Source organism: Ailuropoda melanoleuca, chromosome 6 (genome assembly GCF_002007445.2).
Source record: "Ailuropoda melanoleuca isolate Jingjing chromosome 6, ASM200744v2, whole genome shotgun sequence".
Classification (NCBI taxonomy): Eukaryota; Metazoa; Chordata; class Mammalia; order Carnivora; family Ursidae; genus Ailuropoda; species Ailuropoda melanoleuca.
In genome coordinates this window covers 54,246,660-54,318,748 of record NC_048223.1, presented here as the reverse complement: position 1 = coordinate 54,318,748, position 72,089 = coordinate 54,246,660, and the positions used below count along the sequence as shown (strand labels likewise).

The window sequence follows — 72,089 nt, the reverse complement described above, 5'->3', positions numbered from 1 at the left end:
CAATGGAATTGATAAATTGTGGTATATTTATAAAATAAACTACTTAAATGTTAAAAAAAATGAATTAATGATTCATGCAATAGGGTATTCAAATCTCATAACCATCATATTAAATAAAAGAATACCCATATAAAAATGAATGTACTATATAATTCCATCTATGAAGTTCCAGATGGCAGAAGAAATCTATGTGGGTAAAAATTAGGAGAACTGTTGGCTCTCAAAGTGAAGGGGATTGTTTAGAATGAAGCACGGGATTTCTGTGGTGATAACAATGTTCTATATCTTGGAAAGAGTAAGGATGAAGCAAGTGTAATTATTTGCCAAATTCATCAAATTATGCACTTATGATCTCTACATTTTACTCTATGATTTTGCATGATTTTTTAATTCCAGAAATAAACATTTGTATATATTTCTTTTTGTTTATTTCTTCTTAGGAAAATTATTGAATGAACTATTTTTTGGTTCCATAATTCACTTTCTTTAATTATTAAAACATCGAGATTGGAAACAGTATAGGAAAATCAGAGTACTTTTGAATAATCTTATTATTAATGAATCACTTTTTGTATTTGGCAAAATCTAAGTTGGACACATTTTTATAGTTAATTTGCTTCACAAATCTTCAGTTTAAATAAGGAAGTAAAAGGTCTCTGCTTGATAATGGTGTAATAGTCTATTTTAAGCCACTAATGTATTTGAAGGTAACGAAAGTAAATTTTCTTAAATAAAATCTTTATTTCTGTTTTCTATTAATTCAGATTATTGCATTGGTTTCACAGGTCAAGTTAACAAGGTAATGCTTTTTTGATTGGTATAGCAAAAATTTATTATATTTTAATTCCTACCACATTTCACGACCTCAAACCTTTTTTAGACATGTTACGTAGATCTAAATCAGTAGACACTTGTCTTAATATTGTTTCATTTGTTGGTTCTTACATAATACAAAGTATGGGACTGAATAAAAAGTGGAGGTAATACTAAATGTAAGGTGACCAAAGATGTTGGTAATTTGAAGTAGATGACTAGGGATCTGTGTACTACGGAAGTGTAACCCTCAACAATAGTTTCTTTTCCACTCTCTTTCACTTATAACTTGGAGATAACTTCTTTAAAAAAGAAAGAAACTTGAGGCCCCAGGGTGGCACAGTCAGTTAAGTGTGCGACTCCTGGGACACCTGGGTGGCTCAGTTGTTAAGCGTCTGCCTTTGGCTCAGGGCGTAATCCCCGCGTTCCAGGATCGAGCCCCACATCGGGCTCCTCTGCTGGGAGCCTGATTCTTCGTCTCCCACTCCCCCAACTAGTGTTCCCTCTCTCGCTGGCTGTCTTTCTCTCTGTCAAATAAATAAATAAAATCTTAAAAAAAAAATGTGCAACTCTTGATTTTGGTTCAGGTCATGTTCTCAGGGTCTTGAGATTGAGCCCCACATTAGGCTCCAAGCTCAGCGAGGCATCTGCTAGAGTTTCTCTCTCTCTCCCTCTGCCCCACCCTGCACATGCATGCACTCACTCTCTGTCTCACATAAATAAATAAATCAAAGAAAGAAAGAAAGAGAAAGAAAGAAACTCAACTTAAAATTATTCTAGATACCTCTAACTCATGAGGTTTGGGTAATGATTATAGTATATGCTATTTTCTTTTAGTCACAAAAAAATGGTAAATATCTTTATCATGTCCAGACAGGTTGAAAACATAGGACTGCCTGTCACTTAATAACTATTCAGTTAAGGAGGAAAAGGTTCAGTTTTCTCAATCTTGTAAAGATTTTTTTGTTGTTGTTGAAAAGATTTTAGGGACGCCTGGGTGGCTGAGTTGCTTAAGCATCTGCCTTTGGCTCAGTCATGATCCCAGGGTCCTTGGGCTCCCTGCTCAGGGGGAAGACTGCTTCTCCCTCTGCCTGCTGCTCTCCCTCTCTGATAAATGAATAAATAAAATCTTTTAAAAAAGATCTTAACATTATAATTTTATAGAATGCATGAGAAATAGTACATATAATACTCCTTATAAAGAAGATGCTTGTGTCTATGTAACTACATATATATAAAACTTTTCATTCTTATTATTTTAACTATAATGGCTCATAAGGAAAATGGTACAGAGGGTCCCACACCTTCTCATTTCATGGCCCCCTGACTGTCTCAGAAGCCCAATGACAAAGTAAACATCTGTTTCTTCATTAAGTAGATGACACTAAACAACTTAATAATATTTATGTCATAACAATTTAGTATTTTAAAGAGGGACACCTGGGTGGCTCAGTAGGTTAAGCATCTGCCTTCAGCTCCAGTTGGGAACCCCAGAGTCCTGGGATCGAGCCCTGCATCAGGCTCCCTGCTCAACGGGGAGTCTGCTTCTACCGCTCCCTCTGTACCTCCACCCCCACTCGTGCTTGCTCTCTCGCTCTCTCAAATTAATAAATACAATTTTTAAAAACATATATAGTACAGATGAATTAAACAGAAAATAATATTTTACTTTCACTCTGAAAAAAATCCCAATGACTGAAATATGAGATGTGGGCATTCGCGACTTCTCAAACCTCAGAATCAGACTGTACAGCATTGTCCCCATTTCCTAGTCCATGTCAATTCATGCATAGCCCTTGTTATTCATCAGAGCAATTGCCAAAATTCAGCTTTGTAAAGATATATTCTAATCAAAAGAATGTAGCACAGTCTGATGTTGAAATTTTGAACTAGCTCAAGCTAGCAGCTCACACAGTGTTCAAAATGGCTAGAATCACTGTGATTCTTTATAATTTAAAAAGATTCCACGGTGCCCCATGAGTTTGCTGTGATGCCCCTTGGCACTCTGTCACAAAGTTTGCAGGAATGTAAATATAAATAAAAATAAAATAATAAAAACCTCTGATTATAAAGTGCAAATTGAAGGAACATACTCTGGAATTAGTATGAGAAAATCTGTAACATATGAACAAGTATTAGACTGAGAAATTGTAATTAATGAGTAAGTAATTGCCCTACAGGGAGAATGAATAAAGTATAGTTTTTTTACTTTCATGAGACTTAGAGCAATTAGAAGAACTATAAACCAGAAACAAGGCTGCCACGCTGGAAAAGAGTGTTTTAGAAGCACAGAATGTTACTTTAAGATTTTGCCACATAATACAAGTGTTTGCCAAGAAATAATCCTGAAAACTCCATGACTTACTCTTACATTTTGAAAAGAATTTGTAATGATCCCCTGAACTACCTTCAGCTCAAGAAATAGATTTAATAACCCTTTAAGATACTTCCCTCACAGAAATATACAAGATTATAAAATACGATTGGGAGATGATTGAGAAATGTCATCAATTTTTTATAAATGCTTTCAGGGAGAAAATATATAGTTTATAGAAAAATGAATAGAAAAATGAATAAGATATTTTCGTAGAGTGGAAATGACAATAAATGTACTTTGTACTGATCCTATGATGTGAAATGTGATGGTAAGAAATAAATACATCAGAGCACATGTATTCTCCAGCATGAGATTTGACTGCGCCTTAGCAATTTGTAGCCTATGTGTTAGACCAAGTGAAGAATATAGCAGTCCACAATCCTTCATTGATAATTCCAAAACAGAAAGGCACTAGGGAAATTTCTTTATAAATTCAGCGCGAAAACTTTCTTGGGAAGGAATTTGTGTCTATAGTCAAGAAGGAATAACAGAGACCAATTTACCTTCCTGCCTAAAACAAACCAAAAGTTCTAAGCAGAATTGTTGTACCTTTTTTTTCCTTGAAAGCCTGTTCATCATCGGGTTATATTTTTTTCAGCATTCCATGACAACCTGACAACAATTTTTCATTGGTTTACTTACTTACATATTAAAAATGACAAAAACTCACTGCCATTCATCTAAATATCTTGAAACACCCATGCCATTTTGAGAAATGCATTCCTGTGATTCTATGTGCCAGTTAATTCTTCTCAGATTTCTGCAATAGTCCATTCAGAAACAAAAGATGGTCAACTCCCTTAGGATATCATCCTTACTGGCTTCTGGCTATTGATAATGAAGCAGTGTTCCCAACGGAGACATCATGGATTTGAAATTCCACCATATGCGTTCTACCACATGCATTTTGGCGGTCAACAAGTGATTATTTTTTTGTCCTACGGATCCCTCCTAGCAGCAATTTACCATGTACTATGTGTAAGGCACCATCTTAGAGTTGAGGGATAAAATGGTGAAAAGAACATAAGGGGTCTCCTTTTCACAGAACTTACAAACTATCTCAAGGAAAAAAAAGAACAAATAAGTAGATAATCAAATGCACATAATCAGAGCTTATAAATGTGGAATCAGGGGCCAAAGAAGGGTTCCCTGAGGAGGTGACATTCACACTGAATACAGAAAAATGAGTCATACACAGCTTAACAAAAAAAAAAAGGAGAGAAAATGAAAATTAATGGACAGAGGCATGACAAAATTAAATAAAAATTATGAGTGTGTCTTGATGTTTTTGAGTTGAAATATTATTTTTAGCTTTACTTTAATTACTATATAACTACTTATAAATAGGATTGTCAATCCCAAAGTAAAAACAATGAAAAGACATAAAGTTTAACCATCACAAAGATATGTGCAGACATTTGGTCATAAGATATAAATGAAAAATATTACTAAAATTTTTAAATTTAGAAAATGTTCTTTCTTGGCTCTTCAAATTCCAATTAATAATTCATTGTGGGGGTGCCTAGGTGGCTCAGTAGGTTAAGCGTCGGCCTTCGACTCAGGTCATGATCTCAGGGTTCTGGGATTGGCCCCATGTCAGGCTCCCTGCCCAGTGGGGAGCTGGCTTCTCCCTCTCCCTGCCACTCCCCCTGTGTGCTCTCTCTCTCTCTCAAATAAATAAATAAATAAAATCTTTAAAAGAAATAATTCATTGGGGGAAAAGACAGTTTATAATATCTTTTGTAGAAAGGATAGTAAAATACCACATTACTTGCCTGTATTATTTTGAATAATATTCAGAAATCAGTCTTCAAGAAGCTCTAAGAAAAATGGTAATTGATAAAATGAGAATATTTTAAAATCTGGCATAAATATAGCACAAAATAAATGGCTCTGAAAAATTTTCTTCTCTTAATTCAGGATAAACTTCAATATATCATCAGCATGAATTTAAATTTTGAAGAATGCAGCCGTAAAACTGGCATAATAAGTGAAGGAAATGCTATTTCCTAAGTAGCAATAACTCAGATATATGTGTATAAATAGAAGTATATATGCGTGTGTGTTCATTATGTATGTATTCACTTTATATGTTCATATACATGTATATTCACTTTAAGTACAAATGTTTTCTGTGTACTAACCAATTAATTTTCCTTTAAACTCTGAGTAAGCCTGCATGGAAACCAATAAAATGACCTTTTGTTGTTGTTGTTTCTTGAGCACAGTTACGAAACCAGTGTTTAAACGTAAAAGTACAAAACAAACAAAAACAAATGGCCTTTACTGAGGGAAAACTACCTCAGCCTATGATCAGATTTATGTCCTGGCTGAATATTGACAGATACCGTAAAGAGGCATTTGGTCTGGAAGACTCTTCAGTAATGAACAGCAAATCACTGGAGTATGGGACAGAAACAAGAGTGATAATAGATATCCAAATTCAGTTCCACACTCTTTTTCAATTACTCTTCCTAAATACTCAGGTATGAATGAGAAATTACCTTGGGTGCAAACATATCTGAAAAGCACTTCCTGAAGTACAGCCCATAGCTCAAAATTTCCTAAGACCAGTTGATCACAGTACAAAATTGTCTTTTGGAAGTAAGGATAGCTGCCTGACTGAAAAAATTTACCACCAGTCAGAATGCTCTGACAAGGAAAGATCGAACAAACGCATCGCTCACTTTATGCTTGGAAATGGAATACCTTGAGCCACACTTATTGCCAAACATCCAGGAAAATTGAACAGAGCAAGCAGTCATGCAAAGAAGAAGCCGACAGTGATCACATGTCAGGATTTTTGCAGCACAAAGAACAACAACAACAACTAGACTAGATAGCAAAAACCTTTCTATCCACAAAGAGAAAGCTTATAAGGAAATAGTGACATATAAAAATTAAGAATACTGTTAACACAGGCTCACCTAAGAAATTGTTGAAATATTTGAAACAGGCATTCTTCGACACTGAGTCTACAAAAAGATCCAATAACTTAAAGGAAAGCATCAGTCACTAACAGATAGTGAAATTATTAAAGTTTAATTGCTGAAAGAGGTGAGAAAAGATTCTTGACGTTTGTAAGGTCAAAGTTGATAGGGAAAAAATTTCACCCCCCCAACAAGTAGACCTTTTTTTTTTTTTTTAAGTACGGTGATTTAGAAATAATTCCAGGTGTGAGTTGTGCCAGAACACTTCAAATAATTCTACAGCATGTGGTTCAAGCCCACTATCAGAGTACTGAGTTCACAGGTCGAATTTCCCAAGTCTACATTCCTTTGGTGTTATAAATACTGTTAGTGCTACCATTCCTTTAGTAGGGTTTCCCTTATATGACACACTATTTCCATAAAATGTAAATGTTTTCCTGTTAAAATGAAAAATTGTGTTATGGATTAAAGTCTGTGCACTGAATTTAAATGAGAGAGGACAGGAGTGCTGTCCTTTAATGGATGGTACCTGTACAAAAAAGTGAGCCTTGCTCTGCACTGATGTAGAAAAATACATCAGGCTGACAGAAGCTAAGAGATAAGTAATAGATTCTGTTTGAAGAGAAGGTACCTTTTCCTTGTGTACACTTCTTTTTTTTATTATTATTATGTTAGTAACCATATAGTACATCCCCGAATTCCGATGTAAAGTTCGATGCTTCATTAGTTGCGTATAACACCCAGTGCACCATGCAATACGTGCCCTCTTTACTACCCATCACCCGGTCTATCCCATTCCCCCACCCCCTCCCCTCTGAAGTCTTCAGTTTCTTTCTCATAGTCCATAGTCTCTCATGTTTCATTCCCCCTTCTGATTACCACCCCTTTCTTTATTCCTTTCTTCCCCTACAGGTCATCCTAATTCTTATGTTCCATAGATGAGAGAAATCATATGATAATTGTCTTTCTTTGCTTGACTTATTTCACTTAGCATTATCTCCTCCAGTGCCGTCCATGTTGCAGCAAATGTTGAGAATTCGTTCTTTCTGATAGCTGAGTAATATTCCATTGTATATATGGACCACAGCTTCTTAATCCAGTCATCTGTTGAAGGGCATCTCGGCTCCTTCCNGGCTCCTTCCACAATTTAGCTATTGTGGACAATGCTGCTATGAACATTGGGGTGCATATGGCCCTTGTCTTCACTACATCTGTATCTTTGGAGTAAACGCCCAGTAGTGCAATGGCTGGGTCATAGGGTGGCTCAATTTTTAACTTTTTAAGGCACCTCCACACTGTTTTCCAGAGTGGCTGTACCAACTTGCATTATCAAAGATTAGTTGCCCAAAAAGCCGAGGGTCCATTTCTGGGTTCACAATTGTTGTTTCTTGCCTTGTCTATCTTTGCCATTCTAACTGGCGTAAGGTGGTATCTCAGTGTGGTTTTGATTTGAATTTCCCTGATGGCTAATGATTTTGAACATTTTTTCATGTGTCTGTTAGCCATTTGTATGTCTTCATTGGAAAAGTGTCTGTTCATATCTTCTGCCCATTTTATGATTTGTTTATTTGTTTCTCGTGTATTGAGTTTGAGAAGTTCTTTGTAGATCTTGGATACCAGTCCTTTATCTGTGGTGTCCTTTGCAAATATATTCTCCCATTCCGTGGGCTGTCTCTTAGTTTTTTTGACTGTTTCCTTGGCTGTGCAGAAGCTCTTTATCCTGATAAAGTNTCTTTCAAGAGTGATTTATAGTTTCTAGAATATAGGTCCCTTACGTCTCTGGTTAAGTTAATTCCAAGGTAATGTATGGTTTTTGGTGCTCTTGTAAATGTGATGGATTCCCTAATTTCTCTTTCTTCAGTCTCGTTATTCGTGTATAGAAATGCAACTGATTTCTGGGCATTGATTTTGTATCCTGCCACCTTACTGAATTGTTCTATAACTTCTAATAGTTTGGGAGTGGATTCCTTTGGGTTTTCCATATAGAGTATCATGTCATCTGCAAAGAGAGACAGTTTGACTTCTTCTTTGCCGATTTGGATACCTTTGATCCCTTTTTGTCTTCTGATTGCTGTTGCAAGGACTTCTAGTACTATGTTGAATAATAGTGGCGAGAGTGGGCATCCTTGTCGTGTTCCTGATCTTAAGGGAAAGGCTTCCAGCTTTTCCCCATTGAGAATAATGCTTGCAGTAGGCTTTTCATAGATGGCTTTTATGAGATTGAGAAATGTACCCTCTATTCCTACACTCTGAAGGGTTTTAATCAGGAAAGGATGCTGTATTTTGTCAAATGCTTTTTCTGCATCAATTGAGAGGATCATATGGTTCTTGAGTCTTTTCTTGTTGATATGATGTATCACATTGATTGATTTGCGAGTGTTGAACCATGCTTGCATCCCAGGTATGAATCCCACTTGGTCATGATGGATAATCCTTTTAATGTACTGTTGGATTCTATTAGCAAGGATCTTGTTGAGGATTTTGGCATCCATATTCATTAGAGAAATCGGTCTGTAATTCTCCTTTTTGAGGGGGTCTTTGCCTGGTTTGGGGATCAAGGTAATATTAGCCTCATAGAATGAGTTTGGTAGCTTTCCTTCTGTTTCTATTTTTTGAAATAGCTTTAGGAGAATAGGTATTATTTCTTCTTTGAATGTTTGGTAGAATTCCCCAGGAAAACCGTCTGGGCCTGGAGTTTTATTATTTGGAAGGTTGTTTATCACTGACTCAATTTCTTCATAGTTAATTGGCCTATTTAAGAAATCTATTTCTTCCTGTTTCAGTCTTGGTAGTTTATAGGTTTCCAGGAAGGCCTCCATCTCTTCCAGATTGTTTAGTTTTTTGGCATATAGCTGTTGATAAAAGTTTCTAATAATCCTTGCAATTTCAATGGTGCTGGTCGTGACCTCTCCCTTTTCAGTCATAATTTTAATAATCTCAGTCCTTTCTCTTTGTTTTTGGACAAGTTTTGCCAGTGGTCTATCAATTTTATGGATTCTCTCAAAGAACCAGCTTCTAGTCCTGTTGATCTGCTCTACTGTGGTTCTGGTCTCTAATTCATTGATTTCTGCTCTAATCTTGGTCAACTCCTTCCTTGTCAGTGGGTTAGGCCTGTCCCTCTGTTGCTGTTCCAGTTTCTTGAGGTGAGAATATAGAAACTGCATTTTAGATTTTTCTATTCTTTTGAGTGAGGCTTGGATGGCTATGTATTTCCCCCTTAGGACTGCCTTTGCAGTATCCCATAGGTTTTGGACCGTTGTGTATTCATTCTCGTTGGTCTCCATAAATTGTTTAATTTGTTTTTTGATTTCCTGGTTTATCGAGTCATTCTTGAGCAGGATGGTTCTTAGCCTCCAAGTGTTTGAGTTTCTTCCAGGTTTTTCCTTGTGGTTGAGTTCCAATTTCAGAGCGTTGTGGTCTGAGAATATGCAGGGGATAATTTCAATCTTTTGGTATTGGCTGAGACCTGTTTTGTGTCCCAGAGCATGATCTATTCTTGAGAATGTTCCATGGGCATTTGAATAGAATGAGTATTCTTTGGTTCTGGGGTGTAGTGTTCTATATATATCTATGAGGTCCAACTCGTCGAGTATGGCATTCAAAGCCTTTGATTCTTTGCTTAGTTTTTGCCAGGGTGTTCTGTCTATTTCTGATAGTGGGGTGTTGAGGTCCCCTACTATTACTGTGTTCTTATCTATATGTCTCTTTATTTTGGTTAAGAGTTGGCTTGTGTATCTTGCTGCTCCCCTGTTGGGGGCATATATATTAATAATTGTCATATCCACTTGTTGAATACTTCCTTTAAGAATAATATAGTGCCCTTCTGTATCTCTCTCTATGGCCTCTAGTTTAAAATCCAGTCTATCTGATATGAGAATTGCTACTCCAGCTTTCTTTTGAGGTCCATTTGCGTGGAAGATGGTACTCCATCCCCTTACTCTAAGTCTGAATGCATCTTTGGGTTCAAAATGAGTCTCTTGTAGACAGCAAATGGATGGGTCATGTCTTTTTATCCAATCTGCAACCCTGTGGCGTTTTATGGGAGAGTTTAAGCCATTTAGATTGATAGAGATTATTGACAGATATGATTTTAATGATGCCATTTCTCTTTAAAGTCTTTGTATCGGTTGTGACTTGCTGCTCTGTATCACTCTTGGGGCCTTTTTACCTTTATAGAGCCCCCCTTAATATCTCCTGTAGGGCTGGTTTCGTGGTTACGAAATTGGTTAATGATTGGCGATTTTGGAACGTCTTTATTTCTCCATCAATTCTGAATGACAGCTTTGCTGGATAAAGGATCCTTGGCTGCATGTTTTTCTCTGAAAGAGCTTTAAAAATGCCCCCCCAAGCCTTTCTCTCATTCCAGGTCTCTGTAGACAGGTCTGACGTAATCCTGATACCTTTGCCTTGGTACGTGAGAAATTTCTTTGCCCTGGCCGCTTTCAATACTGTATCCTTGGATCTAATATTTGCGAATTGCACTATGACATGCCGTGGCGTAGGTTTGTCCTGGTTGAGCTTGGATGGGGTCCTCTCTGCCTCTTGGACACGAATGCTTGTTTCCCTTGCTAGATTAGGGAAGTTTTCAGCTACAATTTGTTCAAATATCTCTTCTAGACCTCTGTTTTTCTCCACCCCTTCAGGGATGCCGATGATTCTGACATTGGATCGTTTCATAGAGTCAGTAATCTCCCGTAATCTACATTCGTGGGCGTGGATTTTTTTAAGACCAGCTTCTATTTTCGTTTTTTCTTCTACTAACCCATCCTCCAATTCGCTAACGCGTTCCTCTGCCTCGGTGACCCTGGCCGTCAGAGCCTCTAGTTTTGACTGTATTTGGCCCACTGAGTTTTTAATTTCTGTCAGATTCGCTCTCATTTCTGCCCTTAGGGATTCTATATTCTCAGCAACGCTTTCTCTGATGCTTTTTTCAAGTTTACTCATCATCTTGACCATTGTTGCTCTGAATTCCATTTCTGATAATTGGGATACATCCATATGTATTAATTCTGTGGCCGAGGCCAATTCTGTGGCAGAGGCCACAGACTCATTATCTTTTCTTTGCTGGGGGGACTTCTCCTTCTCATCATTCTGATGAGGAGAGATTACAGGGTTGTTCCAGAGCCCAAGTGTTGACTGGGACCCAGGCCGTGCGCCCTTGTTTTATAGAGATCTTAGGGATGTGGGCTTCTTCCTTAAAGAGTTTATTTATTTATTTGAGAGAGAGAGACAGACAGTCAGCCAGAAAGGGAACCCAAGCAGGGGAGTGAGAGAGGAAGAAGCAGGCTCCCAGCAGAGAAGCCCTCTTAGGGACTCCTTTCCGGAATCCCGGGTCATACCCTAAGCCGAAGACAGGTGCTTAATGACTGCGCCACTCAGGCACTCCGGGTTGTGGGCTTCTTGATTTTTCAGCCTGCCTTTTGGGGGAGGGGCCTGCCTGCAGGTACTCAGAAAACCCTGTTTGGGTAGAGTCTCTGTGTCCCTTGCGAGGGGGGATGGGGATGGGCACTCTGAGCCGGTATTTCCAGGCTTTTGTTCTCTGGCGGCTTTCCCTGGTGGTTTGCTGTGCCTCTTCTGAGAGTCAGAGCAGCAGCGGTCGAAATTCAGCCTCTGTCTCAGAACAGAGGGATCGTGGACCGTTCTCCACTGATATTCTGGCCACTTTAACTCTGTTCCTGTTGGTGCTGCTCAACCCTGCAGCATCCCAGGCTGTGCTCCCTACACCTGGCATCCCAGCCCTCACTTCCAGGGCTGGCACGTCTCTGTCCTTTGTGTTTCTAACCCCGCCAGCTGCCAGTCGCCAGCTGCCCCGCGCGCGCTCACGGAGCTCCCAGTCTCAGTCTGGTGTCACAGGGGTGCGTGAGTCCTCCTGCTTCCCCGTGCAGGTGGCCCTCCAGCTGCCAGCCACCAGCTGCCAGCCGCCCCGTGCACGATCCCAGAGCTCCTGGTCTCAGTCTGGACCCAGTGAGCACACCAGAGCTCTGGAGTTCCGTGAGATGCTTGGTAGCATGCTACCCCGGCTCACGGTCTCAGTCTGCTGTCTCATGCGTGCGGGTCTGCGGTCCGTCCGCTCCCCCGTGCAGGTGGCTACCGCTTCCCGGTGCCCTGACATGGCGGCTCCCTCCCCCTTCTGTTTATCTTCCGATATCTCTGTGCAGTTTCACGGCTCCCCACTTCATACCTCGATACTCAGCGCTGGAGATGTTCATTTGTAGAGATCCAGATGTATCTTCCTGCGTCTCAGGCTGATTCTGTGGATGTTCCTGCTGGTCTGGTACCTATCCAGCTCAACTCAGGGGATCGGCTGAAAAAGGGGTCCCCTACTCCTCTGCCATCTTACTCCCTGTGTACACTTCTTAACTAGGTTAGTGAATGCCACATTAGTAGGGAAAAATAATAATTTGCTGTTCAATTCAGCTAGTGTGATTGTCAAATCCAGACAGGCAGAAGTCAGAGTCAGGGATTCATTAGAGCCCTTTCTAGAAAGCACATTACCAAAACATTTCTGTAAAATAAATAACTATATTTTTAGAAGACCTCATAAACACAGTAAAAGTAGTTTTCCTCTTCTGTGTACAATTTGTTCAGAGAAAGGAAGTTAATTAGCACATACGGAACACCTGCTAAGAACCCGGAGCTGTTAGGTGCTTCACGTTCTCTGTCACTGGACTCTCTAAAGAAACCCTGTAGGTAAATCTTGTCTTCTCTCCAAATCGAAGATCAGGAAGTAGGCATCATGTACTCAATCTCTCACTAAGCAGTTACCTAAAAAGTCTTATGTACTGGGCATGGTGCTAACTTCTAAGGGTCTTGTGGTGAATCGTATGGGTACATGGGGCTTACGTCTGTCAGTGAATAAATACATTTTACAAATTATTGTTTTAAATTTTTTGTTGTTTTTAAAATGGCTTTGTATATGATGAATATGTCAATAGAAGATATGACAAAAGCAGATATAAAGATGACCTGGTCTGATTCAGGGAGTATGGAAAATTCTCCCAGAGAAAATAACCTTATGACTCAGACGATTAACTTGACCTATGTTGTAGAGCAGCGTGTGGAAGAAACACCATTTGAATCTGTCAGTCTGACACTACAGTCTATGTACTTCACTGTCATATGTTGGCATATCTAGTGAGTCAGATAGCTACTTAGTTGGCTATTCAAGAAGAGTTTGTGTGCACTTGCTGTGTAAGTGTTCGTGCAGAATCTGTGTCCAGGAGTATATCATATGTGCCTTAACCACAAAGGAAATAATATGCAGTGAGGGGACCCTGCTCCATCACCCAGTAATGGAGACTCCAGGGAACACCTCAGGAGAAATCTAGACCAAGGGGAATGAGCCAAGAACTAGCAACACTGACAGTCTTCTTTTCAAGTCAGGTCAGTTTGCACTGATGTTGGGTGACCTCAAGCTACATAGTTCAAAGCAGCAACCAATAGCTAGATTTCAGCTGCATACCTTCCTCCTCTGGGACCAAATAGTAGCCTGTCTTCCATTCATCCATGACCTCAGCCAAGTCCCCCAATTTGTCAGATCTGAACTTAGTGAGATAACAGGTCCACTCACACTGTAGATTTGCTTCCTATCTGATGTCTGCAGCCCGGTGCCCTCACTGAGGCACTGGGGCTCACATCCTTCTCCTTTCTCATCAGGCCCAGCCCAAATATCTGAGTGACCCAGAACAAGCATACAGATAGCAGCCCACATACAATAGTCCTAATATTTAAAGTATGTATGTCTCAAGCCAATAAACCAAGCCAGCCAAATCCAAAGTCAATCTGTAATACTTCCTTCAGACCCACTATGTGTTAAGTTCTATTTGTCTAAGTTTGAAGATTGTTTTTACTTTGCAACTAAATAAGTTTTGATGTGAGAAACCAAGGCAGAAGAAAAATGATTAAATTTCCTTACTACCTAGAGCCCACTGACAAGTCCTTGAAACAGGCAGAGTGACACTCCTCTAGGGACTCAACTGCCTCAATGTTAATACTTTGCTAAGGGCAAAAGGCAATCCTAGCCTGACACCCCCCCCACACACACACACACCTTGGATAAGTGTACTTTAACATATAAAAATTCCTTTGGAAATTACCTCTATCTCTAAACTCCCAAGATACATGTTGGCAATCACCACCACCCCCAAGCATATGGCCCACTGATATACATCTGAAGGGTCTCATGACTAAAGTTTCATTAGATGGTAATAAATGACCTTTTCCCAACAACAGCTAGCTCCCCTCAAGGTTCTTGAAACCTTGTTTCCAAAATTTCTTAGAGACTGATGCTCACCCTAACTGCCTCCCAACTTGAGAGTATATAATGGGCCACTCCTCATGGCCCCAGTGCAGCTCTTTCTGCCTATGGGTCCTGTCCCCATGCTTTAATAAAATCACCTTTTCACACCAAAGATATCTCAAGAATTCTTTCTTGGCCATTGGCTTCGAACCCTAACATCTTTCCTACATCAAGCTTCATCTAATGGAAGCATTAGCTGACATTTTAGATGACATTATTAATTAACACATTAGAAGACTAGTTTAACACCACCTCAAACACAGTAACTGAACTCTATATAATTCCAGACAAGAGTAAAACCAAATGGCTATAGCCAAAATGATAAATGAATGTGCCATAGAATTTATGCTGCTCCCTGGTGGGGGACTCTTTTTCAGCTTTAACTCAGCTTTGAGCTTATACTTCTCTTACAAGAGGAGCAAATTTAAATTTCAACCACTGCCAGGATCAGGCCACAGCAGCAGCAGGAGGCAGGATGGGGAGGAGGAGAAAGGCCAGAGGGTAAGGCCCACTAGAGAAACACCTTGGAGCACTGAGTAGATAGCTTTAGAGATTTGACAAATGCCATGACTTTGAAATAACAGAACTCAAGAGGCAGTAACGTTGAAAAACCTGAACTTTGAGAAATGACGTGTGCAGAGTGAGACATCTCTATCACCAGTAAATAACACTGTTTTTACCAAGAAAAGACAGTACTGGCCAGTCTGATGAGGGCCTGAAACAACATACAACACCCCAAAGAGGAACAACTTTATATGGATGTCAAAATAAAACAGATCAACACACTACAGAGTGTCCCTTTGGCCACAGTGGGCCAATTCTTAATAGGAAACATTATGTTAAGATAGGCCTATCTTTATATTATTTTAAATGTTTGTACAAAATTACATTTAGCCAGAAAATGAACCATATCCAATTTTCATTCCAATGACATTTGTGTGTATAGGCAGTTTTCGATTTGTTCTTTTATTTATGATGAGTATTTATGACTATGTTTGAAAACTGGATTTAAATTAGCACAAATAGTTATTTCAATAAACATTCCCAGTCATGGAGTGTGTGGACCAAATAAATACTTCTCTTTAAAGAAAGTGAAATTAGCCAGGCTTCTCTCTGGCTGATTTGTTACACCTGCCATTAGCATATCGTACCCCATTTTAACTAATTTATTCCAGAAGAGGCCCCGTTAATAGCCTCTTATGTGTGTTGACACATTAATAATAATAGTAATAACCTTCTGAGAAATAAGACTGCTTTTTCAAACAGCTACGGAGAAGGTCCCATATAAGGAAATCATCACAAAAATTACAAATCCAAATGCTGAACAAGGGTCAAAGCCAAGAAGCATACACATATTTTTTTAAAGAAAGCAATATGGAAAAAAAAAAAAGAAGCAAAATATGCCAAATAAAAGTGCTTTCTTTCTTATTTCTATGCTAATTTAGAGGGTTTGCATAATAAAATAAAGAGCATCAACAGGGTGTTTCCTTCCTGAGAGCATAAAGAGAGCCACCTCACTACCTACAGGAGACTACAGATGATAAAGACTTTTATCTTGCATAGATTCTGATGACAATAGCATTTTGTATTTTAATGAATTTCAAGTTCACAGTTGTATCCTTAATGATTTTGCCGGTGACAATGTGCTACTCAAAGGTAATTAAAACCTGATTCTCTGAATATTATTTTTTACACATGCTACCGAGGCAGACAAAGCCATTGGATGGTTGCATTGAGACCTTTTGTTTCATGATAAAATAATTTTTGAAAAGGGAAAAGATAGAACATCCCAATATAATGAAATTCTCTGAAGGAAAATTCTGCAGACAATTGATATTTAATTTAGTGAATACTAAGAATTGCTTATCTTTAAAGTTTGACCTGTAATTACAGTGCACAAGGTACAAATTGAAATCTTAAGCAACTGCCAAAGGGACAGTTCCTGGAAGCTGAATTTATTAAGTCTGATATCACCTTTGTTTCAATGAAGTAGAAATTTAGAAAACTTAATCTTTAAATGTTGGAATAAGATTATTTATATATAGTCAGTATCTAACTGCACATGTTTACCACCCAAGTTACCAGAATGTGGAAGTCAAAAATTGCTAGTCATTTTTTTTTTTTTAATGTGGTCTCTCCTTTCCACTGAAAAAACTGATAGCAATTTAAACTAGGATTGCAGTTGGGGAAAAGCTGTCGAGTACAATTTGCATCATAAATAGAAAACATGTAATTAGAGATACCCAGATAGAAATGCTGACAGGTCATCTGTCTGTGTTAGGTTGATGGTCATGTAGAGGAGGGAAACTTGCATGATACGGGCTATTAGTAAGATGCTTTACATCATTTGTATTGGAACAAAACAAAAAGTGGAATGGACAACATAAACCCCGAGAAAGGTGTACCTCCATATTGCATTACATCTGTTCTTGAATAGAATGAAAAACAGTCAGCGTATGATTTCCAAACAGTTATGCTTATCACAACAAGAAATATGTTATATGCTGTGTGTGAAAGGTAACTCCAGATCAGTCCCTTTAATGGACTCTTCTTCCAATCCCATCACTTCTACCCTAGTGCTGTGTTCTCATTCTTCCGTGGTATCATACCTACAATGCTTTCAACTGCCATCAGTTTGCTGTTGGCTCTCGGATCAAGATCCCCATCTCTGTTCAGTGCCCTGAGATCCTGGAGCATACATCCAACAGCTCGGTGCTTGTTTCCATGTGCTGGTGATACAAACTCCTTAAGCCTTTCTGTCCCCAAGTCAGTTCCCCCTCCACCGTTTCCCAACCATTTCTGCCTTCAGTGCTCCCACCCCTCCACCTACCCATTATTCTTGAATCATCTTTGACATATCCCGCCTATTTTCCCTTCACACTTAATCTACTGCCAGAGTCTTTTGGATCTACCTCCAGCATGTACCTCGATGACATTTTCTTCATACCACCTCCATGATCACATTATTCGTCCTAGCTATTATCGGTGTGTGGCCACACCAGTGTGATGTGGCACTCCTGCTCCTTTCCAAGTCATTCTCCACAAATAAGCCAGAGCAATACCTCATGAAACAATGCCTTCATGAGTGCTTGAAAACCTGAACTGCTTCTAATTAAACTTGTGTGACAACTGGAGGATACAAGTCATTCTTTCAGAAAGTCATACTGGGTCAGATAGGGTGACAAGCAAAAGCAAAGTTGTCTAGCAGGCCTCAGATCATTCTCTCTTCTCTGTTTCAGGTCATTTTAACGACCTTCTAGCCCTATTGACCAAGAAGAGCCCCAGGTTCTCTACTAGATGCTTGGATGTGTACCTACAAGGGAAGCATCTACACAGAGACAATGGATTCCCATAATCCTCGCTGCAATCTTCCCATTTTGTCCCATCCACAGTGGCTGAACCTGGTTGTTTTCTCAGATTTTCTCATTATTCAACTACTAAAAGCCAAAATAGAGGGCAAATCGTGAAAGCAGCAAGGGGAAAATGAAAGATTATAAACAGGGGAACAATGGGAAAATTAATAACTTTTTTTTTAATAAGTAACCATGGATATCTGAGTACAGATCCTTTGCCTGTTTGCTTAAGTTTATTTATAAGTATCCTATGGTTTTTGGTGTAATTGTAAATGGGATTGACTACTTAATTTCTCTTTCTTCTGTCTCATTGTTAGTGCATAGAAAAACTCATGAAAGAAACTGAGGAAGACAAAAAGAAATGGAAAAACATTCCATGCTCATGGATTGGAAGAACAAATATTGTTAAAATGTCTATGCTACCTAGAGCAATCTGTAAGTTCGATGCAATCCCTATCAAAATATCAACAACTTTTTTCACAGAGCTGAAACAAATAATCCTAAAATTTGTATGGAACCAGAAAAGACCCCAAATAGCCAGAGAAATGTTGAAAAAGAAAACCAAAGCTGGTGGCTTCACACTGCCAGACTTTAAGCTCTATTACAAAGCTGTGACCATCAAGACAGCATGGGACTGGCACAAAAACAGACACATAGATCAATGGAACAGAATAGGCAACCCAGAAATGGACCCTCAACTCTGGTCAACTAATCTTTGACAAAGCAGGAAAGACTATCCAATGGAAAAAAGACAGTCTCTTCAACAAATGGTGCTGGGAAAGTTGGACAGCCATATACAGAAGAATTAAACTGGACCATTTTCTTACACCATACACAAAAGTAGACTCAAAATAGATGAAAGACCTAAATGTGAAACAGGAATCCACCAAAATCCTAGAGAAGAACACAGGCAGCAAACTCTGTGACGTTGGTTGCAGCATCTTCTTGCTGGATATGTCTCCAAAGGCCAGGGGAACAAAGGTAAAATTGAACTATTGGGAATTTATCAAGATAAAAAGCTTTTACACAGCAAATGAAACAGCCGACAAAACCAGAAGACCACCAATAGAATGGCAGAATATAGTTGCAAATTTCTTATCAGATAAAGGGCTAGTATCCAAAATCTATAAGGAACTTATCAAACTCAACACTCAAAGAACAAATAATCCAATCAAGAAATGTACAGAAGACACGAACAGACATTTCTCCAAAGAAGACAAATGGCTAACAGACACATGAAAAAATACTCAACATCACTCGGCATGAGGGAAATACAAATCAAAACCACAATGAGATACCACCTCACACCAGTCAGAATGGCTAAAACTAACAAGTCAGGAAATGACAGTTGTTGGCAAGGATGTGGAGAAAGGGGAACCCTCTTACACTGTTAGTGGGAATGCAAACTGGTGCAGCCACCCTGGAAAACAGTATGGAGCTTCCTCAAAAAGTTGAAAATAGAGCTACCCTAAGACCCAGCAATTGCACTACTAGGAATTTACCCCAAAGATACAAATGTAGTGATTCAAAGGGGCACCTTCATCCCAACGTTTATAGCAGCAATGTCCACAATAGCCAAACTATGGAAAGAGCCCAGATGTCCATCAACAGATGAGTGGATAAAGAAGATGTGCTATACATAAACAATGAATATTATGTAGCCATCAAAAAAACGAAATCTTGCCATTTGCAATGACGTGGATGGAACTAGAGGGTATTAAGCTAAGTGAAATGAGTCAATCAGAGAAAGACCATTATATGATCTCACTCATGTGGAATTTAAAAAACAAAATGGAGGATCATAGGGAAAGGGAGGGAAAAAAACAAGACGAAATTAGAGAGTAAGACAAACCATAAGAGACTCTTAATCATAGGAAACAAACTGAGGGTTGCTGGAGGGAAGAGGTGGGGGATGGGGTAACTGGGTAATGGTCATTAAGGAGGGCAGGTGAAGTAATGAGCACTAGGTATTATATAAGATCGATGAATCACTGAATTCTACCCAAACTAATAATACATTATATGTTAATTAATTGAATTTAAAATTTAAACAAAAGCAGAAATTGAAAAAAAAAACAAACCACAAAAAGAAACCATGGATATCAGCTTAGAGTAGAACAACAACTATAAAATGTTAAGAGAGGGGGGCCTGCTGACTCAGTTGGTAGAGCATGCAACTCTTGATCTCAGAGTTGTGAGCTCAAGCCCCACAATGGGCTTAGACCCTACTGTTAAATGCTAAAAGAAATCTACCCAGAATTCTATATCTTAATGAAAATGTTCTTCAAAAATGAAGGCAAAATAAAAGAATTTTCTGAGAAAAGAAAACGGACAGAATTCTTTGCCAGCATATCTGCTTTATATGAGATGATAAAAGAAGTTCTTCAGGATTAATGGAAATTATATAAGACAAAAACTCAGATCCACAGAATAGCCAAAGCATACTAAAAATGGTAAATGTCAAAGAAAATTTGAAAAGTGAAAGAAATTTTTTTTATTCTTCTCCATTTCTGTATAAATCACCTAAGTGTTTCAAGCAAAAATTATAACATTTTCTTCAGAGTTTATAATCTATGTGGATAAGATACACATAATAATTACAACATGAAAAATTAAGGATAGTCATGGCAATATACAATTGCAAGGCTTGCTATGTTTTACATGAACTGATACAGTATTAATAGTAGTTAGAATTAAAAGTTAAAGGCACATGTTTTATATGGGAGAACATCCTCTTTTTAAAAAAAGAATTTAGCTGAAAAGCCAATAGAAAAATTAAAGTGAAATTCTGAAAATATTCAAATAATCCAATAAAAGTCAGAAAGGAGAAACTGAGGAACGAAAACAAAACAGAAGAGAGAAGTGGACAATAAATAATAAAATGGTAGCCCCAAAATCAAGTATACAAACAGATATAATGGACAACAACAGAAAGAGATTTCAGAATGAAATTAAAAACTAGTCCCAACTATAGGATGTCTATAAGAGTCATACTTCAAATGTAAACAGAGGCAACATGGAAGGAAATATATGGAAAAAACACCTGTTATGCAAACATTAAGGACAGGAAGGCTGCAGTGGCTAAATTAGTAGGTGCTACAGTCCCCTGTGTGGGCAGATGAATCCTACCCCAAAATTTGATTCAGTGGTTGAGACTGCTGAGGCCATATGCATATACCAAAAGGGTAGGAAATGGTTTATTACCTACATAATTGAGGTCTTGCAGAAGCAGGGGCAGACCACTAACGCAGGTCCAACAGGGAAGATCTGGGTCTTTATGTAGTCAGAGGCTGGGGCTGGGGTGGCAGTCACTGGGCTCAGGAAGTTCAGTGAGATTTCAGTTTCCCACCTGCACCAAGGAGGAAGCAGTCATGCTTGCTTTTCTCTAAGGAAAAAAGAAAAATTGAGCACTAATGATCTGTCGCCCACCCTAAGGAATAGGAAAGAGAAGAAAAATTATCCAAAGTATGTTGAGGGAGGGGGAAAATAAAGTTAAGAGCAGAATTCCATCAGAGAGAAAATTAAAAAAATAAAGAAAATCCATGAACCCAAAACTGGTTATTTGAGAAGTTTTATAAAATTGATAAGCCTCTAGGCAAGACGATCTAAAAAGAAAAAGAGAAAAAAATGGCAATTTTAGGAATAAAAGGGGGACATAACTAGCTACCTTACATACATTAAAGTGATAATAAGGGAGTATTATCAACAACATAGTACCAATAAGTTTGACAATGTAGATACAATGGACAGAATCCTTAAAAGTCAAAAATTATTGAAATTGACTTTAAAAAATAGAAAACTTAAAAAGCTCTCTATCAATAACAAATATTCAATTCAGTATATAATACCTTCCTCAAAGAAAATTAGGATATGGCTACACTGGTGTGTTTTTTCAAATATTTTAGGCAGAATTATTACTCTTTTAACATAAATTTGCAAAAAATAGAAGAGGGAATGCTTCACAGCTTGCTTTATGAGGCCATTACTACCATGATATCAATCCAGTCAAAGATAGAAAAAAGAAAGCTACAGATAATTAGATAAAAAATCTTTAACAGAATTTTAGTAAAATGAATTCAATGATATGTAAAAAAGAACAATATTTCATGACCATGTAAGGTTTGTTTCAGAAATTAAAGTTTTATAACAATTAAAATCATCAAATGTAATTCTCCATGTTAATGGAATAAAGAGAAAAAGAACACATAATTATTGCAAGAGACGCAAGGAAAAAAGCACCTGACAAATTCAACTTCCATTTAAGATCAAACCTCTCAGGAAACAGGAATAAAAGGGAACTTCCTTAACCAGATTAAAGGCAACTGTGATAAAATTTGCAGCTAGCATCAAAATACCAAGGTTTGGCTTTCTAGCTAAGACCAGGATCAAGGCAAGAATGTCCGCTTTCAACAATTCTATTCAATATTGTACTGAAGGACCTACCCAGCGCAGTAGACAAGAAAAAGGAAAAAAATCATAAAAATTTGGAAGGGAAAAGTAAAACTCTTAAGTTGAAGTGACATGATCAAACAGGTAGAAGTTCTTAACGACGCCACCAAAAAAAAAAAATTACTGGAATTAAAAAGAATAGGGGCGCCTGGGTGGCACAGCGGTTAAGCGTCTGCCTTCAGCTCAGGGCGTGATCCCAGCGTTATGGGATCGAGCCCCCACATCAGGCTCCTCCGCTATGAGCCTGCTTCTTCCTCTCCCACTCCCCCTGCTTGTGTTCCCTCTCTCACTGGCTGTCTCTATCTCTGNAAAAAAAAAAAAAAAAATTTTAAAAAAAAAAAAAAAAAAAAAAAAGAATAAGTTGGGCAAGTTCACAGGATACAAGATAAATGTACAAAGATAATTCGTATTCACATACAGTAGCAATGAAGAATTAGAAAATAAAATTATAAAACAATTCCATTTATAATAACATCAAAATACTTGGCAATAAATTATTGAAAAATGCAAGATAAATATACTGAAAAATATAAAATATTGAAGGTTTAGGAAAATCAAGATAGTTAAAATGACAATTCTCCCTAAACTGATCTACAGAGTCCATGCAATTCCAATTAAAATACTAGCAGGATTTTATTTTTAAAGAAATAGAGAAGTTGATTTTAAAATTTATATGCAAATACAAAGGATCTCAGAGAACTAAAAGGAAAAGAGGACCATATTTGAAGAATTAGCACTCCCTAATTTCTAGGGTTATTACCAAGCTACATTAATCAAGTCAGTGAGACATTAGCATAATGAGAGAAATATAGATCAATGGAACAGAATAGGGTCAATAATAAACCCGTACTTACATGATAAATTGATTTTCTCCAAAAGTATAAATGTAATTTAATAGGTAAAGGTAGACTTTACAACAAATGGTATTAGAATAACAGGATATCTACTTGGAAAATAATAATACTCCCTAACCTCACACCAGAAATAAAACTTAACTCAAAATGAATCATAAACCTAAATATGTTAGCTAAAACCATAAAACTTCTAGAAGACGACAAATAACAAAATCTTTGTGAAATTGGTTAAGGAAAGATTTCTCACACAGAACACACAAAAAAAAAATCTGTAAAAGAATTAGCCAATTAATAAAATGAACTTTGTGAAAATTAAAACCATGTCTTCTTTGTATTAGGGTTTTCCAGAGAAACAGAACCAACAGGATATGGATAGATAGATGAAAGATATAGATAGATGATAGATCGATGATTAGATAGATAGATTATAAATACAGATGGATGATAGGTAGAGGATAGATAGGTAGACATTGATGATAGATATTTAGATGATAGAAAAGGAAGGAAGGAAGGAAGGAAGGAAGGAAGGAAGGAAGGAAGGAAGGAAGGAAGGAAGGGAGAAAGGAATTTTAAGAAATTGGCTCATGTGATTGTGTGGAGACTTGGCAAACCCTAAATCTGCAGGATAGGCCAACAGACCGGAGGCCCAGGGAAGTTGCAGTAAGTCTTTGGGCCACCAATTTAAATGTCAGTTCAAACCAAAAAATACCTTTACTGAAATATTCAGAATAATGTTTGACCAAATATCTGGGTACCACAGCCTAACCTAGCAAAGTTGACACATAAAATTAGCTATCATATCTTCAAGTTAACAAAAGACAAGCTACATTTGGGAGAAAATTTGCAGAGCATAAATCTGAAAAAGAGCTTGCATCCAGAATATTTACAGCACAATATTAATAAGACAAATGATCCAATAAAAAACGGTCAACATGTTTCCTTAAACTGAAAGAAATGACGTTATGTTGGCAAGAATGTAGAGCAACTGGAAGTATCCTGCCCTGCCAATGGGAATGACAAATAGTGCAACCACTTTAAAAAATACTATGTTAACATACTCTAAATTTAAACATAATTTTACCACTTGACCTTGTAATCTCACTCGTGGCATTGTGCAATACAACAGCCACCAGCCAGATGTGACTATTGAAATTCAAACGTAAGTTAATTAAAATTAAATAATATCCAAGTTTAGTTTTCTCAGTCACACTAGCCACATTTCCAGTTCCAAATAGCCATGCGTGGCTGGGGACTACCATATTGCACAATGTGGCTACAGGGACATTTCCATCATCACAGAACACTGTATTACATCGTGCTTCGTTAAAGATATTACCCAAGAGAAACCCAAGAAAACATATGTCTCCACAAAAACTTATCTCGTGATGTTCACAGCAGCATTATTCCTAATAACACAAAATTAGATGCAACACAATTGTTGATTAACTGATAAAGGGATAAGCAAACTGTGGTATACTCGTATTATGGAATACCACTCAACAATACAAAAGAACCAAATACTAATAGACACAACGGTAGGGATGATTCTCAGAAATATGCTAGAGAAATAAGTCTAATACTGAAGACTTTACACAGTATGAACATATGTATATGAAATTCTTGAGAATGCAAAATTATAGTGACAGGAAGCAGATCCATGATTGTGTATGGCTGGTAGTCTGGAGGGAGCTGGCTGCAAAGGGGCCTGAGGAAACTTTGTAGAGTGACAGAACTTCACTTATCTAGAATTTGATGGGGCTCCTATGATTGTATATGATTAGTGAAATCCATATCTAATATCAGTGAATTTTTTCATATATGAAGTATATTTCAGTAGAACCAAAACAAGCATGCACACGTGCATACACACACATACAAAACCACTGAGTACTGCTTAGTTCACCTGAGTTTCATATTTTCAAAAGAGAGAGCAACCACACAGCTGCATGGGTACTTTGACAAAGATGTTACTGCAATGCAGGGAGGACTTTTTTTTAAATAAATGTTGCTGTGCCAATTGGATATGCATTTGGAAAAAGTGACTCTTGATCCCAGCCTCACACAGCATATCAAAATTAACACCATGTTCATTGCAGATCTAACTGAAAAAGGTAAAACATATAATATCTTTGGGACTTTGGAGAGGCACAGATTTCTTTCACAGGACATGAAAATAAATAATCATAAATAATAACAAAAACTTGAATGAGTCAGAACATATTATAATTAAGGATTATCATGAGTAGAGAGGAAAAGATTTGTCATAGAATGGGAAAAGGTGTTTGTGATATTTAACAAAGGGTCGAATCCATAATATAAAGAATTTTTACAAGGTGCTAAGAAGTCAAGATGAAACTTAAATATTGGCAAAAAACTTGTTCAGGAAATTCATACAAGTATACTCTAATGGCCAAAGGGCATATAATGTGTGCTCAACCTTTCAGACATTAGGAAACTGCAAAAATCACTCCATAGAATTATATTCCTATTAGAATTGATACAATTTGAAAAGAAGATGAAGGAAAAGGAGAAGAAGAAAATATATACCAAGTTTAGGTGAGAATGTAGTAAAACTATGACTTTCATGTATCGCTGAAGGTGCTTATATTGATGCATTCACTTTGGAAAACTATCAGAGAGTGACTAATAGAACTGAATATGTGTGAGGCCTATGACCCAGCAATTCCACCCATAGGTATATGTCCAACAGGTATGCATTCGCGTTTACTAGAAGACATGCAAAAAAATGTTCAGGTAAACATTATTTGTCAAAACAAAAGAAACAGAAACCAAAAAAAAAAAAAAAATCTCATCAATAGTTGAGAGAGAAAATAGCCTTTACTGTTCTCAGACAATGGACTTCTATAGCAGTTGGAATGAATAATCTGAAACTATCTGCAATGAAATAGATGAATATCATGAACTCAATGTTCAGTGAAAGAACCAGACAAGGGGCGCCTGGGTGGCTCAGCGGGTTAAGCGTCTGCCTTCAGCTCAGGTCATGATCTCAGGGTCCTGGGATGGAGCCCCCCATCCGGCTACCTGTTTGGCGAGGAATCTGCTTCTCCCTCTCCCTCTCCCTCTGACTCTCCCCGCTATTCTTGCTCACACACACACACTCTCTCTCTCAAATAAATAAGTAAAATCTTAAAAAAAAAAAAAGAAAGAAAGAAAAAAAGAATCTAGACAAAAAGGGAGTACATAGTGTATAATTCCAATTCCTAGAAATATCAAAAAACAAGCAAAACTATTCCATGCTGTTAAGAGATCAGGACAATAGTTGCTCTTGGCAGAGAAAGTCATAGACATTAAGGCGAGTTTGTGTTTTATTTCTTTATCTCTATGCTCTTTATAAAGATGTGAGCAATTTGTGAAGATTTTATTAAACTGCACACTATTTGAATGTTTACTATATTTTAAGAAAAGTTGTTTTTAAAAACAGCAGTCCAAGAAAAAGAAAGAAGTAGTTTATTATTAAAAGCACAACATCAAAAGCCCGAAGGGCTAAAGATGGGACAGAAAAGAGGAATTTTCAAGCTACCCAGAGAAACATTATTTATGGAGGCATGAAAAGTACTTGTCTAGATTCTCATCCCAGCTTCCTCAGAGATGCATTATCTTGTTGAACAGCATCGTTTGTTTTGCTTTCATTTATGAAGCTGGTCCTAACAACTAAAAATCTCTGGATCTTCACACTGCAAACTACTCAAGATGTCCACATTAGTACCAGACGGCGGACAATGTGAGAGTACAGGAACGGCTCTCCGTGATAGCCAGTAACATCATGTGAAATACAAACAAATATCTGCTTATTTGTCGCTTTGTGCAAAGTGCTTTCAATTCCTTATAACATTTGTTTTTCAAATTGTAGCTTCCTTTCTGTAAGAGGCTGGCAAAACTTGGAGAAAAGGTCTGAAACAGTATGGCTTTCAAATTCAGAAGGAGATAAAACACCCTGTACAGTAAAGAAACAAAAGAAAAAAAAAATGTCCTTAGATTGAGTCATTTGCATGATGGTATGAAGAGAAAACTCAGAATCTTATTCATGAAAAGTGAAGGATCATTGCAAATAAATGAAAAGGGCATGCAAGTGATATGAGCTTGAAAAACCTATGAAAACATATTAACCAAATACAATGGTTCCTATAAATAGAACAAAGCCAAATGGATTCTCCCCTTGTGAAACTGACTTAGCAGATTTTCCACACAAATGGGAATCACATAAATTTTTGTCTATTTTAAAGTTGATGAATAGGATAAAATATTAAAATGTAGGCAATCCATAGTAAAAATCAAATGACAGTGCTATTTCTGTCAAAGTAAAATGTCTTCCAATTTGCATGTGAATTACCTGTGGTAAAGAAAGGGAAATTCACATGCACACAAAAGAAAAAGTTTCCTTGATGCCCATTATCTGCACAAGCACGGTTCCCAGTTTATTTGTAACCATCCTTCCTGTTAAATTATTCAAACACTTGCCAGACAATACAGAGTTTAATTTGAACATACGGCGAGCACCTACAATTCCTATACTAATGTCTTTGGCAAACATGCTCAGATTATTCTCTCCACCTCTACCCCTCACTCACTATACAATATTTTGAAGCCGCCTTCAGAAACAAAAGTGCTAAGTGTAATTTTTTCGGAAAGATTTTCCCTATTAAAAGAAATTTAACAATTAAATCTTCGGAAATAAATGTTAAGTCTACTGAAAATAAATTTCACAAAACAAAGGAACAGTGCTTGAGATCCTTGAAGAAAAAAAAAAAGCAAATAAAAGGAATCCCTGAGAAAAGAAATGAGGCTTAAGTTTCAAGGAACACACACAAGAGTTTTTAAAGTATTTTATACTATTTTTTCCATCATGGTGATAGAATTTCTGAGAGCTTAAAATTCACGGTAAGCCCCCTCAGTTCAACTTCAGTTTAAACAAGTGGGAAATGAATGACCAGCAGAGTTAAATCAAGTTCTCAAATCACATCATAAGCCTGTTTCAGAGGCAGCGCTGGCCCCCAGCCTCCTGACTGTCTCATCCAAGGTTCATGGACTCTTCCACACCTCATCTCTTGAGGAATACTCCTTCCAATCGTGAGTTATATCGGCTTGCTATGTATGCATTGTTATAAGAAAATGAATGTAATTTTTCCAAAACTCCCAGTGCCCTGGATCAAACCTTGCCAGCTATAAAAATCAAATTATTCTCCCCAGGCTTTGACTTCATGACATTAACTAGAATACTGTGTGTAATTTCACTGTGATTCTTGGGAGGTCAGTCTCCTTTCTTGTAAATAATTCTTTAAATATGAGAGCTCTATATCTCCAGTTTGTCAACCCACTCTATCAAGCCTTCAGAGTATATTTGTGAGTGCCTATAAAATCCTGTTTTTATTCCCTAAGAAGTAGCCCTACACTACGCTGAGTACAAAAGCTGACAGCAGGGTAAAGGTTAAGTGCCAGTGTTTGAGTTTAGACTAATTGAACAAGAAAGCCGTCTACTGGATGAAACATTGCACTTGAGATCTAGTCCCTTCTTGCCAGTGAGTGACGGTCCCCTGCAGCAGCTCTCTTTCCCTCCTTTCTTCCCCAGATAAATGAGATTCAGTAATAACATTTGAGAGCAGAATGGCAAGGATTGAAGAAGCAAGCAGTTCCTTTCACGTACATCCCATTTATCAAAGATACACGGAAGCTGGCATAAATAGTCCAATTTCTGGATTCCTTCTACCTGAAATGAGCAGGAAGAAATAACAAATAGATTCTGTGTTCACTCTCAACTCTTTAACCTCTTCTCTAGACAGATGGAATACCCCAAAGTATGTCCTAAACTCTCAAACTACCTTTCTGTTGATGGTGACTATTCCTCTACTCACCTCCTAAGTGTAGATACTGCTTACTATTCTCTCCTAAACAGTCCCATGTTGTAAGGACCAATAGAATCATATCGTTGCCATGCTCAAGGATTGTTGAAAGTCTGCTCACCCTAAAATACACAACGAAGTCATTGGTATGGCATCCAAAGCCATCTACCAACTGGTCCCAACGTCTTTCTATCTGCCAATATACTCTCAACCCACCATGGAAGTTCACATTATTTTACAAGTATTTCAAACACCTCTAAAACACTATCCTTCTATTGAAGTGTCTTTTTTAAGGAGGCTCCTCGCCCAGCACAGGGCTTGAACTCAAGACCCTGAGATCGAGACCTGAGCTGAGATCAAGAGTCAGACCCTCAACCCCCTGAGCCACCTAGGTGCCCCCTTCCTTTTCTTGAATTCTAACTGCATCCCTTTGTCAGCTTTTAACAAATAAATTTCATATGTTTCTTATGAAACTTTCCCAAAGCTCCCTTGATCAAGTATTTTTAATTTCTATTTGTATTCCCTCTACTCTGCCTCTCAGATCATGTCGCAGTCTGTCTTCTATAAGCCGTGCGCCTTTTCTCTTCCAGCACGTGTTCTTTAAGCTCCTGAATCTTATCTTCACGCTTGATCAGAACCACAAGCAATACTCCTCATAAGTAGTACACACACACTATACAGGCGTACAGAAGTGTGAATGCTGCACTAACAGAGAAGTGACTACAATAAGGCCTCGTTTGACTTGGCAAACATAGAAGGATTTACTCTAGAATGAAATTTGACATCAGTTTTTTTTTTCCAGAAATGAAGAAAATTAGTATATCAGTGTTTCATTAGGGAAACGGACATTACAGCAGCTATTCCAAGAAGGAAAGTATTTGATACAGAAAATTAGCAGCTCTCAAAACCATTTGGAGACCTAGAGAGCAAGGTCAGGAAAAATCTGCTGTTCAAGATATCAGGAACTGCAGGAGACAACGGCCAGTGAGGTCAGCTACCTGCTGCTCTGATGAGTGACTGACTCGCAGGGGGATGCCCAGAATCACTGGAAATGCCTCCCGGCTTCCAAGGCCAAGGCCCACACTCCTGCCCCAACCCGCCATGAGGCATCAGGCCTTCTGTTTGTTTTCCACCACCCAAATTTCATACAAGTGTCTCTAATTGATTTCTCCGAGTGCTGGCAGAGGTTCTGGGAAATGTAGTTACAGGATTCTAGGCCCTATTATGTAAGAGGCAATATTGAAAAGGTAAAAGATTGTTAAATATTTAATGGCTAATTGGACACACAAAGACCCAGAGGTCACCGTGAGTCAGGACTGTTTTTCTGAGCTGTGGAATTTTGATACAAACATACATGACAAAGTGAGAGAATTCTATGCAACAGCCCAGAAGTTTAACCCAGTCGAGCTAAACAAGTTGACCCAGGATGTCACAGTGTAGTTATTTAGCTGACAGAGACCCAATTAAAGACTTAAAAAACAATAAATTATGTATTTCTTGAAATGTGTCTTATTGCAAAGTCTAAGTGATACCATTTAAAAAGAGGGGAAATAAAATTAATTGATAAGAAGAAAAAACACTTTAAAATTTCATTATTTTCATGTGAAAGAAAGATTGTTTTTACCATTAACAGGGATCTCAATATTTTAAGAGGCTGAAAAAGTTGCCAAATCAGTAGTAAAAACTATTACTTCGATGTGGAAGAAAAAATAGAGCCCCTGACATGAACTCCACCAGGAAGCTACCAATGTTCCATAATTGGCTAGAAGGAAACCCACATTTCCCATGCTTCTTTCTTTCATATAACCACATTTATATTTGTAATGCAGCAACTTCTGGAACATTAAAATTCTGTCAATTTTCACTCATTTCTTTAGCCTGCCTTTTTATTTCTCTGTTCTTCAGTATTTGCATATGAGTGTGTTTTAGGAGCAAATAAGACCTGGATTATACGAAGACCATGAAACCCACAGCTGTGAAAATAGGCATGAGTCATATTGGAAGCAAATACTGTCAACATATAGGATGGCACATTTGTAGGAAAACTGCCCCCTTCCCAAAAAGGATGGGGCTAAAGGGGTGTAGAAGAAAGAAAAATGAGAAAATATACATGATGTATGTAAGTCTGTAAAGCATTATGAAACGTTAGTGACTCTACCGCTAAGAGCTGTGTATAATCTCTCTGTTCCTCCATTGTGTTTGTTCTTTAACCATATAGGTGATGTAAAAACTGTGTTGCCCATGGCCCGCTAGGCATTCCTCTGACGGGAGCACCCCAAACTGTGAGGCTGTGGTCCTCCCTCTGCTTCAACCTGAGCAATCATTCCCCCTGCAAAGTCTGCATCAGATTCCACTGGAGCTGGGGATTGTTAAGCTGAAGGACAATTTGAGAAACACTGGTTTAGTGAACTACAAAAGGTGATGCCCGAGGACTGTGATGTTTTCTTTTTGTCGGGTGGCATTAGATGAAACCTCTCAAAGGATATAAACATCTGTCTATTTTAAAAGGTGTCCAGGAAAGAAGACTTCATTATGGCTTTTGTGCTATATTCCTCAGCCGTACTTTCATCCTGAATTTCTCTTTGGGGGATTTAGTTCTGCTTCACCAGTAATCAAAGAAATAAATTAATGCCCATATAAAAGACCATTTTTAATCTATCAGATGAGAAAAAAACTCAAAAGGAGAAACTTTTTAAAGGATGTGTATAGACAACAATTTCTCGTATTTCCAAAGAAGTTCTCACTTGGGATGGACTTGTGGGAAAGAAAGCAAATTGGCAATATATGTCAAAACCATAACATGTTTCTGCACTTTGAATCCATAATGTCACTTCTACAAATGAAGCCTAAAAAATTGTCCAGTGAATGAAATTATTTGTCAATCCAGATATTCATTTCTGTACTATTCTCTAGCAAGTATATCAGAACTAATACAGATTAAGGGTATCATATTAACTGTGCTACATACATGCATATATTGGTATATGTAGGCAATAAATATAGGCTTTTGAGAATTGCTAATGACACAGAAGACTCTTTTGTGATATAATGTTAATTGTAAGAAAACAGAAAAATGCACAGCAGAAATGCTACAATATACAATAAAGGGTGGTGAATATATGTAATATTTTCCATTTATAATATGTTCTGTATTTTCCAAAGGATAAATATTAAGTCCATCATAAACAAAAGACTAGTTGAGCAATTTCATATGCAGTGGAGGTACAGAAAAAAAAAATGTTTGCTCTCTCAGAGATAACATTTTACATAATGAATGTATTTTAGACTGTCTATCCTTGCAAGTAAAAGTGCAGAACATTGCTGGTCTACTTTATATTATCTCAATTTCGATATGATGCAAATCATTCTTCCTTTCAGCAATCTATTATTTTACATGAGAGTTGACATTTCACCTCAGAATACTGACTCATCTAGATTCAGTTTCCCAATATCTGAGTTTAAAGATGATCACTTGTTTGCTAAACTATTGTCAAAGATAAACAAAGCTAGGGGCGCCTGGGTGGCACAGCGGTTGGGCGTCTGCCTTCGGCTCAGGGCGTGATCCCCGGCGTTATGGGATCGAGCCCCACATCAGGCTCCTCCGCTATGAGCCTGCTTCTTCCTCTCCCACTCCCCCTGCTTGTGTTCCCTCTCTCACTGGCTGTCTCTATCTCTGTCGAATAAATAAATAAAATCTTTAAAAAAAAAAAAAGATAAAAAAAGCTGGACACCAGTTAAAGTGATGACAGATTTTAATTAGTAATAGCTATTGCAATGGGGAAAAGAATGCATCTTGCACTGAACCCTCCTTTGATTTGTAGAGATGACTGGACATATTGAAGGAAGAATGATGGAGTAGAAAGGGGGGCAAGTGGGTGCTTGGTAGACTCTAAGAAGTGAAGAATCACCAAGGGTTGGTCAGTGTAGATGCAATTGGGCCAGCTGGGTCTGCTAGCTGGCAATTATCAAGCTTAGGATTCTATCCTCCTGCAGATATTGGGAGACAGAGGCTGTGTCTCAAGTCACTGTGGGGCAGAGTTCAGACCTAGCAGAGACAAGAGCTCAGAGAAGACTGGCTAGAATTTGGTCAAAGAGAATCTTTGTCAGTATCAACATCTTCCAAGTGGAATCTGACTGCCTCAAGTACATCACACATGAAAGAAGAAAGTTCTTGCAACTTAGAAAGTCCATCCATGTACTTACCTCCTTATCCATATATCTAGCAGCAGTTTTGGGGTTTTTTTAAGCACCCAATGATCGACATATAAGCCAGTTGAGTAACATTGAGAGCTTGAGTATGATCTATTTAAGTAATTATTACTCTTTGTTGTTACCAGAGAATCCCAGAAAAAGTACTTAAAGCAATCAATAATACATATTAATTAAGTTCATACTACAAATTCAGCTTGTAAGGACAATATTTATATATCAAAAGTGATTTGGGGAAAATGGCAAAAGTTTTAACTCACATACCTATGCATAATTCATCTATTACCTTCAATTCAACAATAATTTATTGAGAGTCTGCTTATAACAGGCAATGTGTTTCATAACTCACTCACTACGCATCTCAACAAGCTGTTCTCGGTGGCTAAGACAGTAATTGAAGATGAATGTTTTTGTGTAAGATTTTTCATGAATCTTTTAGAAATAAAATTAGTAGTGGGGCAGACTTCATCCTGATCTTTAGTGTGAATATTCCCATACTAAGCTGGGGTACCATAGCTGTATTTTCAAATACAACTCTATTTCATGCTGTATTTTCAAGCCGTGTATATCTGTACTTTCAAGAAAGATATATTGGAAACTGACCAAAGTCATGTATAATTTAATAACTTTCCAGAAGTAAGATCATCTTAAAGGAAACATCTAATATTGTGTTTAGAAGAAAGATCTTTGAAGTTAGGTAAACCAAGGATTGATTCCTCAATTGTTCTCTAGCTTTGTGACCTTGGACAAGTCACTAGGCTTCTCTGGGACTCCATTTCATCTGTAAATTAAGGTTAATTCTTATCACATAGAATGTTGCTCTAAGGTTAGATAAGATAATGTAAATACAACTCCTGATACATAATAAAGTCTCAGTAATAATTGTTATGTAGACTCTTTTTTTTTTATTACAAGCATGCCTTGGAGATATGCCAGGTTCAATTCCAGACCACCCACAATAAACCAAATACTGCAATTAAGTGAGTCAAATGAATTTTTTGGTTTCTTGGTACATATAAAAGGTATGTTTAGGGGCACCTGGGTGGCTCAGTGGGTTAAGCATCTGCCTTCAGCTCAGGTCATGGGATTGAGTCCTGCTTCGGGCTCCCTGCTCAGCAGGGAGTCTGCTTCTCCTTCTCCGTCAGAACATGAAATTAGTGTCATTGAGGTGGAGACTTGGGGGGGGCGTTGCAGCGGTTTGGGGAGATTAAAGCTTCATTTGGGGCTCATTATGTAGGTGTTGACCTGTAGTTGTTTCTTTTAGATAGCAGGTACCCAAATGAAGAATTATTATATGCACATCTGTGTTTTAGGATAATGGCTTGGACTTTCCTCCATACAGTATGCAAATCCTAAGTTTTCTCTCAATAGACATACATTTTGAACAAGTTCATGAGTTACAGAGAGGCAGGGAGAGCTCTCATTTAGCAAACTACTAATAACAAATGAGAATTTTTTGATTTGTTTGCCTTGAGGTTTACAATACCTAGCCTTACTTTTGGGCCTAGAATAAGTGCAAGTCCCCTCTCTTAAGTGCCCCACCAGAGAATCCACAACAAATCTGCAGCTGAGGGTCTCTGCCACATATTCAATTGCTCCTGTAAAGAAAGAATCAAGATACATGAAAACAGTGGTCAGTGCTAAGAGAATGAATTCTACATTAGGAAGGCAAGAAACCAAGCCATCCATACACAAGTAGGCTTAAATTGGAGAAGAGCTTTCCATGTTTGTCTACGCCATATTGCTACTCTGATGGACATATGGGATAATACCTGAGGAACATTTCTCCATTTAAATCATCCTTTTGTTAATGATATTTATTTATTTATTTATTTATTTATTTATTTATTTATTTATTTAAGAGAGAGAGAGAGAGAGAGACAGCCAGGGAGAAGCAGAGGGAGAGGGAGGAGAGAATCTCAAGCAGACTCCCCACTGAGCGTGGTGCTCAACGTGGGGTCTGATCTCACGACCCTGAGATCATGACCTGAGTGGAAATCAAGAGTCAGAAGCTTAACCGACTGCGCCACCCAGGTGCCCCTGAATTGTCCTTTCATTATTGCACCAAAATAAGTTGTCAAGTACTCAGCAGTACTGCACCATGTTTCTATGTTACCAAGTTTATTTCCTAACATAAATACAGGACTTTTCCACATTTCAGAGTTTAAAAATTCATTAGTATAAATGGCTTTGTAAACATACTGTGCAGTGCAGATTGCCTTGACGGTCATCAAAATGCTATTACAAGATTTATTTTAAAATTATAAACTGTTAAAAGATAATGCTACACACACTTCAGGCCTAATAGTCATTTCACAAATGTAGGTTCCTCAAAAGGACTGATTTAATAGTTATTAATATGATCATTGAGAACTAGTGACCAAGAAGAAAATCTGGCGATGTTCAAAATCAAATCCTTGATATATCTGCAAACCACAACAAACCTGATTCTAGTCCTATTGTTTTTACTTCTGTTAATAGGACCATTACCCTTCTAGGTATCCAAGCTTTAAACCTCAAAATTGTGTTTAAATTCCTCTCTCTCTTATCCCTTCAAAATCTGGTTGGTCACAAAGCCCTATAGATTAAAATATACTACTTCTAAGATATCTGTGATTCAATACATATATATACAGACACATACACGTATATATACCTATATATTATATATATACCCTGTGTGTGTGTGTGTATATATATGTATATATATATATATGTGTGTATATATATATATATATATACTCTGTGTGTGTGTGTATATATATATGTGCTTGCCATCTCACTAGTTTAAATCCTTATTACCGTATCTGGACTATCCCAAATAACTTCTAAATTGCCTTATTGCCTTCAGGCTCTCTCTGCTCAATCCAAACCACACAGTGTTGTCATAGGAACTTTATTCCCTTCGCTCCCTGATCAAACACTTTCAACAGACTCCCCTTCGCCTACAAGATAACTCATTAGCATTACATACCAGACTCTCCAAATACTGTTTTCAAACTGTCTTTCACTAAACCTTTTCACTCACTGTGTATTCCTCCCAAACAGGACCTCACCATTGGTCTAACAATCATCAGGTGCATTTTGAGAATATTTTTGCTTACATGATGCATATCAATAGGTAGTGATAATTCTTCCCTCTTGAAGGACTATAAAATTTGCTTCTAAATATTGTTGCATTTTCTAGCGTGCATCACACACACACACACACACATAACTTTATGCTATGTTCTCCATAATAGCATTTTTTTCCATAATACCTTTTAAAGCTTTGTTCATAGGATCTAATTGGAAGGCACAGGGATTACTATACGGGAAGATAGGGGCCTGGAGAGGACTAACAGTACCAAGCTCTTAGCACACCCACCCACTACTTCAATCCAATAGCTAGGATTTTATTTTTTTATTTAATGAAGTATCATATGGTATTCAATTTTATTTTTTAAGTAGTTTTATTTATTTATTTATTATTTATTTATTTATTTTTATTTTTTTATTTGAGAGAGAGAGAGTGCAAGAGTGCAAACACAGGGTAGGGGGCAGAGGGAGAGAGAGAGAGAGAATCTTAAGCAAGCTCTGTGCTGGGTGTGGGCTTGATCTCAGAACCCTGAGATCATGACCTGAGGGGAAATTCAGAGTCCACTGCGTAACCGACTGAGGCACCTCCCTTTTTTAAGTAGTTTCTACTGCTTTTTTTTTTTTTTTAAAGTTTGGATTCTTGTTTCTAACGTTAAGAGATGTCCTACCCTGACCTCCTAAATATCCATATTGACAGGAGATCTAACACAGAAACTCTCAGGATTCTCCAGAATCAAACTTCATCCGGAAGGAGGTAGCACTCCCAAGAGCTTCAAATCTAGCATCAAAGGAGATTATTAGACTGAGATCCCCACACTCCAAGCCTCTGACTGCCAGCCTACTTAGTCTTTCCACCATTTTCTTCCCATTGTCATTTCCCCCCCTTTCTCTTGCTTTAACGTTTTTGATTGCTAGCATGAAGTTCTGAAAGTTTCTTCTCCTAACCCTGGTTGTCTGGGCTAATCTCGGGAATGAACACAGAGTCATGGGTATCAAACTTGCCTTATGTAAAAATTCCAGAAAGAGTGGGATCTATTCTCCTGGCTGATTCCAACTGGGACAGAATTTGCTCAAAGAGGCATGGTCCCAAGCTTTCTGATAATTATCCTGTCCATGCTTGGTTTTTTTGTTGTTGGTTTTTGTTGTTGTTGTTTTTTTACCACAGTTTACTGTATTTTCTCCTGATTCTTAAATGCTTCTCCACCATTACTAACTCAACCAATGACTGAAATCCAACCTACAAATGATAGCAGTCACGCCCAGCTAGTCTGAGATCACAATGGATGGAAGTGAGATAGTTATTTCAGAGGTCAGATTAGAGCAAGTTTTCCTGCTGACCAAGAAGTCAGCCCATAAGAGACCTTGAAAGACTAAAAATTTCTACTGTGGCACTAGCATTACTTTGATTTCTGGAGCTTTCTCTTCCTACCATTTTTATAAATGACTTTAGCCTCTACTACATTTCCTATTCCACCTTCTAGCTAAACCTAAACTGTCCAACCAGCACCTGCCAACTGCAAGAGTAATTCCTCCCTTTTCCAAAAATCATTTTGACCCACTCTTCCTTACACTAGCTGAATTTCTGCTTATGCCTCTGGCTGAAGCTCTGTAAAAACCCCACCTTTCTTTCCCAAGGTAGAACATTACTTCAGAGTTCTCATGCCAGAGTATTACAAATAAAGGCTTATGTTTAACATGCCCTGGTTCATCTTCTTCCATATTACCTTGCTTGAATCAAATAAGAACTGGCACAGCCCCAACTCACACTCAGGTCTTCTGCCAACCAGCATACTTCTCTTAGTGACATGTGACACCAACTCACAATCACAACTGTCATATCAACACAAAGAAGAGAGAGATTTTTTTCCTGGTGATATGTGATGGGGCAGATGCCTAGGAAAATACAAAATCAAGCCTGGGCTCATGCTCTGGACATGAACATGTAATGAGATATCCTTCTTGAAGGCGTGTATGCAACAAATACTGAGCAAGCTATGACAATTTCACAACAGCCTATCCTATCTACCTCATGAAGGAGGAACAGGATCCCTCACTGAAGTCCTTCATTTAAAAATTCTGCTTCTCTGCTTTTTCACATGTAGAGATCAGGAAGAATCTTGCCTTTAGTGTCCAAAATAAGCCAAAACAATGTTGACATTTCCTTTCTTCAGGGATCAACAATTTCTGCTCAAAGCAATAGAAGTACAGGTTAGAACACTCTTGAAGCTTGCTGGAATGGTCACTGGCTACTCTGAGTAGGAACTCAGGGGAAGCTGCTGTCTAGAGTTGACCCCTTCCCTATCACCCCTATCACAATCAAGGAATAAGAAATACCAACTGTAGAGCTCAGGAAGGTGAGGGCAGTTAACTTTTTCTACCCTCAGGAAAATTGCTAAAAGCAGGGCAGGGTAAACATGAGTGCAATGTAATAGGTGCTCTTTATATTAACTGATGTGCTTCTTTTAGTGAAGAAAGACCTTTGACTGATTTTCTGGCTTTTGGTCCCCTTGTATTGTAATTAAAGAACCAAAGCACAGCACAGTTCAGAGAAGTAGGAAGTACTAAATTCAGCAGACTACCCAAGATGTGGTTAGAAAGAAGGCAGATACAGAGATGAGAACGATGCGGAGCCTTGGCTGACTGTAAGGAATGGTTAAGCAGGCGGTTTCTCACAGTTGGATAGAGAGTAACATCTCTGGAATGAGGAGACACCCAAAAGGATAAATACTATTGATCACCTCTGCATGAAACTACAAATCAGTGAGCAGCTGTATTAGCTGTTATGCTGCCCAGATCCCCTCCTCAGAACCAAGACGCTCATTCCCCTGTTGCTGAGTCCCCCTGTAGGTAAGGTCTTCAGGCCAAAGGGAGCAGCCTTGATCGAGGATATAACTCTGTCCAGGAACACCCAGCATTCATTGATTGGTGGTATAAGTGTAAGGACCAAATCTGATCTCCGATTAGAGCAGTTCTGAAATTTCTGAGACCTTTGCTCTCATTTTATAATAGGTCAGCTTCTCCATCAGCCCAGTCCTATGTCCTTTACTACCTTGCAGGTGTTAAAGCACCCACAGAATACTCCACAATAAACCTCCTACACGCACTACTTCTTAGGAAAACTGGCCTAAGACAACAACTTTCCTAGCGATAAACTTCTCAAATGACCAGTTCCTTCATAGTTGTTATAAAACCACCAGTAATAGAAACTTTGATTTTAAAAACAAAGACAACTGGATGAATCATCAGAATACATTTAACTCCAACAGAAAAATTTGTATCCTGCGCTTAATTTTCCTGATCTTACTTGGGACACTCTGGGAGCCATAGTTCTATTTTTAGAGCTCACTGGTTTAGACAAATGTGCATAATTTGGAGAGGTTTCAAAGGCAAGTCAAATGATTAAATAATGAGAATGAAATTAGTATAAAAAGTGCTAGGAATATTTAGGCTTTTGCAAGAAAGGGGAAAGGGCTCTCTTAAAAATAGCCTTCAAATAATGCCTATTTGTTCAAGTGAGTTGAGGATAGCACGTTGTGAAGTCAAACTGGAGGGACAGACCAAGATGGGGATTACCATGGACCCGGATTTCCGCCCTGGCCTCATTTCATTCTCTTTACAACATCCAGAGCAATCCTCTAAAAAGCATCAAGACAAATCATGCCTTTCTTCCTCTCAAATCTGTCTTTTTGCTTCCCATCTCACCTAGAATAAAATTCTATCATGACTTAGAGATGTTCAGGGATCAGGCCCTGGCTGTGTTTGTGGCCCATCTCCTGCCATTGGCCCTGCACTGGGATTCGTGGGGGCCTTCAACAGGCAAGCCACTCAGGGATCACTCCCTGGCTGTGCTGGTAGACCAGACGTTCTTCACACAGCCACCACACACCCACCACTCTGTTACTTGCCCCCCCGTTAAGTGGCTCCTAAGAAGGGACTTAAAGTAGGACTGCTACTTACACTTTATTCTCTTTCCCTGCTTTGCAATTCTTCAGAGAATGTATTAGTTCTCTAATAAGCTCAGAACATTTCCTTCTCCATCTTCTAATATAGGTATTTATATATTTCTCTATAAATATCATTATAGATTACTGCATATATATTTTTTAATTTAGACTAATTCATTTAGACTCATTTAGACTTGTTTGGCACCCCCACCAAAATGTAAGCTTCCTAAGAGTAGAGTCCCCTACTCTCACTTAACTGCTGTATGACCAGTGTCTAGAAACATGCCATACATTTGGTAGATAATAAATAATTGGTAGCTGGATGAATGCATGAATGTGATTGCTATATTCTGTATCCTCACTGTTCCAACCCCCATAAGTATCCAGTAGATAATTAACCCAAACTTTGTTTATTTACTCAAGTTGGGTGTGGGCCTGGTCTTTCCCACCTCCTCAACCTAGTACTATCAATAGCCACACAACGGTCCTACACTGCCAGCCTCCTTTCTCTGTTTGCTGGAATAGAAGGAGGATTATTTATAAAAAATGGTCTAGTCCTAGTATCTTTTTGAGGGGTTTTGTACTAAGGGAGAGGTATCGGAGAATTTAAATCTACATCCAATCTATAGTTAGGAACACTTGATCATGTGTTTGTTTGTTTAGTTGAGCCATCTGTCTTCCCCCTTCATTCATTAGAATTTTTATTTATTAGGGCGCCTGTGTGGCTCAGTTGGTTAAGTGTCTGACTCTTGGTTTTAACTCAGGTCATGATCTCAGGGTTCTGGGATCAAGCCCTGCATTGGGCTCCCTGATCAGTGGGGAGTCTGCTTCTCCCTCTCCCTCTGTTCCTCCCCCCTGCTCATTCTCTTTCTCTCTCTCTCTCAAATAAATAAATCTTTAAAAACAAAATAATTTTTATTTATCATTTATACTGTTTGGGTTTTTTTTAAGATTTTATTTATTTGAGAGAGAAAGAGAGCATGAGTGTGGAAGGGGCAGAGGGAGAGAGAGGGAGAGAATCTCAAGCAGGCTCCCTGCTAAGAGTGGAGCCTGATGTGGGGTTCGATCCCAGTACCCTGAGATCACGATCTGAGCTGAAATCAAGAGTTGGATGCTCAACCGAATGAGCCACCCAGGTTTTGTTTTTCATATATGTTCTTTCCTTCTCGTTTCCATTCTAGTGTACAGTTTACTTTTGGTTTTCTAACTTCTTGAATGAAATGCTTCATTAGTATGTACATATATGTGCTCTCATATATATTATACACACTTACATGAGAGTATATATGTATATTACTTAAGTATATATTATCTTAGTTGAAAGATAAAGATATATATTTTATATATCTTGGTCATTTTAATACAGTTAATTTTTTAAATGTCTTGTAATTCTCAAAAAGAATATACAGGTTTTTTTTGTTTTTTTCTTAAGATTTTATTTATTTATTTGAAAGAGAGACAGAGAGAGAGCATGAACAGAGAGGGAAAGAGCGAGAAGCAGACTCCCTGCTGAGCAGGGAGCCCAAAGCAGGGCTGATCCCATGACACAACGTAGCTGAAGGCAGATGCTTAACTGACTGAGCCATCCAGGTGCCACAAGAATATACAGCTTTTATTTATTGGGTACAATGCTCTGTGTATAGCTATTAGGTCAAGCTGTTTAATTGTGTTTTTCAGTTTAACTGTGTGCTTAACATTTTGTATTAACTTCATCAGTCTCCAGTAGATGAAAGTTAAAATCAATGCTATAAGAAAATATGTTCTCAAAAGTCTGCAAAATTGATTATTTTTAAAATAATTTACTTATACAGTATTTATTATGGCCCAGACACTCTTTCAGAACTTTGCAAAAATTAATTCACTTAAGGCCATGATCATTGCATTTTCTTGAACAATTTTTCCAGTTGTTATTAAGTACTTTTTCTATCAGGATTGAAATTGTTAGATTTTCTTTTATATGATGCTTAAAATGTACAATTATTATCTCACACATGATACCTTTATTGTAGCAGTAGCTGTAGTTTTAATGTGAAGGTGTTTCGGCATGTTGGTCTCTTTGCTCTGCTTGCATTATTAAAGGGTATTTTATGTTGGTATACATTTCTAGATTAAAGATATAATTCTGTTGCCTTTTAATGTCAAGTCTACTAACACTATAATTGCTGTGAATCTGAAGATAATCCTTTTTTCTGGTAGGTTTTAAAGAATTTCTTTTTTTATCCTTGATATTGTAAAATTTCATTGCATTATGCTTATAAGTGGGTTTATTTTATCTATCCTACTGGACACTTGTACTAAGTTATCATTGTATAAAAATGACTCAGTGGTTTTAAAATATCACTCATTGATAAACATGCAGCTACAGCTAGTCTTGGGATCAGCTGACCTCATGGGACTTGGCAAGATGGAGCACCCAGCTGCAGGCTGGACCCAGATAGAACACGCTCATTGCTGCCCACATGTGATTGGCTGAAGCCAGACACGTGACCAAATGCAGCGACAAGAGGTAGAAGGACGCTTTTCCTCTGAATGGAAGGACTGCCCAGCATGACCAAGGCAGGGTTTCATAAGGGGACTAAAATTCATTCTACCATAATCCTGTAGGTTAGTCCCAAACTGAAAACTCTCCTACCAATTTATTACAAATATTCTCAGACTTCATCCTTTAGAATATTATTTCCAACTATTCCCTCACACACAAAGTAATATATGCTCGTTCTACAGAACGATGTGATGTATATAATGTTAAATCTTCAAACTTCTCCTGCCTCTACTCGGACTCTGAATGTTAATTCCCCACTCCAAAAATAAACATTTTTGTGCATTTAGAGTATATTTGGAATTCCTAATCTGTTTGTTAAAAAATGTACATATACATGAATATATAAATATGCATCTTTGTTTTATGAAAGCCTTTTTTTTGCACATGTGATATTATAAGGTACATGTTTTCGGGGGCAGGTCCAAGAATTGGACAGTTCCCATGCAAGTGCTCTACTTCTTACTCTTCCGTAGCTTTGTGGTAAACCTGCCCATCCAGATATACAGCTACTTGCTTTCTTTCACCAAAACTTTTACATTAGATGCTTTTTTATGGCAAAATAATATATAGCTCACATGGTCTATTTTAAATAAATTGCACTTAATGTTTTTATTAAATCACCATATTATAGCTTTAATCAAAATGTTTGCCAGCCTTGTTGTTAATGGATAAATATTTCTCTGGGATTCATAACAAGAACCCCAGTATTTGTATAAAAGGTATACATATTTTTAACCTGAGCATATATTGTGAAATTATCCTTCAAAGAAACTTATAATTTATATACTTTTTCAATAAGTGGTATTGTTAATCATTTTCCCCATTTTTAAGCAGTGCATTCGTTGATATATCTTAAAGCTCTGTATTCTATATTGATGAATTTGAAATTTTAAAATGTGTGTTTTTCTTTGTTAAAGAGGATGAGACTATTGAGGGATGAGATGGAGAATAAAAATAAAATATATATCATTTCATCTGAACTTGAAAAACAAAACATGAAATGAGACAAGCCCCATTCTATTACATCAAAGAAAACATGAAACAATGGAAACACTTATACATACACTTTGGAATAATAATCTGGCATTATCTACTGACCTGATGATGCATGTAATCAGTTTCCTCCCAAACAGTCCTAATTTACCTGTTGTTCCAGCATCCTGTTCCATTTAGTACTAATGGTTAGGGTACCATTGCTGCCCTTGGCAGCTACTTGGCTTACCGGCCAGCTGTTCCTTTACCAGCATGAAGTCTGCAGAATGTAAAAGCTTCCAGGACACCAATTAGGGGATCAGTGGAAATGTAAGAAATTATAGTTAAAATAGTTGTGAAATATATGTTTTTTAAAAAGGCTGAGCCATCCTGCCATAAAATCTCCTTTTTTAAAAAGATTTATTTATTTTAGAGAGAGAGAGAGTGTGCATGCAAGTGGGGGGAGGGGCAGACGGAGAGAGAGAGAATCTCAATCAGACTCCCCTGCCGAGCGTGGAGACAGACATGGGGCTCAATCTCATGACGCTGAGATCATGACCTGAGCCGAAATCAAGAGTTGGATGCTTAATTGACTGAGCCAGCCTGGTGCCCCAAGAGTTTCTAAATAATAAACTGAATGCTATTGCTACAGCATTTTTGTTATTTATCATAAGCTGTACATCTATAACTATTTTATTTATTCTGATGTTTGATAATATTTTTATTTTGTAATAATCTCTTTCAGAATAAATGGCTCAAAAGTCAAAAATTACATATAAAATGCAAGTAATATAAACTGAACACATGAACTATGGGATTTTCATTTCTTAGAAAACTGAAATGGACAAACATTTCACAAGATGTTTATAATGTTTATGATTTTCTTACATGTTAGAGTGATATTGTTGCCAATTTTTTTAAAAATAAGACACAATCCTGTGGAAGGATACTCAACATCCACTTTAAAAGTTAGCAAATTTAACACAACTACCCCAAAAATGGTGATTTAACACACAAAACTGAAGAAGATGCATGTTTTTGAGAGAGAGAGTGCACATGTGTGGGGGGCTAAGGGGTTGCAGAGGTGGAGAGAGAATCTTAAGCAGGTTCCTCACTGAGCATGGAGCCCAGCATCGGGCTCAATCTCTCGACCCTGAAGTCATGACCTGAGCTGAAATCAAGTCTGTTGCTTAACAAACTGAGCCACCCAGGCACCCCAGAAGATGCATTTATATATGAAACATGTAAGCCTGTGAAGCATGACTTTTCATTTAGATCAGATGGCTAATCTCTTAAATAAATTTTTCTCATATCAATGAAGTATTGTGAAAAAATTACAAAATGAATTGACACCTGTTAATGTGGTGACTCCAGTAGTTAGATCAGATGCTTTAAATAGTAATCAGTTAATTCCAACAGCATTTTTTTCATTGAAATTAAAGAGTCAAAGTTAAATGTTTAGAAATTCATTCTGACAAAGGTAAAACATGCGACTTTCTAATAAATGCTTTTGTGAACTTATTAAAAAGTTTAAAGATTAAACTGCTTGCTTCGTGGTGATAATAGAAATACAAATGTTCATGGACCATCGCACCATGGTGAAGAGAAAATTCTCACAAAATTAACAAACCTGGGTCACAGAAATGCACTCGGATCTGTGGTGCATACATAAGTGCATCTAAATAAATTGTAATATTCCAATGACCTAAACAGAAGCTGTAGTGTCAAGTTGTGCAATATACATGATTTGAGTAAATAAACTATGAAGTTTTATAATAAAGTTGATGTTGAAAACAAATAAACAAAAATCCTTCAGTGCCTTAGTATGCACCACACATTGGATTTTACAAATATCTGAGTCTTTGGGGCACCTGATTGGCTCAGTTGGTTAAGCATCTGACTCTTGATTTTGGCTCAGGTCCTGATCTCAGGGTTGTGAGATCAAACCCCACATCTGCTGAGTGTGGAACCTGCTTAAGGGTCTCTGTCTCCCTCCCTTTCTGCCACTCCCCCCACTCTGTCTCCCCTCTCTCTAAAACATAGATAAATAAAAGAAAAAAGAAGGAAAAAAAAGAAATGTCTGAGCCTTTGAAGAATTATTTCTTAAATAGACCTAAGTGTACTACAATTGTATTGAACTTTTTTTTTTTTTTTGGATAAATGGGTCCTCTGAACTTAAAGAAACTTTGTTTTTCTAACACCAATAAAAATATTCAATCAAATTATTTAATAAATTTAGTATCAAAAATCTTTGACACTTTCACTGAATTAGTTATTGAAAATAAAGTATATGGACATTCCCCAACTTATGATAGTTGGACTTCGGATATTTTGACTCTACGATGGTGTGAAAGTGATACGCATTCATAGAAACATTCTTCAAATTTTGAATTTTGATCTTTCCCCAGGTGTGGCATGCAGTATGATACTCTCTCAGGATGCTGAGTGGCAGCAGCTCCCAGGCAGCCACGCCATCACAAGGGTAAACAACCGATACGTTTAACCATTCTGTACCCATACAACCATTTTGCTTTTCACTTCCAGTACAGTATTTAATGCTGTATATCAGCTTTGTATTTGATATTTTGCCCAACTGTAGACTAATGGAAGAGTTATGAACATGTTTAAGGTAGGCTAGGCTAAGGTGTGATGTTTAGTTAAAGTTAAGTGTATTAAATGCATTTCCGACTTACAATATTTTCAATTTATGGGTTTATCAGGACATAATCCCACCGTTAAGTCAAGGAAGATCTACACAGACAAAGATACATCACAAGACCAAGAGACAAACGGAATAAATTAAATAAAGAGCATCACCTGTTCATAAAATTTCATTTTTAAATAATATAATCCCTTTCTATAGAATCTTCTCTTGCAAGAGGAAATGCATCATGGAGTTTCTATTTTTAATAGGATAAGTGCATTTTTTTTTACTAGAATGGAATGAAATTAAAAAGGCCTATAATTTTGTAACTTAAACAATTTGAGAGGGTTTTTTCCCTAATGAAACTATTTGGAAAAAGAAAAAGATTCTTAGGGGCGCCTGGGTGGCACAGCGGTTAAGCGTCTGCCTTCGGCTCAGGGCGTGATCCCGGCGTTATGGGATCGAGCCCCACATCAGGCTCCTCTGCTATGAGCCTGCTTCTTCCTCTCCCACTCCCCCTGCTTGTGCTCCCTCTCTCGCTGGCTGTCTCTATCTCTGTCAAATAAATAAATAAAATCTTTAAAAAAAAAAAAAAAAAAGATTCTTAGTAAGGCCTAAAAGACAGTATCTGTGAAAATACTTAGTGTAAAACAATGAAGATTTTCAATAAAAATATTCTCCAGTGAGCAAATTTTTTTCTGAGTTTAGATTTATGTTACCCCTTTCAGGTAGGATATCTTTCTCAATTACAGAGAAGAGTGGAAAATTTAGATTTATTAACCCACTAAATAAAATTTCAAGGAACACTTACTGCAATTGTGGAAGAGACTTGAAAATTTTAAGACTATGTTAAAAAAAATATATTCAGGGGCGCCTGGGTGGCACAGCGGTTAAGCGTCTGCCTTCGGCTCAGGGCGTGATCCTGGCGTTATGGGATCGAGCCCCACATCAGGCTCCTCTGCTGTGAGCCTGCTTCTTCCTCTCCCACTCCCCTGCTGTGTTCCCTCTCTCGCTGGCTGTCTCTCTCTGTCAAAAAAAAAAAAAAAAACTTTAAAAAAAAAAAAAAAAAAAAGATTCTTAGTAAGGCCTAAAAGACAGTATCTGTGAAAATACTTAGTGTAAAACAATGAAGATTTTCAATAAAAATATTCTCCAGTGAGCAAATTTTTTTCTGAGTTTAGATTTATGTTACCCCTTTCAGGTAGGATATCTTTCTCAATTACAGAGAAGAGTGGAAAATTTAGATTTATTAACCCACTAAATAAAATTTCAAGGAACACTTACTGCAATTGTGGAAGAGACTTGAAAATTTTAAGACTATGTTAAAAAAAATATATTCAGGGGCGCCTGGGTGGCACAGCGGTTAAGCGTCTGCCTTCGGCTCAGGGCGTGATCCTGGCGTTATGGGATCGAGCCCCACATCAGGCTCCTCTGCTGTGAGCCTGCTTCTTCCTCTCCCATTCCCGCTGCTTGTGTTCCCTCTCTCACTGGCTGTCTCTATCTCTGTCAAATAAATAAATAAAATCTTAAAAAAAATATATATATATTCAACATGCAAATAGTGATCCATTAATGAGCTGGTTAATAAAAGTTATTTTATCTAAATCTAAGATTATTCTGCTTATTTATTTAAATGCTTAAATAATAAGCACAAAGGCTTTTTTCAATTTTATATTCATTGTACACAGATATTATCTTTATTTTTCAGAACTAATTTTATTTCTAAAAACTGTTTTAGGACAGGACTATTTAACTAGCCAACCAGTATATCATAACCTATTTGTCAGTCAATAAATATCAAAAATAAAATTAAAATTATACAATTTTTTTAAAGAACACCTTTAACTCTCCAAGTGTCCCAGTGTCTATAACAGCTTGTATGGTAACCTTGCCTATGACTAATATCTTTCTTACTATTCACCCAAAAGAACAGCAACCCAAAGTGACAGATTCAAAAATGTTCACAGCTCTATTATGAGGTTAAAATTTTAAAAAATCCAATTGCTGGAATTGTGTGATATACAGAAAAGTCTTGAAGAGAGTAAATCCTAAGAGTTCCCATTACAACAAGAATTTTTTTCCTTTTTTTTTTCTTCTTTCTTTCTTTCAAGTTGTATCCATATGAGATGAGGAATGTTGGCTGAACTTACTGGGGTAATCACCTCACAACATATGTAAGTTAAACCATCACACTGTACGCCTTAAATTTATACAGTAATATATGTCAATTATTTCTCAGTAAAATTGGGGGAAAATCCAATTGCTCAAAACTGGAAGAATGAATAAATATAGTTTGTTATAGATTACTATATTACTAATGAAAACGAAAAAATGCAACAACACAGATGAATCATACCAACATAAAACTAAGGAAAAGGAGACATACATAAGGGGATACATACTCTATGAGTATACTCACAAAACTTCAAAAACAGATTAACATTATTAGTCATATATTCACAGGAGACAAAACTATAAAGAAATTTCAGGAGTGTTATTACTTATAAAGAGAAGAATCAAGGTTTTAGGGGTTCTGGAAATATTCTATTTCCTGACCTTAATGGAGTTTAGACAAATGTCTCCTTTATAACAATTCATAAACCCTACATTTGGATGTCATTTGTTTTACTGTATATGTGTCAAATTTTCATTTTAAGGAATACCAATGAACATTCTGAAAAATATTTTGAAAATTTTTATTCTAAAAGCCTCCTTTTTCATTTGCCAGAATCATTGATACTTTTGTTAAAAATTTTTAAATATATTTATATCAAGGTGATTTTCCTAATCTCAGTGAGCATGTGTGTGTACATATGAGTTGTGCTCATGTGTATGTTTCTGTGTGTATATATGTGCACCTCTGCGTGTGTTTGTCTGCATGAGTGCACGTGTGTGTGTGTGTGTGTGTGTGTGTGTGTGTGTGTGTCTACATATGCATTTGCCTGTGAGAGTGGTTTGTATGCTTTGGGGTAAGGTAAGGATACAGTTTTTGGCATGGGAAAATATGATGATCACAGATAGATTAAGATGAACTGGGAATCTGAAAATGAAAACTCCAAAACAGAAAGAAAAGCTCAAGTAAAGGAAATAAAAGAAATAAGTATATTGTTTTCATCAACTTTGGTGTTGTAAAATACATGCTTTAATATTAGCTTATTCCCAGATTTTTGTTTTCTCAGTGTGTGGTTCATGCAACTATAATGACTTTGTGAAAATAGAGCCCTTAGCTAGGAGAGGAATAACTCCACCTACTATTCTCAGATTACTCTCATTTCACACTTCTTTTCACTACCCCCTTACCAGTATTATGCCCAAACAAAAACAAGAAACACCTGCTGTATTATACACAACTTTCAATCAATTCATCAGTAGCTTTAGCATAAAAAAAGAGAAATCAAGCAAATTATTAGTCTGTTTGGGAACTGTAAGAATAGATTTAAAGGATGTGAATATTTTCATTTCAAAGTAATTCGGTTTCTTCACCTTTTGTAATTATGGAACACAAAATTCTTTTTGCCTTGCCACTTACAATCTTTATCATTGCTTTTTATAATATTTACTGAAAAAGTCTCTGAATATTAGGCACCACCAAATACAAAGACACACACACACCCCCCAATCCCACATACACAGATAACATGGCCCAGCATTTTCCAAGAGGTTCAAGTTTCATTATAATCATTCTGCCATTCTCTCAAATTCTGAATTCACTTCTTTAATCCTCTCAGCCTTTAGTTTGGTACTTTGATTCTCAGGTAGCAACATTCACTTAAATTAAACAAAGATTTATTGATTGTCTGTTACATAATATATTGGATAAGTGCACTACCTCTGAAGCTTACAGATCTGGCTTTGAATGGTATCAAATGATAATTAACTATATTTTGGGGGCACATTAGTTAACCTGCATTATTTCCTCTTCCTCACCAGTAAAATGGTCATAATATCCTGAGATAAAACTTTAGTAATATAGAAGTTAGCTAACAAAATCAAGAAAAATGAAGTCATTATTAGAAAGTTAGTCAAATAAGATTACTGAGTAATTGCCAATTCCCCAGCTTTGTCTAGTAATGCAAATATTTGGTGAACACTTTGTTTTGTTGCTTGGTTTCACCTTAAATGAATGGAATGCAAATCAAAATATTTCTAGTGTTATATAAAATTTTGTGTATCTATTCTAAAAGTTGAAAAAATAATAAATAATTGAACTTTATCACCAAAACAAGTCATTTGTATTGCATTTTTGCATAATCAAATGCACACACAAGTGCCAACCATTTGCCAATATTAGTAAATACAATATAGCAAATAACCTCACTGGTCCTCATCACCCTCCATGTTGGAAAGCCTAGGGAAAACATACAGCCCATTTTCATTCTATAGGATTGGCTGAGGGAAGGAAGGAAGGAAGGAAGGAAGGAAGGAAGGAAGGAAGGAAGGAAGAAAGAAAGAAAGAAAGAAAGAAAGAAAGAAAGAAAGAAAGGAAAGAAAGAAAATAAAAGAAAGAACTAAATGTTCTCATTTACCATCATTAAATATTACTTTTTTTAATTTTTAAAATCTTTGGAGGTTCTTTGTCAAATTACATAGTATGATCTCTCCACAGGATAGTAAAGTTAAAATAATTGTTTGGCTGTGAATTATATTACCATGTTCAAGGTACATTTTGATTTTGAAAATGTCTGACCCGATCCTTCTAGTCATATAGGCTATTTACTATAATAGTCTAAGTTATTAGTACTTCTATTCCCTTGTACAACACAATAGATCCATAAAATGGTGAAGTTTGGGTAGCAGATGAAGGAAGCTCAATGGAGGGCTATAAGCAACCAAATGGATGAAAACCATGATGAACTGAGCAATGCTGGGAGCAAAGAGATAACTTTTCTTTCTTTCTTTTTTTCTTTCTTTTCTTCTTCTTCTTTTTTTTTTTTTCTTTTTTGGAATCAGATAACTTTTCACTTCCCCGTTTCTATGAGAACAAGTCCAGCTAATTCCCTCAGGTTGGTGGTTTTCTCTGTGAAATAGAAGGGAGAAATAAAGTGGCAGGAGTATGGTCTGCTTTTTAATTTGAAGAGTGAATTTGCTACATTCAGAGCAATTATGGGTTTAATGCTCAGGACTGTGAACACTGAGATCCCAGTGCAGATACAAATTAACATCTTCTCACAGGCTGGGGCATGGCTAATGGACAGACTTGGCCTGAGGGCCTGGGAGCTACGAATGCACATGTATTAATGGAACGAGAGAGCAAGTGTGAGGCAATATGGAATCCAGTGTTCTGACCCTTTACTTGAAAAAAAAGAAGCTACAGGAGTGGCAGTAATTCTGGTGGAGTCATGGCAAAAGAGTACTTTGAGTGACCCTATTGTTCCTGCATGATCCATAGAACGCACCTCTAACCTCAGTCCACAGGGGGTATGACAAGCAAGGAAGCAGTCAGATGTGGCTGGTGTCTAATCCCTTGAACTGATGGGTCCTGGATCATCTGTCATACAAAGACTTGTCTATCCTACTGAGAAAAATATCAGCCTTCAGGGAATTAGCCAGGACTTGCTGTCACTGATGTATGGAGGTGAAAAGTTGTCTGTTTTCTCTCCAATATTGGTTGGTTCACAGTTCTCATTCATTCATTCAACAAATATATATTTAGAAATGGCTATACCAGGCTTTGATTTAGGTATTCAATTGCAGGTGAAACAGACATATTCTCTGTTACAGCTTACTATCTAAAGGCAGAGAGAAATAACAGAGTAAACAATCAAACACAAATATGAAATGATAATCTGAGAATGTTGCTATGGTATAATCAGACATTTTAAATATGAATTCTTCCAATTCATGATCATGGTGTCTTTCCATTTTCTGTGTCATCGTCAATTTCTTTCACCAATGTATTATGGTTACAGGGTACAGGTCCTTCAACACTTTACTTAAATTTATTCCTAAGTATCTTATTCTTTTTGGTGCATTTGTAAAAGGGGTTATTTATTTAATTTCTCTTTCTGCTAGGTCCTTATTAGTGATAGAAATGCATCTGATTTCTGTATATTAATTTTGTATCCTGCAACTTTACTGAATTCATTGGTTATTTCTAATAGTTTTTTGGTTGAGTGAAAATAAGTTTTAGCTTGAATGTTATTAATTTTTCAAAACTTCTCTTAATTTTTTATTCTTCTTTATTTGATTTAGAGAATCCCTCACAAACCCAAGGTTAATTTTCTGCTAAAATTTTTAAATTTTGTTTTTCATATGTCTTTAACCTATCTGGAATTTATTTCTGTGTATTGTAGGAAATAAAGATCCCATTAATTCTTTCAAAGTCCTATTCTTGAACAGTCTGCCCAGTCACTACTGATCTGCAATACCATCTCATTCATATACATCCATGAATCTGATCTTGGGTTCTTTCCTCTGTTTTGTTTTTGTTTTTGATTTTTTGAGAGAGAGAGAGAGGTGGAAGAAGGGTAGAAGGGGAAGGGGAAAGGAAAGAGAATCTCAAGCAGGCTCAAGAATGGAGTCTGATGCTGGGCTGAATTTCATGAGCCTGAGATTATAACCTGAAATCAAGAGTAGGACACTTAACCAACTGAGCCACCCAGATGTCCCTGTTTCATTTTTCACTTTTCCTATCATTTAACCAAAAGAACACACCACTAGTTGCTACAAATATATATATTTGTATATATACACACACACCGAGTACAAATGTTCCTCCTATTCACTCTTACATATACATTTTAGAATCAGCTTTTCAAATTGAAAATAAATATTATTGGCATTCTTATTGGAATTATACAAAACAGATCTAATGTTTTCAGAAAAATTGACAATGTATGACATTTAATGAGCATTTTATATCTTTCTAGTCGATTTCAATCTTATTTAACATCTTTCATTAAAGTTTTCCTGTTTTCTCTGTAAAAGTTTACATAAATTTGTCATATATATTCACAGGTAATTGTTGTTTTGAAAAATAGATTTTGTTTTGTTAAGGAATGTTCACATACTTTTAATAGCATTTGGACGTAATCTTTGGCAATTTATTTTTTATTTAATTTAATTAATTAATTTATTTGAAAGCGAGAAAGAGCACGAGCAGCGGGAGCAGCAGGGGGAGAAGCAGACTCCCCGCTGAGCAGGGAGCTCAATGTGGGGCTCGATCCCAGGACCCTGAGATCATGACCTGAACTAAAGGCAGATGCTTAACTGAGCCACACAGGCACCGCAATCTTTGGTACTTTAGTATTCTATTGTCATTGCTATGCTAGGTAAAATTTTTCTTTGTATAACATTAGGAGAAATGAATTTCATTATCTAATCCTGCTCTTACTTTCAGTAAATTTGCTATTTTATTCATCTAAGTATTTTCTAAGTCTTGCAGAATTTCTCTTGGAAGTGTTCTCACATCTTACCCTTCCTCCTGTCTGTCCAGCTTGCACACAATAGCGCTTTCTTACCCCAGCCCCCCCATCACATCAAGCCTGAACTTCCAGAGTCGCTCCTCAAGTCAATCCATTGTCTAAGCTCCACCAAGCCCCCAAAAAGCCTATAATCTCTTAATGAATGAAATGGGTCTTTTTCCCTAAAAAAAATGTTTAATGGCTAAAATTCATACCCTATTAGATTCTCCCTGCCTCTCATTTAACTTCCTCTAGAAGGACTTCTGTAATGTATACTTACAATCTGCTTTTCCATCTTGGTATCCATCTCTCCTCTCAAACCAGCACGCATCTTTGCCACCTCTCTCCCCTTATTCCAACATGCCACGTTCGCTCATACCTCTGAAAGCTTCTGTCATATTGGTCCCTGTCTTCCAGTGTTTTCCACACTTCCCACATAAAAAACAATGCTCTCACCTTTGACATTCAAGTTAAGCCCCACTTTGATTTTAGGTTTTCTCTTGTTACTCAACCCACATTCATAGCTCACGATCCTGAATTCCTTAGTAATTACTCTTTGCACACTCGTGTTGTTAGAATACCATATAATGCACTGTTTTCCCATTTTTATATTTCATCTGTCAGCAATAATGGATCGAGTTTATAATACGGTCAGACACTGTTTCTGCAACCAAAACTCTTTGATATATTTCAACTGGGACTTTTTGCATCCTCAAAAGGAAATGCGTTAACCTGAAAATAATAACTCCTCAATCAATATTTGTTAATTTCCCTTATTTACTCTTCAATTCCTGTAACAGAGCAATTGTGCACACATTAAACATTGAATGTACATATTTATGCACATTATGTACCTCTCCTGAAGGTAAAGTGTGTAGTATTTTTTCTCTTTCTAACTTAGGAAGTTTTTATACAAAAGATGGGGTTTCTATGAAAAAATCCGTATATAATGTCATGAAAATGCCAGAATCTTAATTTAGTTTTTGTTTGATTTGCCTAATTTTTATTATTATAATTTGGCTTATTCCAAATCAACTTAACGGAATAAGAATTCAGAATAAATTTAGAATAAAGCAACAGCACTTTGGTGTTAACATTAAGTGGGCTCTGTTAACACTTCATTATAAGTATATATTACTTATATCTCTCTCATAAGCCTGTCATTAATGAGTATATATGATGATCCAACTCCTCATTTACAAAAGAGGATATTAAATTTAACATCTTACGGATACCTAGCCATTTACAAGGTACAATTCTACAGTCCACCTATTTACTTAGAAGTCAATTAATTTGCTTCCAACCACCTCTTTTTTTTTTTTAAGTGGAAGTACTCTGCCTAGTACTTCTTTTTTTTTTTAAGATTTTATTTATTTATTTGACAGAGATAGAGACAGCCAGTGAGAGAGGGAACACAAGCAAGGGGAGTGGGAGAGGAAGAAGCAGGCTCATAGTGGAGGAGCCTGTTCTGGGGCTCAATCCCATAACGCCGGGATCACGCCCTGAGCTGAAGGCAGATGCTTAACCGCTGTGCCACCCAGGTGCCCCCAACCACCTCTTTTAAAGACTGCAGTATTTCTAACTTCATCTACAGTTTAATCTGTTTGAACTTTGAGTGGTGAAAAGCTGTCATGAATGGAGCCATTTTAAAATGGAGCTGGAGAGGGGTGCCTGGGTGGCACAGCGGTTAAGCGTCTGCCTTCGGCCCAGGGCGTGATCGCGGCGTTATGGGATCGAGCCCCACATCAGGCTCTTCTGCTATGAGCCTGCTTCTTCCTCTCCCACTCCCCCTGCTTGTGCTCCCTCTCTCACTGGCTGTCTCTATCTCTGTCAAATAAATAAATAAAATCTTTAAAAAAAAATGGAGCTGGAGGAGCGACTGCAGAGAAACTGCCTTACCCACCTGTGTTTGAGCTGGGCTCAAACCTTGGGCCTGGGCAAATGGCAACTGTTGTGAGCAATTACTTGAGGAGTCGGAAGGAGCATGAACATTTTGGTCACAAGACTGATAGATGTGGGGTTTCTATAAATATGGGGTTTCTGAAGATAAAATCGGTCGTCAATTGATGTCTAACCAAGTTACCGTGTTAAAACCCAGAGAAAAACTTTTTTTTTCTTTTCTTCAACTTATGTAATTAATCCCCTTCCTTTTCCTCATAAAAAACCCTTGCCTTCACGCTAGAAGCAGGAACACTATTCGGGTAACCACCTGGATCTGTGCTCCCCAAAGTGCAATGCTTTAACCCCAAATAAACACTCGTTTGCCTCTCATTGTGGCTCTTTCTCTCCAGGGTCACAAATTAAAGACAGGACGCAGCCATTAATGATGCAACACTTTGAATAAACTCCCATTTAGGGAAACAGATTTTGTAAATCTAAATATAGAAGTTTGTAATTTAATTGAATGGCAAGTATTTTTAAAGATTTATTTATTTATTTGAGAGAGAGAGCAAGGGAGAGAGGGGAATAGGGCAGAGGGAGACAGAAAGAATCCCAAGCAGACTCCATGCTGAGTGCATAGCCCAATGCCGGGCTCAATCCCAGGACTCTTAGATCATGACCTGAGCTGAAACTGAGTCGGATGCTTAACTGACTGAGCCATGCAGGCGCCCCTTGAATGACAAGTATTTGAACCAATAAAGGAAAAATAATTCATTTCTCCTGTCCATTTTATTTCAGGGAAGTAGTAGACGCTAAAAAAATTGGAAGTATGTTTCCAATTATAAGTCCTATTATTCTGGGAATACGGATATAGATAACTAATTAAGCTCTACATCAATACCCTTATGAGTAGCGAAAACATAAAGTCTCAGTTTTTACTCTCTTAATAGCTTCTTATAATCTAATCTTATTTTCTTCCAGAATATATTGACTATGATATTTCATCATTTTTTTTATCAATGATATAATTTCTTTTACTATTATGGATAGTAAACATTTCCTGCCATTTTCCTCCCACCCTTCAAAAAATATGCCATCTAAAAAAGAAATAAAAGGGTGCCTGTGTGGCTCAGTTGGTTAAGCATCTGCCTTCAGCTCAGGTCATGATCTCAGAGTCCTGGATTGAGCCCCCACGTGGGGCTGCCTGCTCAGTAGGAGCCTGTTTCTCCTTCACTCTCTGCCCCTCTTCCCCACTTGTGCTCTCTCTCACTCACTCTCTCTGAAATTAAAAAAAATCTTAATAAAAAAAAGAAAACTGCAATAAACCACCTCTGAGAAATTCTGACAAAAACAAAGTTCAGACAATTGCTTAACTAAAATTCTTATCCGAGCTTTCTGCCTGTGGACGCTGCCGTGTAAGCATCCCTAAAGTCTCCTTTCCCGCCGCCGTGTATCTAAGTTAGAGTCTCCTAAAGAGCCTGAACAGCTACAGATGCTCTTCATCGGGAGTCTGAGCTTTGAAGAAACTGAAGAGGAGCCATTATGAGCCATGGGGAACATTTATGGACTGTGTGGTAGTGACAGACCCAAACACCAAGGCCCCAGACATTCGGGTTTGTCAGGTGTGCCACTGTGGAGGAGGTGGATGCCGCCATGATTGTGAGGCCACACAAGGTGGATGGAAGCGTTGCAGAACCAAAGAGCACTGTCTCAAAAGAAGATTCTGAAAGACTTGGTACCCACTTAACTGAGAAAAGGATTTTTGTTGGTGGCATTGAAGAAGACACTGAAGAACATTATTCTGAACAGTATGGAAAAATTGAAATGATTGAAATCATGACCCACTGAGGCAGTGGCAAGAAGAAAAGATTTGCTTCTGTAACATTTGATGACCATGACTCCATAGACAAGATTGTCATTCAAAAATCACATACTGTGAATGGCCCCAACTGTAAAATAAAGAAAGCCCCATCTAAGCAAGAGATAGCCAGTGCTTCATCCAGCCAAAGAGGTCAAAATGCTTCTGGAAACGTTGGTGGTGGTCGTGGGTGTGGTTTTGGTGGGAATGACACCTTTGGTTGTGGAGGAGACTTCAGTGGACAAGGTGGCTTTGGTGGCAGTCAGTGTGGCAGTGGATATGGTGGCCGTGAGGATGGCTATAACAGATTTGGTAATGAAGGAAGCAATTTTAGAAGTGGGGGAAGCTATAATGACTTTGGCAATGACAACAGTCAATCTTCAAATTTTGGACCCATGAAAGGAGGGAATTTTGGAGGCAGAAGCTCTGGACCCTATGGTGGTGGAGGCAAATACCTTGCCAAACCATGAAACCAAGGCAGCTATGGTGGTTCCTGCAGCAGCAGTAGCTATGACAATAGCAGAAGGTTTTAATTACTGCTGGAAAACAGAGCTTAGCATGAGAGGAGAGCCAAAGAAGTGACAAGAAAGCTACAGGTTACAACAGATTTGTGAACTCAGCCAAGCACGTAGGTGGCAGCACTGAGCTGCTACAAAGAAGACATATTTTAGACAGTACTCATAATGTATGGGCAAAAAACTCAAGGAGTGTATTTGTGACTAATTGTATAAAAGGTTACTTTAGTTTCTGTTCTGAGGAAAATTTAAATCATTCTAACAAAGGGTTTTAATGCAGATTTTTTTCTTCAACCATGTCATTGATTGCTAAATGTAATAGTCTGATCCTGATGCTGGATAAATTGTGTCTAAATAAGTAAATAAATAAATAAAAGTTCTATCAGTGATTTTAATATTTTAATATGCCATATGAAATTTTAGGAAGGACGATACTCTGTACAGGATTTCCTAAAAATCTGTAACCATGGAACTAAAGGACAGAAAATTCTTCCACCTCAGATATGGTTCCTCAGGATGTTGATTATTTTAAGCTGTTTTTTTTTTTTTAAGATTTATGTATTTATTTTAGAGAGGGAGAGATAGCATGAGTAGGACAGGGAGAGACTCCATACTGAGCATGGAGCCTGACACAGGATTTGATCCCAAGACTCTGAAATCCTGACCTGAGCTGAAACCGAGTATCAGACACTTAACCAACTGCACCACCTAAGTGCCCCTGGCTTTTTTTTTTTTTTAAGTAAGCTCTACACCCAATGTGGGGCTTGAACTCATGACCCTGAGATCGAGAGTTGCATCTTCTACCAACTAAGCCAACCAAGCACCCCTTAAGATGGTTATTTTTAAGAAACAGCAGACACAAGAGAAGCTCTGAAAACTGAGTAGAAGTTACTCCTTTGTGAGAAACATTTACATTTATAATAGAAATCTCCATTTCTAAGGATGTCTCCCTCACTATATCTGGAAGGCAGAATGGCCCAATCTCTAGAAATTTATCAATGGAGAAGGTAATGAGTGAAATCTGGGTAATGACCTTATCTTTGTTGACTGTGCTTTTCCTGGCAACCTCCCATAATGAACACCCCATCTCCAATACCTTCTTTTGTCTTTAGCTGAAGAGGGTATTTAAGGTAATGGGTTCAGTCATTTTTAGGTGTTACTCAGTTTTTGGGTCTTTCCCATGTATACATGTTATTAAACTTTTGTTTTCTTCTTGTTGATCTGCCTCATATAAATTTAATTATTAGATCAGCCGAAGAACTTAGAAAGGTAGAAGGATTTTTTTTTCCCCAACAGAACTGTTCCTTTTTCAACTTTACCATAGGATTGAAGACATTTTGAAAAATCTTGTTATAGTGGAAACATTGTGGGTTTTTGGATTCCTGGAAACTACATTTAAATCCCAATCCCTTCCAGTTCTGCCTCTGTTAATTAAATATTTGAGCTTTGATATCATCATATGTAAGCAGGAAATATTACTGACCTAATGGGCCATTGTATAAATGCAATAAGCTAATTCAGATAACTCATTTCAACATTTACTTAGGTTCTAAGCAAAGACCAGCAATTGGATAGAAGCTAGAGATAAAGAGATAATTAAGACATAACCTCTAACCTCAAGGAGTTCACTATTTTCAAACTTACTGGCCATTTGTTACTATGGGAATTCCCTCTGGCCACATTCTTTTTATTTTCTACATTCTTCTCTGTATCTTTCAGTCACTCTTTCGTGGCTGCCAGCTCCAAACTATCACATTCTTAAATCAGAGCTTAAATGCTCTCCATTTCCCCAAACTATCCTTGAATATCTAAAGCCCAAAAATGGAAAACAAAAGCCCATATATTCCGGATATCTATCCTTACAAATACAAAAGATGGAAAAATATTTGAAATCAGAGATTTTTCTTGAACAGACTTCAGATTGGATTCATAACAATTATCTCATCCAGTCTTGACATAGGTAGAGTGAAGCAATGTCACTGTATTTTCTTGAAGGCTCTGAGATCATCTGGAGGTGTTTGTCACTATTACTTTGTCCATCTTCACTTAGTTAGTCCTATTTAAAATAAAAGCTTTTTCAAAAAAATAAAATAAAAATAAAAGCTTTTTCAGCTAAATAATATATATACAAAGAGTAGATCTCTTATCTTTAAAAATCAGCAGCTGTTCTGATGAATATATCAGTGCATTCAAATGTGGAAAGAAAAAATAGATATAAAACTGCAAATTCACAAAAAGAACATATTCATATGAATATTAAATGTTTCTTTTTTAAAGATTTTATGTACTTATTTACTTATTTAAAGAGCACATGAGTGGGGGGAAGGACAGAGGAAAAAGGAGAGAGAGAATCTCATGCAGACTCTGCACTGAGTGCAGAGTCCGACACCGGGCTTGGGGCTCGATCTCAAGGCCCTGAACTGAAATCAAGAGTCAGATGCTTAACCAACTGAGCCACCCAGGTACCCCAAATATTAAATGTTTCTTAAGTAATAGATGAGTTAAAAAAATAACTTACTCCAATTCAAAATAAATATTTGAGTAACTAGTATATCAAAGCAATAAAGGCAGTTGCAAAAAAATTTTAAGAAGGGAAAACCTCAACATTAAAATAATTTACATTTTATACTAATGACAAACAATAAGCATTTTTTGAACCACTGCTGTGTGTTTAGCATTGTTATAGGTCTTTTTTGTTTTTGTTTTGCTTTGGATGTGAAGGAAAAGATTAGAAGCTGAAGCTTCTGATTAGAATTTGAAGGAAGGAAAAAAGTATCTTGTAATTTTGGGCAGGCAATACTTACTTCTACCTGTTAGATAGTAATAATCATAGAACCCTTCAGATATATTTCCTCAGGGAAAAATTCATTCAGGTAGTCTGTAAGTTTGGGTTGATTTTTGTTTTCAAAGCTGGTTACTGTAATTGACCATATTAGAGGCAAATCTTTTTTAGATTATGTTTTCCAAAAAAACAAGAAAATAAGGTAAAATGAAACACAGCAAATAAGGAGTAACAAAGTTAAATTTTTAAATCTGGTCCAAGTTGGCTCAAAAATATTTCCAACAGTGTTTTCCTTCTACTCCGTAGCCTGTTCGAATTTGGATAGTAGAATAAGCTTTGGACACCCATGTTTTTATCCCAATCCATAAAAATCCAGAAATGAGAATATACAGAAGAATAAAGATTGTAAGGGCAAAATTGGATTCTTGAATCAACTAAGGATTTAGAAAATAAGGGTTTTTTTTTTTACATTTCATGAATAATTTTATTCCCAACTCTATGAAAATGCTGTAACATCATCTTGTCTTATCTTCTAATTTTTCATCTTGCAAAAGGAAAATATTACTACTCACTTCTTTCTATGGAAATAATATATAGAAGGAAAACCTCTCCTTCACCCTATTAACTGTAATGGCCAGGGCCTAAGAATTAAATTGACAAAAGACAGATTAACAGGAGAAAGGGCATACACATTTCATTGATGTTAATATTCTTTCATTCATGGGAATTTCACAGAAAAGAAGTGAAAATCCAAAGAGATGGTTAGACCTGAGAGTTTATATACCATTTTAACAAAGGGTGGTATATTCTGGAGAAGTAACTAGATAAGAGAAAAGGGGTTTGGGGCTCCTAAGGACAATAAAGTGTGGGAAGGTATGTATATGGAGAAACTAGTGGGAAATGAGGGTGATTTTGTTTGTGCAGAATCATTTCCCTGTTTTCTGTCATCTCCGTGGCCATAAAATTCCCCTAAAGAAGGGATTTACGGCAGTCTTCATTTCTTAGAAATTTCTGCTTTTCATCAGATAAGGGAAGCTCCAAGAAGACCTTTCTGAATCTGTTAATTCTCAACTGCTGTCAGCACAAAATAATCCACATTCCAAAGTGGCATATTTCCAAGTGACATATTCAAATCCCTTTCAGTAGCACTTTCAAATGGCAGCCTCAAACAAAAGCCTTGTCACTATACTTTTACAGTTTCTGTTACTGGAAATTAAAGTCAATTAACATTTGATCAGGAGCAGTTGTCAGGAGTCATCCGCAGTCAGGATTCCAGCTGTAGTTTCATTTCCTGGCAGAGCTTCAGCTCAAGGTAGAAAGCCAGATTCCCTCCGGCACTTGGCACGTGGAAGATTCTTCCTACCTTTGGCAATGCTAGAGATTCCTTCCCTCATGAGTTTCACTTATTTTTCAAAGATCTTCCAATGAACAAATGTACCCACCTATTCTGAACATAAGCTCCCAATTTCTGAAAATGCATTATTTCTGTAATGTAAATACCCAGGAAAGGAGCCTACTCTGTCTTGTTTCACACATCCTATGTGATGCTGTGGCTTCCAGAATAAGATCCATTAATCGAATCAGTTACCACATAAAAATCAGAGATTAATTGCTTCCCTTTGTCTTTCAATTTTGCATCTTGTTCAAATGCCAAATACCTCTTGTTAACAGAATCCAGGTAGAATATTGCTGGCAAGTAAGTCAGAGAAAAATAGTTTCCAGGGTTTACCTTCCTTTAGTAAACGGGAGACTTTAAAAAGGTAAGCATAATAAATGCATCCTGATATGTTACATGTAGGTATGATTTAGAGTTATCTGAGCAATTCACAAATATTATCAAGTAGCTCCCTTGGCAGTTTTTGTTCTACTCAACAAAACATCAGAGTTGTTTTCCTTCAGATTATTTTATTTTCTATGGAAACTTTTATTTTTTTTAATTGTACAATCACCAAAATAAGTCTTCCAGAGTTAAGTTCTGACTAATAAGATTAGTGAAATGACTGAAGCATTCTCTACATTTACCCCAAAAGAGTACTGTATCTTTTGACCAAGGAAATAAGGCTTACGTGCCAAAACAATAACATGCAGGTTTCAGAGTTGGGTAAATATAGAAAGTAACTTAGTACTAAATCCAATGTCCCTTATTTTAGGCAATAAATAAACCAAAGGATGGTGTTCTTTCAGGTGGTCCTCAAGACTTTCCCTAATCTTAGCATTAAGAAGCATGTTAAATGTCACCTGTACTTCCAAAGTATTCATGTCCATATTTGCTAAAACACTGTTTGCTATTAGACTATATATTTAAAAAGTAAAAATAATTCCATAAACGACCATATCCTGTCATGTTGGGCTATCTTTTATGTGTCGTAACAACAAATGTGAAAACTGAAAGACAATGTGTGAGGCCAGTTCTCTATCATCTTCAGGTCAAAGAAGTCTTTCTCAGATGGCGCACTCAAACTAAAAAGGGATAATAGAGGAAACTCTACTCATTTCTTTTTTTGTGTATAGGAACAGAAAGTAAACTACAGCTCCCAGACCAGGCCACAGTGTATATTTTACTCATATGTCTAGATAAGTGCACTGTACATGCTATATGATATGACACAGAATCTATATCCGTATACACTTTTAAAAATGCCATTTCTGTTACTTGATTTTTTTAAATATTTTATTTATTTATTTGACAGGGAGAGAGACAACCAGCGAGAGAGGGAACACAAGCAGGGGGAGTGGGAGAGGAAGAAGCAGGTTCCTAGCGGAGGGGCCTGATGTGGGGCTCAATCCCAGGACCCCAGGATCATGCCTTGAGCCGAAGGCAGACGCTTAATGACTGAGCCATCCAGGCACCCCCATTTCTGTTACTTTAAATCAAAAGGCAATTGCCTTGGATGAGAGAGAAGATCAAGTGCAGGATGAATTATCAGAGTCTGACTACAGGGGCAGCACACTGCAAAATAAATGCAAACTTTAGTTTTGGGTAATGACTTTACTAATCAACCTGCATTTTTCAGTTTAGGTTATATATTTTTGAGGTTAGGTTACTGCCTACAATTTAAGAATGGAACATTGAATCAAATCTCCAATGAATTCAGTTGGGTAATAAAAATGTTGCTAAGTGAATTGAGTATAAATATGAATAAGAACATAGGCGTTTATTTGGCACAGAGGGTGTGTGATGTATTGGTTGGAAGTTACAACTTATTTTATCAAAGCTGCCCTTAGCAACTCCTACTGTGCAGTATTTGGCTGTCAAGGTTACCAGCTGTTCTTCACAACCAGCCAGGTTAATAATTTTTTTTTTCTGTTGTGTAACAACAGAAACTGAGATAGGTTATATAAACCTTGGAACAAATACAGAATAGAGAGTGTATTATTTTAAATATTTTGAAAGCAATATATACACATGTAGTGTAAAGTATCAAATGAAACTAGGTAATTATTCTCTTAATTTGGAAGATCCATTTTCAAGCTAGAAATTTGGAGCAGTATCAGAATATCAGTATTTGAGATTGGGGATTAACTTAACTGAAGTAGTTGTGTGGGTTCTACAAATTCATTTTACTACATTGATGTGATTGCATGAAAATATGAAACTTTAAAGTAAAGTTGTAATCATGAATAAGGTAAATATTATTTACGTTGTTCTTTGAACCCAAACATGATGGCTATTTAATAAATCTCTTATCAATATTTCTGGCTTCATTCAGTCATTTAAAAAGCTTGAAAGTCATCAGTCTCATTTTTACAAAAAGAAAGCAAACCAAACAAACTGAAAACCAATGACTTTTCTTAGATCCATCAGAGAATTGAGGTCACATGACTAATAGCCTCACGGAATTCCAGAGTAGCAGGTATATTCCTTATGTGACACAGATCAGAGAATTACAGACTGGATCAGCTTACCTGGAGCAGCAATCACTGGATCCAGACACAGATAGAAACACTGAAATGGTAATTTTCATGAACTACCAGAGGCTGAAAGTGGACAAGCTCAAAAGCAAAAAAATCCTGAAGGCTTTAGTTTTATGAGAACCTCACACTTCTATGGGTTATGCCTCTGGGAGCCCCACAAAATTCTCATGGTGGGGATCCAGGAAAGATCCCCTCATGGCTCTCATACAGAGAAATAGGCATTTTCCATGATGAAGTCTTGTTCTCCAATTAAAAAAAAAATAGACCTTAGTTACACCTAGAAGTAAGGGCAACTTACCCACCTGATGGTGCCTCTAGGCTGCCTGTGTCACCCAGAGTGGGAAAGGAAAAAAAAAAAAGCCAAGATATACTTGCAAAGGTCATATCCCAGGCACACAAATCAAAATATTACAGAGTACTTCCCATCCCCTACTCTTTACCACCATCAAAAGCTCTGGGATAATAACAGTGGATGCAGTTCATTGAGCTGCAAAGCAAGACTCTAAGAAGTTCTAGGTGGAAATCAGAGACAACATGAGAAATAAAGATACCGGAGGAATTTGAAGACCCTGGAAATTGCACCAACAGCAAATATTACACAGCACCCAACTCTTAGCTCAATTAATGTAGAACTTCACATTCATTGACCTCATTCCTATTAGTTAATATGTTATGTCCATTTTCAACAAAATAACAAGACATGTTAATAAGCAAGGAAAAAAATACAATCTAAAGAGACAAAGCAAATGTTAGAAGCAGACTCAGATATGACACGAAGTTGGAATTATCATTTTAAAGTAACTATAATTACTATAAGAATTCTAAAGGCAAAAGTAGACAATATACAATAATAGATGGGTAATATAAGCAGAAAGAAATTCTAAGAAAGAATAAACAGAAATACTAAAAGTAAAAAACACTAAAAGAAATGAAGAATACCTTTGATGGGTTCATCAAGAGTATTAGTGAACTTAAATATAAAGAAACTTAGCAAACTGGGATACGAAGAGAAAACAAATGAAAGAAAAAAAAAGAAATAGAACACCCAAGAACTGTGAGAAAATTTCAAAAGTTATAATATCCATGTAATTGCATAACAGAAGGAGAAAAAATAAAGAAGAAATATTTGAAGTAATAATAGCTTAAAACTTTCCAAAAATTAATGACATATACCAAGTCAGATCTAGGAAGCTCAGAATATGAAACAGGATAACAAAAAACCAACCAAACAAACAAAAAAACAACTCTACACCTAGTCACATCATATTCCAAGTATAGAAAACCAAATAGGAAGAGAAAGTTTTGAAAGAAGCTAAAGCAAAACATACCTTACCTACAAGAAAAAGAATAAGAAATACTGGCCACTTCTCTTCAGAAACCATGCAAACAAGAAAAGAGTGGAGCAACATACTGAGTGTTCAAAGCAAAATCCACCAATCTAGAATTCTATACATTCAAAAAATTATCCCTCAAATGTGAAAGAAAAATAAAGACTCTCTTAGGAAAACAAATAGTGAGGGAACTTATTGCAAGCAAACCAGCCCTGCAAGATGAAATTAAAAGAAGTTCTATACAAAGAAAAATGCTACAGGTCAGAAACTTGGCTCTACATAAATAAAGAAAAATAGTCAGAAAAGGGATAAAAGAAGGTAAATGAAATATTTTTGCATTCTTAATTGATGTTGTAGGCACCTTTGTGTTCAAAGTAATGATAATAATAATGTGTTGTGTAGATAAGTGAAATGAATCATAGCAATATTACGAGAAAAGGGAGGGAAAAATTGGAAATATTGTGTTTTAAGTGACTTGAACTATTTATGAAGTGGTATAATGGAATTTGAAAGTGGATTTAGATTAGTTGTTAGTGTATACTGCAAGCCATAAGGTAATCCATAATTTAAAAAATCAAAAAGAGATCTAATATGCAAGGAGAGGAGAGAAAATAAAGTCATATAAAATGTTCTGCTAAAGCCAGAAAAGGCATGAAAAGAAAAGATTTTTTAAAAAAGAAACAAAGAAGGGCATCTGCCTGGCTCAGTCCGTAGAGCATGTGACTCTTGATCTAAAGAAAAGAAAGAAAGAAAAGAAAGAAAAGAAAAGAAAAGAAAAGAAAGAAAAGAAAAGAAAAGAAAAAAAAAGAAAAGAAAAGAAAAAAGAAAAGAAAAGAGAAAAGAAAAGAAAGGAAAAAAGAAACAAAGAAGGGCAATGAATAGAAAACAGTTACACATGTGGTATAAATATGCATATGATAAACACATGATATAAATAAGTAATTGCATACATAAATAAAAGGAAGAGCAAAGACAAATTTCCATTGTAGAATTCTGCATAATTTATATAGATATTCTTCCTTCAGAGGGAAAGCACAACCACTCCCTTGCCTCGTTAAGTATTATTTAAAAAACAAAATTCTGGGTGCCTGAGTGGCTCAGTCAGTTAAGCATCTTCCTTCAGCTCAGGTCATGATCCCAGGGTCTTGGGATCAAGTCCTGCATTGGGGTGCTCACTCAGAGGGGAGCCTGCTTCTCCCTCTCCTTCTTTCTCTTTTCTCTCTGTCTCTCATGAACAAATAAATAAAATCTTTTAAAAAATAAATAAAAATAAAAAACAAAATTCAACTGAATGCATTTTAAAGATCTTATTGGCTTTATTCCATGATTCATGAATGGGCAGAATCCTATCTAGTAGATAGAAAAAAGCTCCAAAGGGCTGTACAAAATGAGAGACATTTATAGGCAGAAGGACACTGCATAAAGAAGTAACTAGCAAAGCAAAAAAATATTGGGACCACATCAAAATAAAAAGATTTGCACAGCAAAGAAAATAATCAGGAAATCTAATAGGCAACCTATGGAATGGGAGAAGAAATTTGGAAATGACTTATCTGATAAAGAGTATCCAAAATATATAAAGAACTTATAGAACTTAACACCCCCAAAACAAATAGTCCAATTAAAAATGGGCAGAAGACAGGAACAGACATTTCTCTAAAGAAGATATCCAGATGGTCCATAGATAATATGAAAAGATTCTCATCATCACTTATCATCAGGGAAATGCAAATTAAAGGTAAAAGGAAATATCACTTCACACCTTTCAGAGTGGCTAAATTCAAAAACACAAAAAACACCAGATGTTGGCAAGGTTATGAGAAAAAGGAACCCTCATGCACTGCAAACTGGCACAGCCACTCTGCAAAACAGTATGGAGGTTCCTCAAATAGTTAAAAATAAAATTACCTTATGATCCAGCAATCACACTACTGGGTATTTACCCAAAGAATACAAGAACACTAACTTCAAGGGATGTATGCAGCCCTATGTTTATAGCAGCATTATTTACAATAGCCAAGATATGGAAGCTGCTGAAGCATCCATCAATTGATGAATGAATAAAGAAGATGTGATAGATGATAGATGATGATAATAGATAGATACACACATACATACATATATCTATAGATGTATCATATATATTATTTAGCCATAAAAAAGAATGAAATCTTGCCATTTGCAACAACATGGATGGAGCTAAAGAGTATTACACTAAGTAAAATGAGTCAGTCAGAGAAACACAATGCCCTATGACTTCACTCATATGTAGAGTTTAAGAAAAAAAAAATTAGCAAAGGGGAAAAAAGAGAGAAGGAGAAACCAAGAAACAGACTCTTAACTATAGAGAACAAACTGATGGTCACCAAAGGGGAAGTGGGTTGGGGGATGAATGAAATAGACAATGAGCACCGGGTAATTAAAATTAAAACTTAACAAAAAAATAAAAATTAAAAAGAAGTTACTAGCAAAGAGCTAATTATTTCAGGCAAGGTCATCTCCTTTTTGAGAACAGCAGGGGTCTATCAAGAAGATTACCCTATTAGTATTGACCAAGTAATTCTAGAATGACGAGGTAAGATGACATTCCTGGAAGAAGCTAATACTGTAATTACATTAGGTATTAAGTCTTGGTTTGGGACACGGGCTTAGCATAAATCACTCCACTTTGGGTCTGTTGTCTCTTTTTTAACAGTATGAATCACACATAGTAACTTCCTTCTTACATACAAAAGTATATTTGAAAAGGGGGGGGGATATAAACTTTACAGTGGAGAAAACTGATAAAAACTATGTCAGCCAGATGGCCAAGGTCAATATCAAGAGTGATATGTCACATTGATAGTATGTACCCTTGATATGATATTAACATGGTACTTGACCTCTGTGGTCTTTATGGATTAAAAACCCATAATCTCAGTCTAATCATGAGGAAAATATCAGGCAAATTCCAATATACAGGAATCCTACAGAATACCTGACTAGTACTCCTTAAAACTACCAAGGTTGAAAAACAAGAAAACAAGGAAATTTTGAGTAACTATCCCAGCCAAGAAGAGACTAAAGAGATAATTCAACTGAATATAGTGCTCTGAGATAGGATCCTGGAAGAAAAGATGACATCAGATAAAAATAAGGAAATCCAAATAAACTATGGTTAATAATAATGTATCAATATCTGTCCATTAATGGTAACAAATGTACCACACAAACATAAGATGCTAGTTACAAGGGAAATTGGATGCAGGGCATATGGATATATGGGAATTCTAATAGGATCTTATCAGGTTTTCTGTACATTTAAAAAATAAAAAATGCAAATGTTCTAAAAAATTAAATCTATTACTTGAAAAATGTTTTCATTATGTATTAGTAGTTTCATATAATGTCCTTATTGGCACTCTTAAAGAATATATGCCTATAATATTTCCTTCTGAAGGCATACACTGGAATTATATTTTAATGTTAATTTAATGTGATTAATATTGCTTATATGGATAATTAAACATAAAGGTTTACTTAAGAAATAAAATAATGACTTTTTATATGTTGCCCAATGGTCTAATATGTAGGTTCAGTGAATATTAGTAAAAGAACTCACATTATGAACCTAAGAACTATTGTTGAAATCTGAGTGAGCAGGAAAATGCATGAACTAGTTTAAAAAGGTTTGGTGTCCTTCAAAACACAGTCCATGGGACTTGACAGCAGGAAGTTAAAGGAGTAAACCCTGGAGAGAAAATAGACACAAAGCACAGTGGTCCCATTTAGATTCTCCCTTTCATATAAAGGTCGACATAAAACTCTAGAAACTCTTCATGAGACAGGATCTGGCTTTCTCCACAGCAGAAGCTGTATATGCATCAAATTACAATCCGGTGTCCTTGCTGGCCCTGAAAGCTCTCAAAGAATCCTTCTTTAATGTCTGCTCATTTGAAAAGATGAACTTTTTTTAGTAGCAGCCATAAGAAACATGAAAACATGAGCCAGAAAATAGATCTTCTGAGTTAGGGCAGAAGAACCCAACGCCGTATTGAGGCTTGGTGGTGAGAATATGCCTTCCTTACAGAGGAGGATGGGAACCCATGCGTCTTCAGATGCTTTTAGAATCAGATGCTGCCAGAGAGTGAATCTCATCATGAGGAGATTCATTACAGGCCCAAGTAGGAGAAATGCCTCCTGGGGAGCTGGCTTCCTGCTGGAGGACATGCTCAATAGTATTCAAGACTGTTCTATTGTCTGGGTGTCCCTCAGTCAGAGACGATTAACCTGCCAGCCAAACCTTCACATGAGGGTCTGTACTTTAACCAGAAGAAGGGGAGGAGAGTAAAGTGCCTTGGGTCACAAATGGTGTTTATGATTTTTATTCCATTAGGAAGTTGAGACATTGGAAAAGAAGGAAGGGTTTGGAGAGAGAGGAGGAGCTTCTACAGAGTGTGTGAAAGAACAGGAAGTGGTTTTGCACCTTGGAAGGACGCCAGCACGTTTCAAAGTCCAGTTCCTCATAACCAACCCCCTCTCCACCAGCAGCTAGAGCAAGTGCAACAAGGTGGGCGCTCACCAAGGTCTGAGCATTCAGTATCTGTCATAGCATTAGCCCGTAATAGAAGATGGAGATCGTGACTTGCTGTGGTATTCCCCAGACTTGACTTACAGGTCAAGCTTTCATGACCCATGCACCATGAAGGGAGAGGAGAGGTAAATCTGGAAAAGGGGAGGAATGAGCTGAATGGAACACCAAGGAAGAGGGCAGTTTCCATATCTCTAATATAAACTCAGCATCAAGTGTCATGCCTGGCATAGAGTAAGGTCTCCATAAATTTCTGTTTAATTAAACCTTTATCTAATTCATTACTGGGAGGTGGTGGTGTACATTTTGGAAGGAGAGAAGCCACTGGGGTCAAGTGGACATGGATTTAAATCCTAGCTCTGCTACTTACTAACATTGTGACCTACAGGAAGTTATTTGAACCTTGGTTTCTATATGTGTACAAGAACAATAATAATATTTATTTTACAGTGCTTTACATGGATCACAGCATATATATATATATATGGCATCCAACAGAATACCAGGTGTAGTAGACCACAGACATTGAAGAAATATAGTTATGATTAGTCTTATTATTGTTTCACATTACTTTTTCCCTAAATGCCAGGGGTTATTTGTTATCAAGGGTAGAGGAAATCTCTGATTCATTCTGTCTGTTGCTATGGCCTAGCTAAGTATGCAAATGCTTCTATTTAACCAAACCTATGTAAGTGAATAAAGCTATTCTTACTACAATGTAGAATTGATATGCAAAGCATGCAAAAATAGCATGATGCCATAAAGTATGTGTGTATCTCCCAATGATATAGGGAGCATACGTATCAATTCACAGTTACGACACCTAAGCATTCACAAACGGTGTAACTATGCATTCCAGAACTCGCTACTTCATTTGCTAACCCATTGCAATCAAGGAAGAGAGTTCAACCAGTTATTTAAATTAAAACTTTGTCATTTTCCAACTATCACTCTGAGGGTTTCTGTTAGTCATGATTTCTGGAGACAGAACCAGCAGTTTCTATGTCTTCCTCAATAAATAAAGTACCCTTCTAATAAACAAAGTACCCATCTAATAAACAAAGTTTCATTGAGTCATCATTTTCTGCCCATGTTGAAGAGAAACCTTTGAAAACTCACTTATTCCTACCCACCAAGGAGGGATGACCCCAGCTATCTACTTAATACAATGCTTTCTTTCTACGATTACTAGTAGTAAAAATAACCCACTTCCACTTTTAAAGCTTGTTCCATAATAAAATATGTAAAGAATAGTAGCAAATTTTATGTTAGCCTTAGGTAGGCAATTTTTTAAAATATTTATTACTGTGCTGGCATTTAAAGAAAAATCAGAGGTTTTAAAGACACCTTGCAGGTGTCTTCTCTTGCCCTCTCACTCATTGTTTTGAATGGCTTGTGGCATCTTCTGAATGTTTATTACCAATTTTGAAAAAAAAATAAATCTAACAAATATCTGGCCCTTTTTGGACGGCTGCTTTCTCTCAAATTCACAAAAGAATGAAAGAAAGAAAG

General features: G+C 37.0%; 1 pseudogene; it reads left to right on the top strand.

Annotated features, from left to right (window-relative positions):
• Positions 1–13,045: 13,045 nt before the first annotated feature.
• On the top strand, positions 13,046–57,997 carry LOC100480025 (annotated as a pseudogene).
• Positions 57,998–72,089: the final 14,092 nt, after the last annotated feature.